The sequence below is a fragment of the Rosa chinensis genome, chromosome 2, assembly GCF_002994745.2.
Source record: "Rosa chinensis cultivar Old Blush chromosome 2, RchiOBHm-V2, whole genome shotgun sequence".
Classification (NCBI taxonomy): Eukaryota; Viridiplantae; Streptophyta; class Magnoliopsida; order Rosales; family Rosaceae; genus Rosa; species Rosa chinensis.
In genome coordinates this window covers 71,806,222-71,866,047 of record NC_037089.1, presented here as the reverse complement: position 1 = coordinate 71,866,047, position 59,826 = coordinate 71,806,222, and the positions used below count along the sequence as shown (strand labels likewise).

Here is a 59,826-nt window from a genome sequence, read left to right as displayed (position 1 = left end):
TTAATCTAGGTGCTTTCGCTTAGGTTAATTAGCATTGAAAAGTAAAAAAATGGGAATTCATTTGCTTTCGAATGATTCACATGATCAACTCCTCTCTCATGACTTAGATGAACAATATTAGGGTTTGAATCAATTTTAATCATATGTTTCGGTTTTTGATCTTTGTTCTCTCATTCCATTTGTATTTTTATGTTTTTGCATTTTAATTATTTTGTTAACTTAGTTTTATTTTTGAAAAAACCAAAAACAAAATCCCCCCTTTTTCGTAAATAATGTTTATACTTGTGAATATTTTTGTGAATATTATACTTTGTTTTAATTTTAATTGTTTAATTGTTTGACAATGACAGGTGTACCCTCAATCCCCGGAATAGAACGATCCCTATTTGCTTATACTACTAACGATATTTCAGGGTTAAATTATGCGCTTTCCAAAAGCGCATCAGGGGTCAGTGATTTGTATAGAAAAGAAAGTTCTCAAAAAAAAAAAATTGAAGGAAAAAAAAGAAAAGAAAAGTACAAAAGAAAATAAAAATAAAAATAAAAAGTTGTCATGAAAAAAAATAATAATAAGAGAAAAAGAGAGGGTATAACATAGTTTAGTTAGCGGGTTGTACATTGGGTTTAGAGTAAGTGAGTTAGCATTTGAAAGCAAAAGTCGTATATCTCTACAAGAGAGAGTTACTTCACCGATTTTCATGGACTTTGTTTTTCCCTATCCTTCATTTCTATTGGCCACTTACCCTTAGCCCCATTACAACCAAATAAAAGACCTCTTAATCTTGAATGTTGTGAGCTACCTAGTGGAGATGAGATCGAAGAGCAAGCATATGGCGGCGCGTGTTGTGAAATTGCTTTTGAGTGAAACACATATAGCCCCTAAACACTTGAGCGGTAATATGTAGTGAACCTATGTGAGTTTACCGGGTTATATCGGGTCTTCTATGTGCCTATTTGATTGTGGTGGATTGATTTGACACATGGTCAACACATGCATATACTTGAGCATTTTTTACATGTGCTTCTTAATTGCCTCACAAATTCAAAAATCTTATGTTGTGCTTACATCTACTTCATGGTCATGTACATAATTAGTTCTCCGAGGATTATGGTTGGAAAGGCTAATACCACACTTTCTTTATGTTTGAGCATTTGTGTTTGAGTTGATAGATTTTTGGCAATTAATTTACATTTAGTTTGCTTGGGGACAAGCAAAGTTCAAGTGTGGGGGTGTGATTATACGCATTTATATGCGTGTAATTATATCTAAAACACTAGAATTAAGCCAATCCTCATGTTAATTAATATGTAATTAATCCATTTTTATTTAGTTTGTAGAAAATAAGCGGAATTGCGGAAACGAGAGAAAATGGTGCGAAATTCGAGCAAATTGGAGTTTCCGACAAAAGGATGAAAAAGTCAACGCGGGTCAACCGTAGTCAACACCATCAAGGGAGCGGAATCAAACCATCTCTGATAATGTGTGGAAGTGCATTGAGGAAGAAGAGAAGAAAGAAAAAAAATGGGGAAAAGAAAGAAAGATGAAGAAAAGAAGAAAGGAGAAAGAAAAAAGAAAAAAAAAATATCTGGACTGTGCTGACGTCATGATGACGTCATCAATAACATAATCAGCACATTTTGCTTTCCTTCCCACGTGCTGCTTCTTTTTTCTTTTTTTTAATTTTTATTATTACTTTTTTTTTCCTATCTCCTATCCCGTGCTGCCACATATCCATTTCCATTCCTTTTCCTCTTGTGCAAGACAGCAGCCACACAAATGGCAATTATCTTTCTTCCTCTCTAGGCAGAACAACCCTACCAACAACACAGTTGCCGCACCACACCTAAATTAGAGGCAGCCCCTTTGGGCTGCTCTCTCTCATTCTCTTCTCCTATCCTCTTATCCTCTATTTTTCCTCTTTTATTTAGTTTTCTTTTAGAGATTTAACGAATTACTCACCCAAAGCTTCAAGGATTCATCAAAGGCCTCTACCTCTATAAGATTCAAGATTTGGGTAATTGTAGGAGTTGTAATTCAAGATTAATCATGGTAGCTTTTTAACTATTTGTGATTATTCTTGTTTTCTCCTACATTTCTATACTCTTTTCCTCTTTGAATTTTGTATCTTTGATGTTCATAATTATGGGTTGTGAGTAATTTTCTTGTTGGGGGTTAGGGTTGTGTCCCTAACCCAAATTTTGTGTAAAAGATGTTTAATTTAATGTAATGATGCAATTTTCATATGATGGATGCTTATATCTATTTTTGTTGGGTTAAAATGCATGTCTAGGAGCCTAGTCAACTCTAGAGTGTGTATTTTGAGCATGTCTAGGACAGAGTTAGAGGCTTGACTCCCTCTAATTCCTAAGCTAGAAACCTTCAATTTCGTATTCAAGGGGTTATAGGCATGGTGATTTACACCCGTTGCGTGATTGCGCGGGCGGGTTGCTTAGTAGTCTAATTCCTCGATCTCTACGCCTCTTGATGTGAACTAGTGACCCTTGAACCGGCTCTAATTCATGCCAAATGAGTTCCTACGACCCTTGAACCGGAGTAGGAATACCATGAAAGGGAATTTCGGTCCTTGAGCCTTTAACCGCCTTGGATACGACTACCGCCAAAATAGGAAATATGCATCTACATTAGATTAGCTTCCGACACATGAGATTTGGTGAAGGATCCTCCCTAGCACCCGACATTCCCTTTTATTTGGTTACACTTTTATTAATTTATTTTCATTTTTATTAATTGCTTTACATTTCATTACATTTTGTTAATCTAAAATTATCTCTCAAAATATTGAACTCCAACTCATTGTAAATATTCATCACTAGGCTCTTAGTTTTGATTAGGCTTTGGTGAAAATCAAAGCCGAGCATTGCTAAGGCTTGGTGCCTTAGATTAACATTTTTATTTATTTTCTTTTTCTTTTCTTTGTTTGCTAAGTGTCTTTATTTCCGATTACCCAAGGATTGTGGGTTAGCCACTAATCCCCGTGGTACGATAAACTTTGGGCATTATACTTCCCTATCTTGACAATGATACGTACGCTTACGTAAATGTGTATCAAGTCAGTATCTCAAGTTGTTGACTCCAGTTACATGAAGTCTCTAAATTGGATACGAAACGAGAATGTGAATGCCATAGAGGAGTATGAACTCACGAAGTGAAGCTGCCAAGAAATTTTCAGAGTTTGTCCTCGCAGTAGTCTTTTACATCACACTTTGCTTTGCATTCATGGCTGAAGCATTATTGGAAGACGACTTGGCTAAACCAGCAAGTGGCTTTAGTATATGCCAAATACAGTGGCTATAGTTGCAGGGGAGGGAAGCATTCTTGATTGATGGTTATTTCTTCTTTGTTAAAAGAATGTGCAGGGGGAGCAAAGAGAAGTGTATGTTTGATTGAAGACTATTTTGCCAAACTGTGGTATGAAGAAGGAAAATCTGCTGGAATTTAAATCTTTCTGCATAAGCCAAATTATGTGGCCTTAAGTATCTAAGGACCTCTTGCTTTTCCTGGTTCATGCTTGGGGGCAACAAAGTTGTCAAGGAAGGCATCACTTCATGACAAATAGGCTAGCTAAGGACTGACAGAACCAAATGTGGTTTTGACTCATTATGATCAAAGCTGACTTATCCAAGAAACAAATTGTGTGGTTATCAATGTTCAAGACCAATAATATTTATGTTTAGGCTTGGAAGCATCTTACTTCAAGACTTTAGACATAAGTTGGAAGCAAAATCTGATTATTAATCATGGGTTCTCGACAGTGCGCTAACTGCCCCGCGTTGAGAGTAACGTGAGTTTTGAAGTCAGACAGACCATATGCGCAGTCCTATATTGTCTTTATTACGAATAAATCTTCTTATAAGGAGTACTTCTTCGTTGTCTATGTCTGAAACTTGAACAAAAAAAGGGAAGTTAAGGTCCTTTGAAATTTGGCCTACGTCTTAGTGCGCAGAAGAAGGGTGGGGATAATTCATGCAAGGCATCTGTGATTCGAGGCTGGGTCATGATATGATTATCATTTAATCATGGCAGCGCTTTGATCATTACCTACTTCGCTGTTCGTCAAGGTGGTTTAGATGATAATTCAAGGCCTACGTAGAGGCCTATTCTATCTAGGAAGCCAATGTAAGTGGCTTTAGAGCGATGTAGTGCAAGACGATTAGTACTTATTCAAGACCTCTTCAGTCAAGACGGAGAATTTTGACTTCGAGGTCTGGGGGGCAATGTTTGAACCCAAAATAACATTTTTTCCCGACAAGGGGAACTCGAAGAAAACCGGGCCAATTTTCATGGCCCAACCTATTTATTTTCGATAAGTTCGGAATATATTGTTTAGAGGCTAAATAAAGCCTACTTGGAGACCAAGTAATATTAAGGCAAATCGTGATCTTATCGGTTTACTATTAATAATCCAGATATTTGATAATTAATAGTGGTTTACTTGGTTGCGAAGACGGGTCATATGGAAAGATCTTTGCATTAAAAATGGCCTCATGGTTGTATTTGACTGGGATTCATGGTTGTCCTGGTTACGTGCATATCATGGCCTTAATCAATTAAGGAAGGTGGGTCATGATTCTCCTTAATTGCATGAAAGAGGCAGAAGATGATTAAGGCATAGCATGGTGGGCCATCAGCTATTTGCTGCCAATATATATATATATATATATATATATATATATATATATATATGCAAGGAATTATGGTGCTGAACAATCATGCTTGCTCGCGAATGTCAAGGAAGAAGATATGTGTATATACAAGTTAATTATGCAAGCTGCATGGCTCAGTGGGTTATATATATATAGATATATGCATGCCGCGACTTACGGGATCCCCGCGACGAGTGCTCGCGAAGACATATATCTTACGTGCATATCCTACAGTCCGCGTGTGTCCAACAGGATTATGTTCAAGACTCCAAGAGGCAATTAATCCTTGCCTATATTCTAGCGGCAACAGAGGCGGATAATATTAATTTTCGCCTACGATAATATCAAAACTATTAAGTGTTTTGATTTGATTCAAAGGCCAATAACTGTGGCTTAAAATATAGTATTTCATTCATATTTGGAAGGAGAATCTACGAGCAGCCTATATATAGAGGCTAAAGACGACACAACAGGACCTCTCTCTCGAATCAATCAATCCCAGCGATTACAAAGCCTCCCCGGAGCAAACCTTCAACCCTGTTGAAACCCGGCTATCGTACTCTCAGTCCTAGTCTCTCCGAGCCGACTGTCAGTGCTACTGCCACAAATACTACCAGCGAAGCAAGGGTAACGCCCTCGCAACCCAGCGAAGCTAAAGATACGCTTTAGCAAACCCCGTGCTTTCTCAGAACTTCCCAGTGATTGCTCTGCTCAACCTACAACGTTGAGTATCGATTTGGTGACCGAAGAGATCACACCCAAAGTCCTTATCCGTAAGGTAAAAGTCCTTTCCCGAAAGGCTAGAGAAGAATCCTGTGGCGAGGTTGGTGCTCTCCTCGTCCACAACGCTTGAAGAAGAAGTCAGGTCAAGGGACTACCCCGATGACTGCACCCTACGGTGCTGGCACGCCTGCGCAATCACACGCTCAAAAGAGACAGTTTGCACACCAACTGGTTTTGGAGCCAAACACGTACGTCTAACGAAGTTAATTGGGTCAACTGCTGACGCGCTAAAAGCAAGCGCGCAATTTAACCCTGAAAATATCGTTAGTAGTATAAGCAAATAGGGATCGTTCTATTCCGGGGATTGAGGGTACACCTGTAATTGTGTAACAAATAAAGAAAAGTATTATTTACAAAAATAAAATAAAGAATATAAATATATACAATTGTATAAACAAATAAAGAATTAAAATAATAAAGTATTATTTACAAAAATAAAATAAAGAATAAATATATACAAGTAAACACAAATAAGGGGGGATTAGGATTCTTAAAATTAAAATTAAAATAAATAAAATAAAGAAAACGTAAAAACATATATACAAGGGTGGAACGCAAGGAACAAAGATCAAAATCAATTCCATGTAATCAAATTCGATTCAAACCCTATAATTGTTCTTCCAAGTCATGAGAGAGGAGTTGATCATGTGAAACATTCGAAAGCAAATGATTTCCCATATTTTACTTTTCAATGCTAATTAACCTAAGCGAAAGCACCTAGATTAATCCTATCAAACATGCAATCAAGCCCTAGAAAGCTAGTCAATCATGACATGTTTAACGCATTAGACATAGAGAAAGGCTATCAACTCAAGTGTACAACTTAGTTATGGAAAAGTCCACCTAATTGCAATCCTCTTCAATTAAATTCGATTCTTGTCCAGAACCTTTACTACTTTTGATTCAAGTTACACAAAACGAAAAGTCGATTTCATGTTCTTAAACCTAGCATCAATTACATGCAAATCCTATAAGTGTCGACCCAAATAAGATAAACATATAAAAGTTTTCTGTAAAGCAAATTTAATCGAACAAACTCACATAAGCAACTTAGAATCACAATTATAAAATTTGAAAACTTTATTTAAACATAGAAATTGGGCTTAAACTTTGCCCTAAACATTATTGTTAACTAGAATTCATAGTTTTACAAAATCAAACAAAGAAAACAAGAGAAAGGATATAATACACCTTGAAAGATGAATGATAAAGCCTTGAGATGAAGAACTTGAAGATCCTTGAAAGCAAGCAATCTTCTAGGGACGACACAAGGGTGGATGGCGGTTGGGAAATTGATGTATTGCATGGCTTCTCTTTCTCTTGGCTTGAAAATGAAGAACAAGAAAACTAGAGAATGGAAAAGAAATATGGAGAGGAAATGGAGAGACAAGGAGATGGAATGGATGAAGGAATTGGTTTTGAGAGTGAGAGGAGAAGTGTATTTATAGCCCAAAAAATGATGAATGGAGGGTGGAGATGAACATAAATGAAGGGCTAGATATGTTAGACAAATTTGTAAAAAATATCTTCCCACATGTTTATCACTTGTTCAACTTGAATTGATTTTCCTCCTCAAGTTTTTCCACTTGGTTGCAACTTTGATTTTCCTCCTCAAGATTTTCCACTTCCTTGCAACTTTGATTTTCCTCCTCAAGATTTTCCACTTGGTTGCAACTTTGATTTTCCTCCTCAAGATTTTCCACTTGCTTGGAGGTCCTAAAAAAATAGAAACTAATAAGAAAAATAGAAACTTTCCTAAAATGAAAAATGGCAACTTACTAAAAATGATAAATAGAAACTACAAAAATATAAACTTTCTACAAATAGGAACTTTCCCAATCAAAGAATGGAAACTTTCCTAAACAGGATTTTAATAAGGAAATAACGTAAGAAATGTAGGGAAATGCAGTTAAAACGTCGCATTAAAATGCTCCTATCAAATTCCCCCACACTTAGCTTTTGCTAGTCCCTTAGCAAAATCACACTAAGACACACACTAACACTCAACGAAAATTAAAGACTCTACAAAAACAATGACTCTATTGCCCTTCAACTTTTTGTCTCAGAAATCTCCTACTTTCACTACATCAAGATTAGCACTCAACCAAGAATCAATATGTAGATATTCAAGAGTTAATTAAAACATATAATCCACACATACACAAGTAGGACTTGGTTGTAATAATGGTGATGGTTTCTGTTAAGCATGCTTCGAACAAGTATGATTCATATCCTCACAAGGTATATCCACTCTTTCTTCTCTCAGAATTCAAGACAATGCTTAAAAGCTTATAATCACTCAATTATATGTGAGAGAAAATATTTTGAGGCAATCAAATAGCTCACATATATAAGAAACGAAAAGCACTTTGTGAATATAATTTTTTTTTTGAAAAGATCTCATGAAGGATATCAACTACTTGCACGGATGGACCCAAGCCATAGGTTCAACTCTTGTAACTCATCTCCACAAATCAAAGGTTGTCCCATCTTAAGGATCAAGAAGGTCTTATTTAGGGTTGTAATGGGGCCAAGGCTCAAGGTTTTAAGAAATGAAGGGTAAGGATTTATCAAAGTGTCCTAAAAACCTAGCAGAGCACATGTAGATGTAGAGACCTCAAGAAATCCACCAAGGCATTGCAAAAACGTCACTTTCCCTAGAGGTAACATAAAAGGGCCTAATGTCTTCATGTTGGGCCAAATCTTCTTTGTAAACTTCCCTAGAACTATAGTGGAATGGACAAAGGCCAAATTTTTCTGTAGTGGGCCTTCAGTTCAAAGTAAACTCCAAAATCACTAAGTATGGGAGACTAAAATCCATAAACATTTTTCTTTCTTTTCTTTTCTAGCCGTACACAATTTTTTTTCTTTTCTTTTTTTTTTTCACGGCTTTCACATAATTTTTTTTTTTTTTCATGGACAAGTCTACCCCCACACTTGAACTTTCACCTCTTCTCAATCTTCTTTCTCAATGCCAAATCCTCAAGTAAAGTCCCAAAATATAGCTCCGCTAAGTTTTTAGAACAAAGGGTAGGAGTGTAGCTATACTAAGGTTCAGGGTTAAGGATTTAAGGGTGATGAAAGAAAAGGCTTAATGTAAGCTTAAAGGGGTTTATCTAAGGGAGTCCCACGACGGGCACAAATAGGGACACATGCTTATTTAGCAATGGTGGTAATTCCTAGGTTGCCTCTATCCCTTCCAGAATCAGGGCCATGTATTGACAAACGTCTCAACAAGCACAAGAGCGAATTCTAGCATTTTCTAGTCCATCAAACTTAATCTATGGCAAGCAATCAATCAAATGAAAGAATAATGAGATCATCAAAACATCGCCAAGAAATTAAGAATATATTTTTCAATTATCACTCCAAGAAAAAGGGACATGGCTCAAATATCTCACATGGGCTTTTATGAATCAAAACTCATCCTAACATGCTCATATTCTGTACCAAGGTTACGAAATCCATATCCACTACACATGCATGCATTTTTCATATATCTCAATTAACCAAAGAATACCATTTTAAAAATCATCTCAATTTTGTGATCATCTTTTAATCATGATTTCAGAGATATAGAATCATCTTAGACAGTTGAAAGGGCATTCTAAGACTCAAAAACAAAAACAAAAGTAACCAAATTTTTTTTTTTAAATAATTTAATTTCAACACTTAGGTACGGGAACAGGGAGTCTCGATGTGCAATGGGACTGAAACAGCTACCCTTTTTCAAGACTATGTTTAATCCAATATACCTTAGTGTATCACAACATCAATTAAAAACACAAAAAACACAATCCAACTTCAACTATTTTTTTTTTTTTTTTTTTTTATACTAACTACTAAAAACACAATAAAGCAATAACCCTTCCCCCATACTTAATTCATGCATTGTCCTCAATGTATAAACAAATATAAATCATGCAAAGCATAAATCAAGCATAGAAGAGAAAATTAACACAACGAAACCTAAAACAACCTAAAATTCATGAAAATAAAATAGAAGGAAGAGTTCAAGAAAGCAAATCTGCGTTTGATGGCTCCTCCACAGCTACAGTTGAAATGGGTTGCCTCCTATGCAGCGCTTAATGTTTAAAGTCTTTCAGCCTAGACTTGTACCTCCATTTACTCCTTTGGAGGAGCGGTATGCGGGCGAGTGGCAGCCCTCTTGCTGGTTTCAGCCTTCGGAGGCGGGTCCTCATGTTGTGATGCAGTAGCGTCCTTGCGAGGAAACCCAGGAGGATAACTCTGCAAGTTATTGACTTCCTGAGCAAGCTTGTTTATTGCAGTGTGACAGCGGATCAAAGAGCAGTTCATCTCAGAGATGTAATCGATCATGCAATTGACTCTCCAATCTGTCACCATAATACCATCGCGGAGAGAGGAGCGCAAATCATCAATTGAATCCGACAAGCTTTCCAGGGTGGCCACAGGCCGAGGAGCACGAGCAGCTGGTGAGGAAGAAGACTCTCCGGGATGCAGTCTGGGAGAGCGACGAGGCAGAGGAGGGGGACTGCGGGTACGCTCACGGATAGGACGATGGTCCCATGGACGAGTAAGCCCAGCTCTAGTGGCCGCCTGACGACCTTCTTCCTCCAAAGAGAGAACACGGCGTTGATTGACGCCCCTGCGAGGGGTTACCTTGGTTCGAGCCATGAGGAAGTAGAACGAATTTGAAACTGCACGCTTAAACAAACCTTGGTAAAATCTGGAGGAGACAAAAAAGGATGTATATGTAAAGCACAAAATAGGGTAGAAATCTCAACAGGCACACGGTTTTAACAAAGCTTCTCCGAGAAGGAGAAGAGTTATGACAGTTCACGGCCCAAGAAACTCCTCCACGTGTAAATATTCCTTTCTTTTCCTGGATTTATGGCATTTAGATCTGCTTTTGGCTGTAGCTTGTCTGTCACAGGTCCTCGAGATTCGTATGATTCCCCCACGCGTCCTTTCTTTTCCTTAATTTACGGCAATCATACCTGCTTTCGGCTGTAGCTTATCTGTCACAGCTCCTCGAGATCAGTTTGGTTCCCCCATGTGTCCTTCACGCGTCAACAACTTTTCCGTGTTTTTGGGTGACTTTAATCCAACGCGTAGATTTAATCTCAGAGATCGTCGATCCAACGGTGGAGATCTGCTCACTCGTTCTAGAAATAGGTGCATTCTGAGCGACTGTTCACTCCAAAAGAAAATTCTTCCGAGTTCCAGCCTTTCTCTCTCAACCCTTCAGCCTTTCTTTCGAAACTCAAATCATTTCTTCATCAACATGGAACCACAAACTCTGCAACTAATGGAGCAACAGACCCAGCAACAAATCGAGGATGGAGGAAACAACCAAGCAGCCGGGACTAATAACCGGTGGGCTCCCACACCGCCTCAACTAAGAATCCTCAAGGGCCTTTACTATGATAAGGGTTTTAAGTACCCAACTCCAGAGCAGATTCAAGAGATCTGCCTCCATCTGAAACAGTATGGGCAGATCGAGGACAAAAACGTCTTCTTTTGGTTCCAGAACCTCAAGGCTCGTGAGAGGCAGAAGTTGAAGGAATTTCGGAACGTTCCGGTTGGTGGATCTCTCGATCTCAATTTTGGATCCACTAGTTCTACTGATGATGGTAGATCCATTGATCTAAACTTTGGGTCACGTGTCGGCTATGGTGTTGACCCATATTCCTCCTCACCCTTCAACACTAATACCAGTACTACCTCCTTTGGCACAACAGGAGGACAATCTTTCATGGAACAACGAGGAGGAGATCACCAGGAGATTGAAACCCTTCCACTATTCCCCATGCATGGTGAGGACATCTTTGGCAACATGAAGACTACTTCCGAGGGAGGTGGCGGTTATGGCGGTGGCTCTCACATTTCCCTTGAGCTCAGTCTCAACTCCTACAGAGATGCAGACATGGCTTAGTATTATTATTATTATTATATATATATTTTTTTTTTAATTTTTAATTTTTTTTTTTTTTTTTTGTAAATAAGACTGAATGAATGCAATTTTTTTTTTAATATTTTTTTTTATAGAAAGGACTCAAAAATAAAGACAAATATATATATAGGACTCAAAATGAAAGACAAAAATATAAATCTCTTCCCCCACACTTAAATATTGCATTATCCTCAATGTAATTAATTAAAAGCATGCAATGAAATAAGTAAGCATAGATAGAAGACATTTACGAAAACAAATCCTAAAATAAAAACTAAAGAGAAAAATTGAAAAATATAAAGAAATAGGGAAAGAGAAAACAAATCTGATTTGCATGGGTTGCCTCCCAAGTAGCGCTTGTATTTTACGTCTTGCAGCCAGACGGTACCTACATTAAATAAAGTTAGTAACTATAATTAACAAAGAAATACAAAATAAAAACAAGTATAACTATTAATTACACACTACAAGTATTAACAAGTATATTATACACAAGACACAAGTTAAGTACTCAAGTGAGTATAAAACGTGAAAAGTATTTTTACAAGTATAATGTGTGAAACAAAATAATTTACATGTATAGATTATTCACAAGTATTTCTTTTGTTATAAACATTATTGATATCAAATCAAATTCCAAGCGGTAAATCAAGTGGACGTGCGGCCCAAGTATAGTCGCCTAGACACAAATTCCCTTTCAAATCTTTTGGGCAACCTTACTGAAATGGCCAGGTGGGGGAGGACGAACACGAGAGGAAAAATCCATTTTGGCATGAGCTACTCCCACATTGTGGTTTAGGCCCATTTGCAAGCACTTCTGGATTCAAAAACCCGTCATGAACGTTGTCCCCTTCCTAGACACCATTCCACATAGGCTATGCTTACTAAGATGAAAAAGTTCATAAGTGTGAAGACAGTTCAACAAGTGTTAATAAAGGCCGCCCTCAACCTTAAGGGACCTGAGCTAGGTACCAATAAGGGGTTTAGGCCAATATTAACAAAAGAGACTTCACCTATTCCTCTCAATTTACAACCTACAATTAAAATTCGTGTTCAATAATATAAATAATATTTAAACTAAGTTTTAAACAATTTATATACAACAAATATATACAATAAATGACACAATTTAGCAAGTGATTTTTCAATCCCCGGCAACGGCGCCAAAAATTGACGCGCTAAAAGCAAGCGCGCAATTTAACCCTGAAAATATCGTTAGTAGTATAAGCAAATAGGGATCGTTCTATTCCGGGGATTGAGGGTACACCTGTAATTGTGTAACAAATAAAGAAAAGTATTATTTACAAAAATAAAATAAAGAATATAAATATATACAATTGTATAAACAAATAAAGAATTAAAATAATAAAGTATTATTTACAAAAATAAAATAAAGAATAAATATATACAAGTAAACACAAATAAGGGGGGATTAGGATTCTTAAAATTAAAATTAAAATAAATAAAATAAAGAAAACGTAAAACATATATACAAGGGTGGAACGCAAGGAACAAAGATCAAAATCAATTCCATGTAATCAAATTCGATTCAAACCCTATAATTGTTCTTCCAAGTCATGAGAGAGGAGTTGATCATGTGAAACATTCGAAAGCAAATGATTTCCCATATTTTACTTTTCAATGCTAATTAACCTAAGCGAAAGCACCTAGATTAATCCTATCAAACATGCAATCAAGCCCTAGAAAGCTAGTCAATCATGACATGTTTAACGCATTAGACATAGAGAAAGGCTATCAACTCAAGTGTACAACTTAGTTATGGAAAAGTCCACCTAATTGCAATCCTCTTCAATTAAATTCGATTCTTGTCCAGAACCTTTACTACTTTTGATTCAAGTTACACAAAACGAAAAGTCGATTTCATGTTCTTAAACCTAGCATCAATTACATGCAAATCCTATAAGTGTCGACCCAAATAAGATAAACATATAAAAGTTTTCTGTAAAGCAAATTTAATCGAACAAACTCACATAAGCAACTTAGAATCACAATTATAAAATTTGAAAACTTTATTTAAACATAGAAATTGGGCTTAAACTTTGCCCTAAACATTATTGTTAACTAGAATTCATAGTTTTACAAAATCAAACAAAGAAAACAAGAGAAAGGATATAATACACCTTGAAAGATGAATGATAAAGCCTTGAGATGAAGAACTTGAAGATCCTTGAAAGCAAGCAATCTTCTAGGGACGACACAAGGGTGGATGGCGGTTGGGAAATTGATGTATTGCATGGCTTCTCTTTCTCTTGGCTTGAAAATGAAGAACAAGAAAACTAGAGAATGGAAAAGAAATATGGAGAGGAAATGGAGAGACAAGGAGATGGAATGGATGAAGGAATTGGTTTTGAGAGTGAGAGGAGAAGTGTATTTATAGCCCAAAAAATGATGAATGGAGGGTGGAGATGAACATAAATGAAGGGCTAGATATGTTAGACAAATTTGTAAAAAATATCTTCCCACATGTTTATCACTTGTTCAACTTGAATTGATTTTCCTCCTCAAGTTTTTCCACTTGGTTGCAACTTTGATTTTCCTCCTCAAGATTTTCCACTTCCTTGCAACTTTGATTTTCCTCCTCAAGATTTTCCACTTGGTTGCAACTTTGATTTTCCTCCTCAAGATTTTCCACTTGGTTGGAGGTCCTAAAAAAATAGAAACTAATAAGAAAAATAGAAACTTTCCTAAAATGAAAAATGGCAACTTACTAAAAATGATAAATAGAAACTACAAAAATATAAACTTTCTACAAATAGGAACTTTCCCAATCAAAGAATGGAAACTTTCCTAAACAGGATTTTAATAAGGAAATAACGTAAGAAATGTAGGGAAATGCAGTTAAAACGTCGCATTAAAATGCTCCTATCAACTGCCCAAGGCAAGATGGGATTTGACCAGTTATTTGATTTTGGTACAAGCGTAATTCTGAAAGCTATTTCAGATTAGCCAAAAAACATGGGACTTCACCAGTTATTTGATTCTGGCGCAAGTGTAATTTTGAAAGTTGTGTCAGATTAGCCAAAGAAGATGGGATTTCACCAATTTGATTTTCGCTCAAGTCTAATTCCATAAGTTGCGTCAGATTAGCCAAAAAACATGGGAAATCTCCCCTTAAGTTGGTATCAACAAGGGACAAATAGTTAAGTTTGGTCAGCTTTCCAACCCAAGACCAGGAATCAGTAACTTGGCTACTGAAATTTCCCTCGTTGGAAAAATAGGAAAGATCAAGGAAATTGAGGTGGGTAAGGTTGGAAAGTGAAGATGGAACATGTTGCTATGTTCAACAAATTTAAAGCACGAAGGTCTCCCATTGAAGCAGGTAGATGACCAGAGAAATCGGTGTCGAAAAGATCCGGTATCTTCAAGGGACTGTTCTTGTTAAGCTCATCAGGAAAGTAACCGGTTAGATTGCGGTTAATTATAGGCCAAATCAAGTACTTGCAAGTTTGGTAGGTGGAAAATGCCCACTGGGAATTGGCCCTCCAAGTTACATACTCGAAGACGGAGAGATTTGAGAGAAGACACATTCACCAATGTATAAGGTAGTGTGGAGCCTATCTCTACCAAACTAAGATGAAGCTGCTTTATGTTGGTCAAGTTTTGAACTAGGCTTCCGAAGTTGGTCATTTTGAGATGGGACTTGTAAGTAGAAGACAGATCAAGGGCAGACAGCTTGGATAGATATGAAATTTCTGATGGAATTTGGCCAGAAATTGAAGACATTGATAGGTTGAGATATGTTAGACTAGTAAGATCATGGCCTAACCTGGATGGTATTTGAGAGTAGCTGAAGTTGTTGTCAAATAGGTCAAGCCTCTGCAACTGAACAGGTTGAATAAGACTGTTGTTGGAGTTGATGGAACCATGAAGATAGCTGCTAGCGAGGTCAAGGCCAATAACATGGCCAGAGTGGTGGTTGCATTCAACCCCATCCCATGAACAACAGTTTCTCCTTTGATCTGGTTAGGACAGGTTCAATGGCCACTATTTTTTACACATGCTTATAACCATTAGATTTAAAGACTCTCAAGGTGAGGATTAATGAAGGTTGGAATAAACTAATTACTGTTCTTTTTTATTCATTTATTTTTCAGGCAGATTTTTTTTTTTTTTTTTTTTTGAAAAGGGGTTTGGAACCCAGTCAAGCTGGGAGGCTCATCCCCACGCCCATGTTATTATTTAAAATAGATTGACGCATCGGGGGGGGGGGGGGGACGTAATACCTGTACCCCGAGCATTTGTAGAAGCTTTACAAAAGTGTTCATAGAGGATATCCTGTAAGTAATCAGGAGCCTCCCCTAAATATAGGTCAGCAGCATGACCTAAACTAGCAAAGTGGGCAAGTCTATCTGCCATACTATTTGCTTCTCTAAAGATATGTCGAATTACAATAGCATCAAAAGCATGTACATAATCTTTGCAATCATCGATAATTCGACTAACCTCTGAGTTGTCCTCTCCTTGGTAATTCATAGCATTTACTAAAACCGACGAGTCACTCTCAACTTTGATCTCACGCCATCCTTGGTGTATAGCTAAGAGTAAAGCTGCCCTACATGCCTCAACTTCACATTGTAATGCAGAACCTGCATTCGGTAGAACCCTGGACCATGTGGCATGAACTTTACCACTGGAATCTCGCACAACAACACCCATGCCACCCCGGCCCCCATTTCGCTGGAATGACCCGTCAATATTCAACTCGGGCAGATTTCTTTTATACGGCTTAAAATACTAAAAAAGAAATAATTCCAATCATACGTCCGCTTCTTGTACCCAGAATTCCAACTAAAGGTGTTTGTCAAAGGATAAAAAAAAAAAAAAAAATCCTATTGGTGCAGCTCTTTTTCCCCAGATCCTATATCAATTATTTTTCACCCCTTGTCTTCCAGTTCTTCATGTTGGATCTCATAACAATTGGCTTTTGAAAAATTAATTTTCATGGCCGAAGTAATAAAATTAAAAGGCAGGAATTCATGATTTCAATAATACCATCTAATGCCGAAAGCTTGAATTCTATGAGATTAGATTAATTTAAAATCCTATATTATGTTGATTATTGAGGTCCTGATCTCTATATGAAGATTGAGTACTCGACTGCTCGAAATTACGGTTCTTAAATTCCAAATATATTTGGGTTAATGCTCATACACCCTGATTCTATCAAAATACCTCCCAAAAACCCAAACGAAATATTTTTATTCCTCTTCACCCAGACTCCTGTCCCTTTCTTTCTTACCTACCCAACTTATCCATCTTTCATACCATCAGTACCCTTCTATTGATTCTTTGCATTAGTTTATAATATGTTTAACATTTTTGTTGCATTTGATGAACCGTGCTGGGCCCATTCTTAAAGTTATTTGTTTAAACAGAAGTGTGATAGAATTCATCCTCTATTTCAAAGGTAAACAGTGCGTTTTAATATTCATAATTTCGATTGTCGATAGACTTGAGTTGAATGCTATCTGTAAAAATACTAGCAAAGAATTGCATAAGGAAAGAGAAAAATTGAGAAAATTGAAAGAGTACAGAGAAAGTCTCAATAGAGAAAGTCTCAATAGAGAAACTCTCAACTACTGAGATATTATCTATAGACTTCAAACCAGAATTTATAAACTACAACAAGATATTGATAATCTCTTATATGTTTTGGAAGAGGAACAAAAACTCCTTGATTATTTGAGCATTGGTTAGATCCGCACATCACTGGTATCTGTTTGAACCTATATTTGGCAAGGCTCACATGGCAGATAGGTGGGCCCAACCCACAAAGCATAATGAATATCCGCGGCTAATTAGCCACGGTACATTAAATGTTTATTGTCAAATTGATGACTAAAAATAACGTGTGCAAAAAACCATTATTAAATCGGAAGAAATCAAGTGAATCACAAAGTTTAATGAATGACAGCAGATCCACAAGTCATAATGAATGACCGCGGCTAATTAGCCGCGGCACATCAAAGAGGTTGATTGTCAGGAGAAACGTTACCGAAGTTTGGCACAAGTCATAATGAATGACCGCGGCTAATTAGCCGCGGCACATCAAAGATGTTGATTATCAGGAGAAACGTTACCGAAGTTTGGGGGAATTAACTTGAATGAGCATTAGGAGGTGTTAATGCCAATCATCAGTTACAAGACCTGATTGATTGCTCATGATAAAATCAATCATTGATAACTATATCACAAACATGAATACTGTTCTATTTGTAATTAATGCGGTCTTAACTGTAAAGGTTGAAATTGTTTCTTTTCCTTCATTCAGTAGTTTAGTTTCATTATAAAAAGGACCATAGGATTCATTGTTAGAGGTCCTCGACCAAACGCTCTACGCGATTACTCAAATTTTATCTCAATACATTTCAACATTTCAGCAAAACTTATCAATCTTTACGTGTTTATCTTATCGCTTTCTTTACTGGTATTTATCTTTCCTGCACTTTACTTTGTTGCTCTTTACATTCAAGCAGTTTATCTTCCTGCACTTTACTTTGCTGCACCTTTACATTCCTGCACTTTACTTTGTCTTTACCTGCACTTTTATTTTCTGTCGTTTACTTTACGTTATTTACTTTATACAAAATATAAAATCACAAAAAAGAATCACTTTCACCTCAATCACCGAGTTACACAGCACGAAGACTGCGGCTAGTTAAGGCCGATCCTTGCTAAAGTCCTTGCATTCAAGGCAGAGAGAACCCCGCGGCCGAGATCGATCCTTCCTCGGCCCACAATCAACTGATCAGAAGTCACATCAGCGCAAGATCTACAATCTACAACAAAACCTCGCTCGGCCTACCAGCCGCGAGTTGGCACGCCCGCGCACACGTCACCACTCCAGAAGGACACGTGTAAGCCAAAGAAGACCTCGGCCCAGTGACACGCGGCCGAGACGATTTTTGAGCGAACAGTATCAGAGCTTGTAAAATAGCTCAAAGGAGAACCCCTCCTAAATGGGGACAATGTCAGAATTGTTATTAGAGAAAATAAATTCTCTATTAAATTCCTCTTATGAGAAATATCAGAGGCTGTTACTAGAATTATCTAGATGTCAAACTCATCTAGAAAAATTACCTGCTATAATCCACCAATTGGAAAGATTGGAAAACAAACTAGATTATATCAAGGAACTTCCAAAAACGGAAGAAGAAAAGCTGACAGTCGTCAGTAGAAAAATCAATGAACAGCAAAAAACGTTGGATTCTATGAAAAATATACTGAAGGACAATAAAGTGTCTACAGTAAAAACAAAGAAAGCTAATGGATTCAAACCATTAGAGAAACCAGACACAAATCTTGTTCCAAACATGATTTTTCTGGAACCATCTACTAGTCATACTAGTATCCGATATGAAAACCCGGAAAAAAGAGATATCAAGATGTTAAGCATCTTTGGAAAAAAGAAAGGAGTACAGCTCCTAAATGCTGAAGAATTCGAATTCAACGAAATTGAACAGGAGGTAAAAAACTCCTCAATTCCAAAATTAGATTTTAAACAAATCTATAAAAGGGGAAAGTTTGATCTAATGGATAGCCATTATTTTAAACTACTGGAAATTACAAGCCCCGCTACAGCAGGAGGAGAGACTGATCTTCTAATGATCACTCCTTCAGAAGTTGCAAGAGCTCAAGCAAAAAAATACCAATTTATGCATATTGGAGCAGTCCAAGTAGGCATAAATCTGCTTGCTCGTGAAGGCATAGACTGTTCGGTTCTATGTGTTCTACAAGACAATAGATTAACAGACTTCCGAGCTAGTCTGTTGGGAACTCTTGAAGCATGTCTATGTGATCAAGTAGCATATTTTAACTGCTTCCCAAATTTCACTACCAGCTTGAAAGATGCATCTCACTGTCTACGACTGAGAGTCAAGACAGATGGCACATCCATGAAAGAAGATATGCAAGAACTCGCAATAGTATATACTATAAATTGATGAGCACTACAGTAGCCCCCAAGACTAGAATAACAAATATTTCGGGTCTTACTACTGGTTTCCTCACCAATCAGAAGAACCATTCACAACAGATTCACAAAGTTACTTGGAATGAAGTGAATTTTCCTCTTGAATGGAAATTATCCGGTCCAAAAAAGCTACCGGAAAGAGCGAAAGCAAAAATCTATGAAAGTAGAAAGATTGGAGAAATCAGTCTCAATTTTGACAATCACAGAAAAAGTGATGTATGTCCTGACAACCTCAGGATAAATAAAAATCTTCTCAGAAGAAGCTATAGCACTAGAGAAGCTAGTGTTAGTGGTACAAAACCCACTGTTGAAGAACCAATATCTGAAGAAGAATTAGAAGCTGATCTAAATAGACCAATTCATATGTTCAGAGCAGAGAGGCTCTATGAACTAGATGAAGAAGCAGAATTTTGTGAAAATCCTGAACGATTAGAAAAACTAATCGAAGAAATAAAAGAATTCAAAATCAGAAAGACAAGAAAAGTCTTTCCCTACCAAGATATTGAAATGGAAGAAGGAGAAAGCTCCAGAACTTTCATTAGCAGAGAAAGAGGGAAAACAAAACTCCCACTTCAGAAAGCCCCCACGGGTAAAAAAGGGGAAAGAAATTCCCAAACATTTGTCCCAGAGAACAATATGCCCAGAGTTCCAACAACGAACTATGGCATCTGGTTAAATCTAGACAAGAGTCTAGACAAAAGAAAAACCATTGACCAATGGGTAGATAGCCTGATGGTGGCTTCTGCACTTACCCTTGGAAAATTTGAAGCACCAGATTTGCAGGTGTACGATGAAACTACTCTTACTGGAGTAGCAAAAAAATATTATCTGTCTTTCAAAGAGACTGCCAGAGGAAGAGACTGGCTAGAAGAAATCAAAAATTCAAAATCTCTGTATGATTTTGCAGTACCCCTGTATGATCAGTTATGTGGAGATCTCTCAAATCTGAGTGAAAAAGCCAAAGAAACGGCAAAATCAAATATTTATGCTCTCAAAATCTGTGACATGAGATATTCTGAAGAATACTTGAATTAATTCCAAGAATATTACTGTACAATTGGTGAACTAGAGAATACTGATCTAGTTAATCTGTTGCACAGAAAACTCCCTGAACCATGGAGAACAGCTGTGAGAGAAAACATAGCTGAAAAACCAATTGAAAGATTTTCAGTTGGAGGAATTGCCGACAGAATCCGGCAATTACTAAAAGAGCAATGCAAAGCCAATCTTAGAGCTAAGATGGCCAAGAAACAACTCAAAGGAGTTGAGAATTTCTGTTATGGAATACTTGATATGCCAACCAACTGGGGATGTCATGAGTCCAAGTTCCACAGAAAAAATAAAGAAAATTATTACTCAAAAAGATTCAAAAAGAGTAATTTGAAAAAGGATTGGAAATTCAAGAGAAGTTCCAATTACAAGAAACAACAGGATGAAGATCCTAAAAAGAAATTCTTCAAGAAAAAGAAGAATACTCATCAGCATAAACAACCAAGCAAGAAAGCTTGCAGATGTTGGTTATGTAAAGCTAAAGGGCACTATGCCAATGAATGTCCAGAAAATGGTAAAAGATCTACTAAAGCTCTCTTTGAAGAATATGAGCAGATAGTAGAAACAGCAAACATGAAAGGCTACGAAATAGCCTATTCTGATGATGATGAAGACGACAGGTCAATTTATTCTGCCTGGTCTGAAGAAAATTCATCAACTGAGTCTGAGACAGATTCTAAAGTAGAGTACTTCGAATCCAGACAAATGAATGTCTTGAGAATCAAAAATTGGGAAGAAAGTAAGACAGAATCATTAATGTCTTCTTATCAAGTGAACCGTGGTACATTCGTTTGTGACTACTGCCTATGTCACGAAAAGAATGGTCTCCCTATGTTTTGTGAAGAGTCAAAAAAGACTTATCACAAAGAATGCTTCATAGCTGAAGCAAGAAGGAAAACCAAGAATGGCATTGTCAGCCAACTGGTTGAACAAGAATATGAAGAATATTTCTCTGAGCAAAAAGAGAAAGAAGTAGAAACTCTGTTCCAAGAAATCATGGAACCGTCTTCCTCAAAAATAAAGGATGAAATCATCGGTGAAGAAAAAATCGATGAAGATACCGAACTGGTTGAACCACCAGAAATTGAACTGGTTGAACCACCAGAAATTGTTCCAGAAGAATGTAAACCATTCATTCCAAAGGAACAAGTTCAAGACAATGAGCTTCAACAATCGAATGTCGCTCTACTAGTAGATACAGCAACTACATAGAGATTGGACTAAAATTCCCTGATCACAAAAAATATCATCTACATGCCTTTGTAGATAATGGATCAGGATTTACTGTTGCAAAGAGATTTGCAATTCCAGAAGAACTCTGGAAAGAAAATACAAAAAGAACTGCTACTGGTGTCACATTTGATGGAAGTCACCTTACCATGAACAAAGTAGCAAAAAATGTTCATATCACCATCAGTGGAGGAACATTTATCATCCAGAATGTTTGGCAATCTAAAGGCCAAGGATCAGATTTCTTGTTGGGAAATGATTTTATTCTCCAACAAAGATTTATTCAGGATGAAGAAGCGATAGGTTTCAGAAAAGGAGAACGGGTGTTCTGGGCAGACCAACTTACATAAGCAAAAAGTATAGTAGGTCCTACTCAGTATCAGAGATCGCAACAGAATAGTGGTAATCTTACCCTCTACAAACCCAAATTCGAGCCTATACTCCAAATCAAGCAACAAGAAGAATTACTTGTTGAAGAATCTTCTGAAGAAGAAGAAGAAGAAACTAGTGAAGATGAAGAAGCTAGTTTCATCCATAAGCATAACCTCAAGCACTTTCAGAATAAGCTTGAGTCTCAGAAAATTCCCTCTTGATAAAATCAAGAAACTACTCGAACAGAATATCGATGTAGATCCTCAAAAGTTTTGGGAAAAAGTCCCAGTGGTCTGTGAATTGAGATTGCATGACATGAATGTCATTTGTCATGTCAAAGCCATTCCTCAGTACAAAGAGGAAGATAAAAAAGAATTCAGAAAAGATATTGAAGATCTCCTGAACAAGAGATTAATTCAACCTTCCACTAGCCCTCATCATGCTTCAGCATTCTACGTGAGAAATCATGCAGAAAATCTACGAGGAAAAGCTAGAATGGTGATTGACTACAAAAATGTCAACAAGAAGACTGTCAAAGACGGTTATCAAATTGCTCAAGTGAGAGTACTGATCAACCAGCTCAGAGGAGCTAAAGTCTTTTCGAAATTCGATGCAAAGTCGGGTTTCTGGCAGGTCAAGATGCATCCTGAAAGTGTTCCTCTCACTGCATTTGGAACACCACAAGGCCATTACGAATGGTTAGTAATGCATTTTGGTCTAAAGCAAGCTCCCTCAATCTTCCAAAGAAAGATGGATAACATTTTCAAACATGTTGCGAAGTTCTGCGTCGTCTACATTGATGACATTCTAGTCTTCTCCAAGAACAGAGAAGATCATATGAAACACCTCCATGAGGTAGTAAAGCTGATAGTTCAGCATGGAATTATCCTAGGTGAAAAGAAAATCCTCTTTATCCTCGATGAAGTTGATTTTCTAGGAATAAACATCAAAAATGGAGTGATAAAACTCCAACCTCATATCCTTGAGAAGATCTGGAAGTTCCCAGATAGAATTCCTGATGCTAAAAGTCTAGAGAGATTCCTTGGTGTCATAAATTATGGGAGAGATTTCATTCCCAAAATCTCAGGGTTAACAACAATGTTATGTCCTAAAACAAGTTCCAAAAGGAAATGGATTCACAGAAGATGATGAAAAAATTGTGAAGCAGATAAAAAATCTCTGCAAAAACCTCCCTCCTCTTCAACAACCAGAAGAGAATGATGAAATTATCCTCCAAACAGATGCGAGTGATAATTATTGGTCCGGTGTGGTTCTGGCAAAAACGCCTGGAACTAACATTGAAAAGATCTGCAAATTTTGTAGTGGCAAGTTCAGCCCTGCAGAACTGAATTATCCCACAGGGAAAAAGAAATTTTGGCTGTCAAAAAAACAATTTTAAATTCTCCAGTTTTTCTTGGAAAACCATTTACTGTCCGCACCGATTGTACCAGAGTAAAGAATTTCAAAAATTTTAAACTTGACAAAGCTGCTGATAGAGGAAGATTAGCAAACTGGCAATTATTTCTTAACCAATATGATTATAATGTTGAATTAATTGCAGGAAATAAGAACTATCTTCCAGACGCCTTGACCAGAGAAATGGCAATGTTCAGTCAAAGAGATGACGACGAAGATCGTAATCCCAGAAGCAGAAGAACTGGGAAAGAACATGAGCCTGAAGAGAATCCCAAAGAAAAAATCCTCAAAAGGTTTCTGCTAAGTCCAAAAGGACTAGCCACAACTGATCAATCCCAGGGTAAAGGATTGGCTAGCCCGTCTCAAACGGCAGACGGTAAAGGTTCATCAAGACCGTTGACGGCTGCTGCTTTGCCAAAAAGCAGACCAACTCTAACTGGAGTTATAAATGTTTTTAATTATGAATTAAGAACCTTTGATACTCCTGTGTAGGGATGGGCATTTAAGCCCGAAAACCCGCAAACCCGGACCGGCCTGTCAAAGCCCGACCCGTTCGGGCAGGGCCCTATTTTTTTTGTCACCAAAACGGTTCGGGCCGGGCTTGCACTTTCAAAGATACGGTTCGGGCCGGGCCCTGCCATTCAAAGTTAAGAAAGCCCGTTTAGGCCCGTCTAAGTTAAAAGGATACATATGTCCATATATTATTGGACCTCATATAAGGCTCAGAATTTCTACTATAGGATCAGATACACCAAATTCTTCCTCACTCATATACCTAATGTCCAATACGACTAACCTAATCAATCTCAGCCTTTTCTTCAAACCCGATCTGAATCTCTAGGTTAGAGGCCGCCTCCTTCACCTTCAGTCACAGTCCTTCCCAAACGGTCAAACCCGATCCACCAACGCCGAGACAGCGAGACTCACTCTCTCTCTCTCTCCACTTCACCTGCACTGCGAGACGCCGAGAGCCCGCGAACCCAATCTGAACCTAGAGAGTAGAGAGGCCGCCTGATCTGAACCCAGCGCTGAGAGCCCGCAAACCCGATGTGAACCCAGCGCCTCCGCCTCTGCCATATCCACCAACGACGAGACTCACTCTTTCTCTCTCTCTATCTCTCCTCTTCACCTGCACTGCGAGACGCCGAGACTCACTCTCTCTCTCTCTCTGTCTCTCTCTCTCTTTTCACATCAAGCTGTGAGTTTGTGAAGGTGTTCTTCTTCGAACTGGTGGCTCCGGAGGTGTTCTCCTTCGAACTGATAGTCTGATTCCTTCTCCTCCGAAGGTAAAAATTCATCTTCCTTCTTCTCGTCCTTTTTCTCAAATATACAAACTTGTTTGTCAATGTATAATAACTATGGCTCGTAAATCTGTAACTCTGTAAGCCTAAGTTCTATGCACACCAAGTGTTTGATGAAATGTCTGAGTAGCTGCTGAACCCTTTTTATTTTTTTCCCTGATTTGTTTAGGTCTGATATCGCTTCTGCTGCTGGCTGGGATTCTAGGGTCTGCTTCCAAGTTGGAGATTATATCACTTACTGTATGTGGTCACTACTTCAATGTGTTTCTTGCATTTACTATATTATGTCATTGGAACTCTCTACTTGGCTACTTGTCTCTGTTTCCGATTTTTTGTTTAGATGCAAGCATAGAATGTAGCTATGTTAATGAGTTGGGAAAATTGAAGATGATATAACTACATTGGCCAGGATTTGAATAGTATCAAATGCCATAAGGACAGAGAACTATACTAGCTAATATGGGACTGATGATTTTTCTGAAAAGACGAAAGTGGAAAGTTTCAAGCTGAACCTAAAATGCATACTGGCCAGTTTGAGCTGTTGTTTGTGCATTGGGTTGAGTGTTATTGTGGCTTGTTCTGTGCAAAAGATTCATTCTTTTACAGTGATAACAAAAACTGCACTTTGATGAGTTTGATCTTTATTTTGGAATTTATCCTTTGCTCGAAGCTGTTCATATTGTGACTAATCTAATAACTAATATTCTAAGCATGTATGCGAAGGAGAAATCCAGTGAAATGGCAGATTATGCGAAGGAGAAATCCAGTGAACAATCAGCAAAAAAGGCTGCTAGTAAGGCAAAAAAATCGAAGCTGGCTGAGCAGTCAGGTGATATTATCAATATTCTTACAAACTGATTATTATGTTCTCTGCGATATTATCATAAACTGATGTCAAGATTGATTTGTCTTCACTTTATTTTAAACTTCGGCTCTAGTTCTGGGATGCTCCAGTTTTGATCTGTCTTCACTCTATTGAGTCACTGGTTGATAGTTTTTGACTTTTTGTATATTGGCTGGTGTAGGGATCTTGATTGCCAATTGATGGAAGGCTTTGCTGAATAGCTGCTGAATGCCTAGAAGACTGGAGAAAAGAAAAACTGCTGAATTGCTTCTTCTAATTTGGACTTTCTATTTCAATTGTAACTTTGTATTTGAATTGGGACTTTGTACTTGAATTGGGACATTTTATTTGAATTGGGACTGTGAGTGCTTTGTATTTGAATTGGGATTGTGTGTTGAATTGGGACTTTGTATTTGATTTCAATCAATATTCTTGCCTTGTATTTTAATTTGGATAATGAACTCTACATATTTGGATATTTGAATGTGCAGGTTGAATTTTGGATATGGATAGTGTGTTGAACTTCAACTTGTTGAAATCATGAAATTAATGGAATGTGGATTATATATGTGGGCAGAGACTCAGAGAGTAAAGAAAAAACTCAAAAAAGCTGGTATTTGGGCCCGAAAGCCCGGAAACCCGGCCCGAAAGTAAACGGGCCGGTCCCGGGCCGGTCCCTGTAAGTGTCAAAACGGGCTTTAGGCCCGAACCGTTAAAAACGGGCCGGTTCCGGGCCCAGTGAAATAATAGGTGGGCCCGGCCCGTGCCCAGCCCTACTCCTGTGTTCAGAACTGGCAGGAGACTAGCTTATCACCAGAAAGCAATCTTGGATAATCTCCTTTTTGCTTTTCAAGAAAGAAGCAGTGGTCTAAAGTTCCCAGCTCTCTTTGCATTAGCTGAAGAACTCTACGAAAATGGTAGGCCACAGTTTGAAGAAATTCATACACAGCAGAGTGCTGTAAGAAAAGAAAAAATCCACTTCCTTGAAAGTCCAGAAAGTGTTAAGGTCCCGATCATGGCACTCAATGAATCCGACTGGCATGAATTCCATAATCTGATAGGAAATCATAATTCAGAAGACCGAGTTCCTCCAACTCTCTTTATTATTGCAGGACCATATGTTGGGAGATACTTAGTCAATGTTCAGAGTGAACATCCTCAAGAACACAAGCTCTGGCTTGTTGAAAATGGTTTTGTCCATAATCTGTGGACTAAAACAAATGATGATCTGAAAGGTTTGCCGCCTATCATTGTCAACACAGTAAAAAATATCAGAAAAAATGACTGTATGCTTCGTCTGAAGTTCAGATCCACTCCTCCAGAATGGATCCAGAAGGCAAACGGTGAGGTTGAGTATATTTCTCCATATCATTATGTGAGAATTATTCAGAAGAAATATCTGCAGCCTGCCTGTGTTGGGTACAATGGCCAACCAAACTCAAGCATCCCATGGATGAAGGTCATGACCCTGGAATACATCAAGAAGATCATCTCTGAAGATGTCAACAATACTTTCCTGGCAGCAGGAGAAAAAACTATTATCACTGCTTACAATCATCCTGACGTAGTCAGCAGTGACCTGTTCCTATCTCTTACCAGAAAAGAGATTGATTCGACACTGGCATGCTTACAGTGGGTGGAAAGACTTGAAACTGACAACCACTACAAGATGTATGTTGATACAGATGTCGAAGATAATGCTACCACTGTTAGAATGGCCCCGGCAGACAACAACTCCTTTGTCTTTGGCCACAATTCAGAAACAGACGAGAACATGTAGCACCACGGGTGAAACCACAGGTGAAAGAAGAAAAAGCACCAAAACAAAAAGCAACTGTTAACTTTTTCAAAAGATACTTTTGCTTTTCAGAAAAGAAGAAAGTGAAAAACATTTCACCCTGAAAAGAAGATAGTTTGGCTAGAATGGATTTCGTTCATTCAAGATTGAATTGATATACAAACAGTGTTTCTCTCTACAAGGTAACTATCCCTACAATTAAGGTGTACAGAATATTCACAATTGAATACTAATACAAATAGATCACTACATTCCTAATATAGAAGATACAAACTGATTTACTTCTCAACACTCCCCCTCAAGTTGGAGAGTGGATATCCCGAACGCCCAACTTGCGAACCATAGGAAGGAAAGTTTCCTTTCCCAAGGCTTTGGTAAGAATATCAGCCAACTGATGTGTAGAACTCACAAATTTTATTGCAACTGTGCCATCTTGAATTTTATCTCTGATGTAGTGGCAGTCCATTTCAATGTGTCGAGTTCTTTCATGGAAAACAGGATTGGCTGCAATGTGCAGTGCTGCCTTATTGTCACAATACAACAAGGCAGGGTGTTGATGCAATACCCCTAAATCTTTAAGGAGATATCGAAGCCATGTTAATTCACAACACGCACCTGTCATTGCTCGATACTCCGCTTCGGCTAAAGAAAGCGACACAGTTTTCTGTCGCTTTGACCTCCATGAGATTAATGAAGATCCAAGAAAAACACAATAACCTGTGGTTGATCTTCGAGTTAGTGGACATCCTGCCCAATCTGAATCACGAAAAGCACGCAACCTGAGGTCATTACTAGATGAAAAGAACAACCCTTGACCTGGAGAACCCTTAAGATATCTCACAACACGGAGTGCGCTTTCCATATGACATTTGCGTGGCTCATGCATAAATCTGCTCAAAACATGAACTGGATAAGTAATATCAGGTCTTGAGACAGTAAGGTAAATTAACCTTCCAACTAGTCTCCTGTACCGAGATGGATCTTTAAGAACAGCACTCGTATTTGACAACTTTAGGCCACGCTCCATGGGAGTATCAACAGGAGCTGCACCCAACAATCCTGCATCTTTAATAATCTCCAAGGCATATTTGCGTTGTGAAATAAAAGTCCCATGAGCTGAGGAAGCTACTTCGATGCCAAGGAAATATTTCAAATCACCCAGATCTTTAATACGAAATTGACTATGTAGGAAGTTCTTGAGTGCAGCAATAGTATCAGAATCATTACCAGTAATTAGGATGTCATCAACATAAATCAGAAGAACAGTAAAGGACTTGCCTTGTCGTCTTGTGAATAGCGAATAATCAGCTTTTGATTGAACATAACCGGCTGACTGTATAGCATCTGAGAACTTGGCAAACCACTGCCGAGATGCTTGTTTCAAACCATATAGAGATTTGTGAAGGCGACAAACGAGATGTTCCTCCCCCTGTCGCCGAAGACCAGGAGGAGGTGTCATATAAATCTCCTCATGAAGATCGCCATGTAAAAAGGCATTGTTGACATCAAGCTGAGAAAGGGACCAACGCCGAGCAGTAGCCAAAGCAATAAGACAACGCACTGTGATAATTTTGGCAGTGGGAGAAAAAGTGTCGTGGTAGTCAACCCCTTCCATCTGAGTAAAGCCCTTAGCCACCAAACGAGCTTTATAACGCTCAATAGAACCATCAGAACGGTGCTTAATCTTATATACCCAACGACAACCAATGGGTTTCTTGCCGGCAGGAAGAGGTGTGAGGGACCATGTACCATTAGAATGGAGAGCCTGAAGCTCATGACGCATAGCGTCTTGCCATTCAGGATGAGGTGCGGCTTCGGCATAAGTACGAGGCTCAACAACGTGACTGATCTGTGCAACAAAGGAGCGGTATCCAGGTGTATAACGAGCATAGGAAACATAATTGGATAAGGGATACCGGGTACCTTTAGCTGGACTAGGAAACAAGGAAGACGAGTGATCCGGAGATGACAACGTGATGTGAGAGCACACATAATCCCGTAGTTTGAGTGGTGGAGCAGTGGAGCGACTAGAACGACGGAGAGGAGGAGGTGGAGGAGGTGAAGAAGGACCGGCGTTCGAAGGGGCAGTAAGTTCTGTAGGTGGAAACGATCGATCGCTGGTAGGGGACGATCGATCGTTTTGGGCAGGTGCTTCTGGAGGTGGAAACGATCGATCGCTGGTAGGGGACGATCGATCGTTCGAAGGGGCAGGAAGTTCTGTAGGTGGAAACGATCGATCGCTGATAGGGGACGATCGATCGTTTTGGGCAGGTGCTTCTGGAGGTGGAAACGATCGATCGCTGGTAGGGGACGATCGATCGTTGGAAGGGGCAGTAAGTTCTGGAGGGGAAAACGATCGATCGCTGATAGGGGAAGATCGATCGTTTTGGGCAGGTGCTTCTGGAGGTGGAAACGATCGATCGTCAGGACGGAGCGATCGATCGTCTGGTTCTGGTGAAGCAGATGGTTCGGCAATTGGAGAGGGTAGTGGTCCAGCTGAGGAGGAGGGGTTAGGAACTGGACAACTAGGTTCATAAGGGAAGACAAATTCATGGAAGACAACATCACGACTCGTGAATACCTTACGAGAGGAAAGGTCGTACAATTTGTAAGCCTTTTGACCTAATGGGTAACCAATGAAGACGCACCGAATAGCACGAGGAGAAAACTTGTGTTGGACATAAGTGTTTGTGGCATAGGCTAGACATCCGAAGACACGGAGGTGTGAGAAGGAAGGAGAGCGTTGATACAGACTCTCAAAAGGAGTTTGAAATGAGAGAATAGGTGTAGGGAGACGATTAATAAGGTGCACAGCAGTGAGGACACATTCTCCCCAAAATTGAAAGGGAAGATGTGCATGGAACCTGAGTGCTCGTGCGACTTGTAAAATATGACGATGCTTGCGTTCCACAACCCCATTTTGTTGAGGCGTGTAAACGCAAGAGTGCTGAAAGACTATCCCTTTTTCTTTAAAGAAAGGTTGGAGAGAAAGAAATTCAGCTCCATTATCACTACGAAAGGCTTTGATCTGTGAAGAAAATTGAGTAGTGACGAAGGCAGAAAATTGTTTTAAGAGAAATTGTGTCTCATCTTTGTGACGCATCAAAAACACCCATGTGAATCGAGTGTAATCATCAACAATAGTGAGAAAGTAGTGAGCACCAGAAAGTGAAGGGTGTTTATAACGACCCCAAATATCACAATGAATAATGTCAAAAGGTTTTACAGACGAAATTGAACTAACACCAAAAGGTAAACGACTCTGCTTTACCAAAGGACAAACTTGACAAGCGTTATTTGGACTAACGGAAACATGAAGAAACTGCTTGGCAATAAAACTCAAGCGAGAAGATGAAAGATGGCCTAGACGTCGGTGCCAGAGATCGGTGGAGGAAGTGGTGAGGTTGCAGGAAGTTGGTTTGGTGAGGGCGTTGGTTTTTGATATGGTTGATGGGTTGATTAATCCCTTCTCCGTCGCCAAAGCCACCAGATAGTATAGGCCATCACGTTGTTTACCCAAACCAATCGTCCTCCTCGAAGCCAGATCCTGCAAAACACACCAATAAGGGAAAAATGTCACCGAACAATTTAAACCTCTTGTTAAGCGACTTACAGACATTAAGTCAACTTTGAATGTAGGAACACAAAGCATATCTCTGAGATAATAAACTGAATTTAGAGGACAGGATCCTGTGGCAACAATTGGTGCCTTTTGTCCACTTGGTAATAAGACCGGTGCCAATGAAGAGCTTTTCTTTTCACATAAGAATTTGGAAGAGGAAACAATGTGATCCGTCGCGCCGCTATCAATGATCCAGCGACGAGAGGAGATTTGAGACAAACCTGGCTTGGCAACTGCTGAATTAGCTTGGGATTGAGCACCTTCTTTTTCTTTGGTACTTAGGATGCTAAGAAGCTGCTGAAGTTGTGTTTCGGTGAGAGCAGTGTTCAAGAGCCTTTCTTCATCTTTGGTTTGTCCATCAGATACCTGATTTGCAGAATGGCCACGACTTCTATTGTGCTTGGGACGGTTGGATTTATTCTTTGGATGACCTGGTGGATAGCCAATCAACTTGTAACAAGTTTCCACAAAATGTCCCATATCTCCACAATAGGTGCATTCAGGACGTCCTCTGGAAGAACCTATACGTCGCCTGTCTTGATCAGATTGTTGTCCACTTTGTGAGCCATTTGAGGATTGATCCGGACGGTGTTCCATCCTTCCTTGTCGGCCAGGATTATTTGGCCTATTATTTCTCACGGCCATGGCTGCTCCACCATGTGAATCAGATGCATGTGTACTCCCAAGCTGCCTCTGCTTCTCTTCCTGACAAATTCCTGCGTAAGCTTGCCGAACTGTGGGAAGAGGATTCATCAAAAGTATCTGGCCTCTAGTTGCACTGTAGGACTCATTCAAGCCCATCAAAAACTGCATTAATTTCTGCCGGTCATGTTGTGCACCACAGGTACATGAGGAGGCATCAGTATATGAAGCCAATTCATCCCATAGACTCTTCAATTTGGTGTAGTAGGCTGAAACAGAGAGTTGTTCCTGCCGATGATAAGCGATTTCTCGCTGGATCTCAAAGATGCGAGGAGCATTACTTTGAGAGAAACGCTCACGAAGGTCCTCCCAAACTTCACAAGCAGTTGTGTAATAGATTACACTATCAGAGATTTCCGGATCTACGGAATTAATGATCCAAGAGTGAATCATATCATTGCACCGTGACCAAGTCGCATAATCATCTGGATACTTGTCTGCAGATGGGGGTTTGATGGTGCCATTGACGAAGCCGAGTTTGTTCTTTGCATTGAGAGCTATGGTCATGGCTCTCAGCCATGTGGAGTAGTTATCTCCATTAAGTGTTTTGGATACCAAAACCAAACCCGGATGATCCGAATGGTGAATGAAGAAAGGATTGGAAAGATCCGATTTGGGAGAAGCGTTCTTGCTTCCTCCTGTCTTTTCATCCCCAGACATGGTGAAGGGTGAAACAATTCTGCAGCACGAGAGGCTAGGGTGCGGCAGTGATAGGAGAGGATTTGGAGAAGATTACTGGGCGAGTAGAGACAGGATTTTCGTCCTGCTCTGATACCATGAAAAGAAGATAGTTTGGCTAGAATGGATTTCGTTCATTCAAGATTGAATTGATATACAAACAGTGTTTCTCTCTACAAGGTAACTATCCCTACAATTAAGGTGTACAGAATATTCACAATTGAATACTAATACAAACAGATCACTACATTCCTAATATAGAAGATACAAACTGATTTACTTCTCAACACACCCAACTACTTTTGCTTTTCTCTACCCGACCTCTATCATCAGGAGCACTCAGAAAAGCAGAATATCACGGAGTTGTTCTGTACATTGGTTGTTTTGAATTGTAATTTGAGTTTCGCTCCCTCCCTATATAAGGAGCTTTAGCTTCTCTTAGAAGATATTCGAAAATTTCCATATCAGTTCTAAATTAGAAAATTGAGCAGAAGAGTCTTCTCTCAAATAGTATAGCAGTGTGCTTCCCTTCCTGTCTAAGAGTGAAGTAGTGTGCTTTCATTACAAGTAAGTATCTGTTCTCATTCTTATGAATAGCTAAACAGCCTTTTGCTGTTTACCTGAGAATGAGGCTCTGGATTTCTAGTAGGGATGGCAATGGGGAGGGTAGGGTAAGGGGATTAAATTACCATCCCCATACCCGACTTCATTTTTCATCCCCATACCCTCCCCAATCCCCGTAATAAGATACTGGGGATTCCCCGTCCCCGTCCTCATTGGGGATTAGGTCCCCATACCCGCCCCAATCCCCATTAACAATATTACCAATTTATTATATAAAAATTTATACAAACAATTATGGATTGTAAAATATGAAGTTAAAATTGAACATCAAAATAAAATAAATTTCTTATTTCAATCAAGGAAAATTAACATGTTGATAAAGATCTTTTATTAAAAGAATCTTCCTTTTTTTGAACATATTTATTAACAGAATTTAAATATTGACAAAAAGATTAAGTTTACATAAATATTTATTTATAAATAATATCAAAAAATATATATAATAAATATATATATATATATATATATGTATTTCTTATAATTCTTATTGGGTGGGTATGGGGATGGGGATGGGGATCAAAATACCATCCCCGCCCCATACCCGATTTCAAAATTCGAATACTGGGGATCCCCATCCCCGTTACCCGATTTTCCCCGAATTTCTCCCCATTAGGGTCGAATACCCTATGGGTACCCTACCCGATGGGGATTTTTGCCATCCCTAATTTCTAGCATGTATTTCTGTTGAATAAATAAAATGAGAATTACCCACCCATTTTGTCAAAAATAACAAAATTAAATATCTTTAGCTATCGTTATCTGTTTTATAGTTTTGCATTCTATCTTTAGCTATCACTATCTGTTGCATAGTTTTGCATTCTATCCATAGCTATCACTATCCGTTATGCGGTCTGGAGTTTTAAAAGTTTTGCCTACCAGAAAAAACCAGTTTTAAAACTAAGATTAAGACAAGCAGCAGTGATTCCGCCTGTTAAAGTAACCGCTAGGCAGGGAGCCGTTAGGTGAAAAACTTGGGCATGTTGAAGGCTAGTCTTGTTTTCATTTTTGTTTTTAAACAAAGTTTCTATGAAAGACAAAAGCTATAAAAACTCAGGACAGCATAGGATACTACCCCTTTTTAGTCTTTTCCTAAGCAAATAGTAAGATACGAAAAGGTTGATGCATTTGGGCACAATACATAGAATTTTTTGGCATACGGGAAATATCCTAATATATTTTATGTTGATTGAGTTTCACTTGTACTCATCACTTTTGTTTTTGGTTTTTGTTTTGGGAGTTATCATTCCATTCTTCAATAAATGAACAGTGTGATGTATGGGATAACACAAAAACAGATGAGTTTAGTTTCTGTGATGAAAGACATGGATGGAAACTTATGGCACGTTTACTTACTTGGAATGAAAAATAATCATGAATCGGAGACAAGTGGAGTGAGAGAATAAATGAATCGGTATTGATTCCGGATAATTGATTTCTAAACTCATCTCCCCCTTTCGTAATCAAATTACTGAGTATTCAGGAATTGATTCCTGATAAGGATGTGAGAGCTACATCCATTCCAATTCCTTCATGTGTTTGTGTGAATGCATGATATTTTTTTTTTTACCCGAAATCATTCTCATTCTTTTATGTGTTAGTAAACGTAGAAATGTTTTTATCTTGTAATCATTCATCCTCATTCTAAGTAAGTAAACAAACCCTAAGTTAATTTCAAAATTTCTAGAAAAAAGAAAAAAAAAAAAAGAAGTTAATTTCAAAAAAGAAGAAAAATAATTAAGTTGTTAATTGTAACCGTTGATCTTCACCATTGAAAGTCTTCAAATCTAATGGTTATAAGACACTGTAAAAAAACTCCGTAAAACATAGTGGCCATTGAACCTGTGTCGCTGAAATTTGAGGATTCTCTAAGAGTGTGTTTGGATGAGGGAAAAAATGATGGAATTTAATTGAAAGTGGGGATTTCATAATTCCTAGAAGCCAATTCCCTCGTTTGGCATTATCATATTGGAAATTTTAAATTTCTCTATGAAAAAAAAAATGAAGGAATTCGTTATTTAAATTCCTCACTTCAATTTCCACCAAAATAGGTGTCATTTACGAATTCATTTGCAGTATTCAATTTTTATTTCCAAAACAATACTTTTTTCTATTTTCTGTTTTTATTTTTTTTTTATTTTTCTTAATTTATTACACATTTCAAATCCTAAATAGATGTAACCAAACAATAGAAATTACAATTAATAGAATTTTAAATTAATGGAGTTAAAGATTCTATCATTTATAAATTCGTACGAATTTTATAATTTTTCATCCAAACCCACCACAAGTGAAAAATGAATACTTTTGCAGAAGGATCACATAAGTAATTCACTGAGAAACCATAAACCCATTTCAACCATTGAATTGAACAGACCCTAAAACCCTAAACCCCCAAATTACACCCCCCAAAATGATGAGCATCATGCTTCGACGGACACCCTCGATGGCGCGCAACCTCGCCGCCATCGAAACCCTCCTCATAAACCGCCTCTCCTTACCGCCAACGCCGTCATCCGGCCAAGTGATTCCGGCCTCAGGCGACATCGTCGGCGAGGCCAAGACCTCCCACGGGTTTCAAGCTAGGAACTTTCAATCGAAATCGGTGCCGTTGAATTATCGAGCATCGCCGACTTTGTTGAGCGCCGCCCAGTTCGCAGTTGAGGATGGCCAATACGACGAGTCGTCTAAAAAGAGCGGCGACGATGGCCTCGAGATTTCGAAGCTAGGGATTGATCACGAGATTGTATCTGCTTTGGCCAAGAAGGGGATCACTAAGCTTTTTCCCATTCAGGTAATTTTGATCATTTCCCCAATTTTATGTGCTCTGTTATGTTTATGAGAGAATGATTGGAAAGTAAGAAAATGTTTTAAATTTCAAAACTTTATTCGGAACATTGATGTGTTGTATTGGGGATTTTTTGATGTATAGAGAGCTGTGTTGGAACCAGCAATGCAAGGGCGTGATATGATTGGTCGTGCTAGAACTGGAACTGGGAAAACTCTTGCATTTGGGATTCCCATTTTGGATAAAATCATTCAATTCAATGCCAAACATGGGTTTGTTTCTTGAATCACACTCCTCTGTTAGATTAGTAGTATTGTGGATTTTCCTATTGGGTTTAACTTGATGATTTATTATACAGCCGTGGGAGGAATCCTTTGGCTTTGGTGTTGGCTCCGACGAGAGAACTTGCAAAGCAAGTTGACAAGGAATTCTATGAGGCAGCACCAAGTTTGGATACGATTTGTGTGTATGGTGGTACACCCATTGGAAGGCAGATGGGCCAGCTTGACCATGGTGTTGACGTGGCGGTTGGCACACCTGGTCGTGTTATTGATCTCCTTAAGAGGGGTGCTTTGAATCTATCGGAAGTTCAGTTTGTTGTTCTTGATGAAGCTGACCAGATGCTTCAAGTGGGATTTCAGGAGGATGTGGAGATAATCTTGGAGAGATTACCAAAGAAACGTCAGACCTTGATGTTCTCTGCAACCATGCCTACATGGATCAAAAATCTTACTAGGAATTACCTAAAAGATCCAGCTGTTATCGATCTTGTAAGTATGCATTTTTGTTATAGTCTGTTCTTACATAACCCATGATTACCATCCATTAATATGGTGAGAGCACTAGTAATGACGTTACTGAACTGATGGCAATAAGCTTTGTACTGTAACTTCATGGTTTTATCTATGGAAAATTGTATGATCAACTTGTCGTGTCCAAAAGATACAAAATTTTAGAGGTAGAAAATGTTTTGGTGAGATTTTAATTTAAAAAATTTAGTGGAACATGAGAAATCTGCTATATTATGTTGACTTTGGACTGAATTTGTAGGGTTTATAGGATATACATTCCCATTTATTTTAGTGCAAGAAAATTAACAACTTGCATGTGCTTTAGGTTGGGGATTCTGATCAGAAATTGCCAGATGGAATTTCCCTATACTCGATTGCTGCAGACTCATATGGAAAAGCGTCAATTATTGGACCACTGATAACAGTAAGTAATTATAACTTTCTTATTTTCTGCTTTGTTTCAAGCATGATTGCTTTGTTAATATTTTTCAATTTTCTTATTTCGTTTAAAATTTGATATCAATTTTTCTATTTGCATATGTTTGAGAAAGGTCATCAATTCTTGGTCGTACGCTTCCCACATATGGCATACCCTCACCCTTAGATATATATTTGTTAGGAACATGCAAGAGGAGGAAAGTGCATTGTTTTTACTCAGACGAAACGTGATGCTGATCGATTGGCATCTGCCATGGCAAGAAAGCATAATTGTGAGGCTTTGCATGGGGATATTTCACAGCAACAGAGAGAAAGGACACTTGCAGGTTTTCGAGATGGGCGTTTCAATATTTTAGTTGCCACTGATGTTGCCGCTCGTGGGCTTGACGTACCCAATGTTGATCTGGTGAGGATTCTTTAGCTGTTCTCCTTTCATTGAGTTAAATGTTAAATTTTGGAGGCATTGAATTCATATTTTATTAATCTAGTTGTATTCATGAACATTCTTTTCCTTCATTTTAGTTTTAATTATGTAATGATAGCTCTGAAATGCTCTCTAGTTAGGCCCATATCATGGTTTTAAGCTGTAGTCTCAGTGATATAGTGTGCAGTCAAATTAATGACTCAGAATTCTACTGACATAATTGTTTTGTCGTTTTTGTGCTTAGGTGATACATTACGAGCTCCCAAATAATTCAGAAATATTTGTTCATCGGTCAGGCAGAACAGGTCGTGCTGGGAAGAAAGGCAGTGCTATTCTTATTTACTCACAGGATCAAACCAGGAATGTAAGGATGATTGAGCGAGATGTTGGATGCCGCTTTAAAGAGGTACGTTGTGATTAAGACTAACAAAAATATGATTTGGACAAATTCATTAATAGGCTAGAAAGTGGCTTGACAGTAAATAAGATCAGGATGGTATTGAATTTGTTAAAGTCTCTAAATGCACTCAGATTATGTCTTTCTGCATTGTTTGAGTCAGCCTTCCATAGGTCTGAAATGATTCTTGCCGGTATTCTTAGCGGGATATGTGTTAAGAGTATGTATCATCCTAGACTGATTGTGTGATTTTTTTCTGATCAACAGCTTCCCCACATTGCTGTTGACAGCGGAAGTGCCGACATGTTCGACATAGGAAGTGGTGGTCGATTTAATCGTTTTGGTGGTCCAGGGGGAGGGAGACCTGGATTTGGCCGTTCTGGACCTGGCAGTAGATATAGTGGACCTAATTCAGGTCGTTTTGGTTCCTTTGGTGATTCTGGTCAATCTAGCACAAGTCGAGGTGGAAACTTTGGCAATTCAGGTTTCGGTCGCTCAAGTGGTTTTGGGAGTTCCGACCGTTCAAGTGGTTTTGGAAGTTTTGATCGTTCAGGTGGTTTCGGAAGTTCCGTTCGTTCAAGCGGTTTTGGAAGCTCTGGCCGTTCAAGCGGTTTTGGAGGTTCTGACCGTTCAGGTGGTTTTGGAGGAGGGTTTGGTAGTTCCGACCGATCAGGTGGTTTTGGAGGATTTGGCGGTTCTGATCGTTCTAGTGGATTCAGAGATCGTTCCGGTGGTTCTAGGAACTATGGTTTAGATCGCCAGAGTGGATTTGATGACAATAATTCTAGCAGTTTTGGAGATGATCAGGATGCAGGAAGACGAGCCTTTTGATTTTAATGCATGGTAAATCTATTTTTTCCTTTCCTCTTGGGTGAGTTGTTTTCATTTCTACTGTATGCTGCTCACTTTGGTTCCTATTAGTTGAGATATTCCGCCGTTTTCAGTGGATAGTGATGTTGGAGAGTCTCACCTGTCTGTTTTGCAATATCAGCTAAGCTACAACAGAGAGAAAACAATTACTGGAACAACGGAGAGGAAAATATTATCTGAACCATTTGTTTCCGTTTTTCAAAGGGAAAGATGAGAGGCATGTGGAAAAATGGTGCATGGCCGTCTGCACCTATTAAAAGTGCCTATAAGTAGAAGTCATTAGATATTTAGCTGTTGATGAAGCGAAATTGACCCTTATCATATAAAGGAGAAGAGGGCTCTGTCATGTAATTTTAGTATGATGTATTTGTTTATTTGAACGACTCATCTTTTATTTGAAGTTTCACAAGAGCTCAGAAGTGTAGTTGTTTAATCGGCAGTGTTTTAATTCTTACAGTTTTGTTTTGTTGGTAGTTAAAAATGTTTTGGTAAATTTGGGCGAATTGGTACATAATCCAAATAGAGATTTAGAAGCACGAGTTTACAAATCTTGTAAAGATGGGAGTTCTTTAGTTTCCCAGACTAGGGGAAATACTGGATTAGTAGTACAAGATTAATTCTCTGGTGTTTATGTTCAGAAACATGGAAAATGACTTTCTTGTACTTGCAAACAAACCATTGACCGGAAATTGACAACCTTCTCTTAGAGTTCCAAATTGGCCAATAAAACAAAAAAAAGCTCCACAAGACGTAATTATACATTCCATTGTAAAAACCCTACAAAGGGAAATCTTATAGATGCTGCAACAAATTGTTATTTCTAGTTGCAATTTGTTCAACGATTGGTATCTGGTATTAGGGAACAATTTATATTAGATGCCATGAGCAAAATATATTCCTATACTTTTTGCACTATTAGTAGACTAATACAATGTTTTGATCCTATGAAAACCCCACAAAAGCAAGTGATAAACGACACAAGATTAGCATAAGAAAAATGAAAACCAGAAAAAATGGAAAGAAAAAGAAAAAGAGAAACCAGTACATGATTTACAGTTCTAGGGAGTTCAGTGCTATCAAGCATTGAAGAGCTTCCTGAAAGGCCCATCTTTCCGGTCCTTTGCAGCTTCTGTTAAAGCTAGAAACCTCTTGAACCCTGTTGTGGCTGCACCACGTCCAAGTGCAGCTGCTCTGGTTAGAACATCTTCTCTGGGTGCAAGGAATCCACCTGAAGTGGGAATTTGTATCAGAGAGACTGTCGGGGCAGTTGGAACAGGTGTGGCAACTGGTGGTGGTGGGGTAGAAGGTTGAGTAATTCCTGGCCCATGCTTGTCGAAGTCTTCAAGTATACTCTGCTGATCTGCCTTTTTAAGACCCTGCATATGCCACAGTCAAATTAAACCCCAAGTAATTTGTTTGGAAAAGACCAGATATTGACGCTAATTGTTATGTGGTCTAAACCAGTAAAGGCACAGAATTGTTGTTGAATGGTACTTGCATAAACTACAAGTGCACAAAGCACCACTCTACCAAGGGATACAATCTGACATCTCATCACTGAGCCAAAAAAAGCATAATTGAATGGAGAAAGCTAAATAGAAGTTGATAATGACCTTGAGCTCCAGAATTCGCTGAAACTCCATAGGTGTTCCCTCTGGTAGCAATGCACGATATGTATCTGCGACAGAATCAATTGGGGACAGTATGACCTGTTGCAAAAAGATGACAGAAACCTGCCTTAGAACAAAAAAATCTAGAAGCTGCCAGAAATAGTGACAACAAACTGATACCAACCTTTAGAAGTGCTTCAGCTTTGCTCATCTCACGGCTTACAAATTTCGCATAGCTTGCAGCACGTGACGTCTATTAAAAGATAAACATTTATCTGGTTAATGAGTTTGATTTGTCTACTATGAAAGATAACAAGTCTATTATGACAAGAAAATTGTTGCAGACACTCATGGTACTTGTCTCTCAAGTCAAATTAGAGAGATGTTGAGTAAAATTAATCCTTATATTGCTAAACAATGACAAAAGGGATATGATAAACTGGATAGTATGATTCTGATCATACTTTTCACCAATTACAATATGTCAATAATGTCTCACCTGGTGACCAAGTGATGGGATATCCAAAAGAATAGTCTTTACAGCTTGAGTATCCAATAGCATCTGCAATAAACACATATACGTGAATCAATCACAGAGATTATTTCCCTGACAGAACAAGTTTTTGTACCAAATGATCAAACATAAATGATAACTATAAACCCTATTACTTCAAACGTTTGATAACACAAACAGCTTGCCAATATGTTACACTATGTTGTTCAACTGTATATTTATTTGCACTACAATCTACAGCACTTGTTCAAGTTTTACGAAAAAGGAATTGTTAATATAAGTTATTATTGATCTATTCTTGCTACATATCCCACGAATCTCATTTCAGAAACCTCCAGGTATAAGCATTGCACAACTAAAAGCAATGGTTAATAGACTAGCCCACATTTCCTGATATAAACAGATTTAGATCTAGATGAAGAAAAAGAGAACTAAAGAATGCATTCTGTACCTGTTGAGCTCCAGTCTCTGATATTTGCTTGCACTTGAAAATGTTAGCATAGAAACGTGGACCAAGAGATGATGCCAGCTGCAAAGATTGAGTGAATTATATGAGAACAAGCTTCGAGAACTGACTTTAGCTACAAACTGGACAAAATAACTCTTCACAGCTGAAGGATGTTTATTATCCATCTATTCACTGTCATTAGATTCACCAACTTGATCCTATGGTCATATCATGAATATGGAGCCTTAAAATTTTATTCACATTATTGTGTACAACCATTTTTCCTTGGGTACACTGGCCAGATCAATGAGCGTAGCTTTCCTCACTGTTTCCAGTTTCAACTACTATCTCCGTCATGAGTCAAGACCAAGACCTCATTAAGAAAGGAGGAGATGTGACACTTGCCTGTGGCCACAAGGACCAATGGTCTAAAACAAGGATACACCAAATGAAAACTCTTCTAGTCTATAAAAGACTTGATATATAACATTGAAAGAGCTAATTTTTAATCATTGCTTCAGAATTTATAGTGACATTTCATCAGAGATCATTCCATGTGAAAAGTGTGGTAACTTGGAAGATGCTGCCAGAGAGAATAGAGTGAAGGATAGTGCCACACAACTTTTAAAGTATTTAAAGTGAGTGCAAAAGGCATGTCATGTGTTTTCTATAACAAACACAAATTTTCTGCAGAAAACAAGAGTTGTGAACCTTTGAACACAAGACCAATATCTATGGTAGGAGTGGGGACAAAATATGTTAAGCCACTCGTACCTTGTCCAAGAAGAATTGGAAGTAGATCGGTGAAAGAAGGCTTCCAAGTATAGGTATACTACTAGCAAGGATCATATTTATGCCATTAACATACCTGCAAACAGGTGGACATGGTCATTTATAGAAAAGATGTTACACCTACATTACTGTATACATTATTGAATAATGTTAGCTCACTCTGATTGGTCACCAACACTTTCAAGTGTACCCCATGGAACTCGTGTCATTGCAGCCATTTCATTGTCAAACTTGGTTTCTAGGCCATGCACCAAGGTTACCAATGCTCTTGTTATAACTGCTGAAAATTCATCCTGTACAATTGCACGAATCTTGAGAAATGAACAGAAAATATATGCCGTAGGTATCTTTTGTGAAATGCCTAATACCTGCACTTCCGACATATCCACCCCATCTGCGAATTGAGGATCAATTATTTTGGACACACTCTCAGCGAGTTCACCAGACTGCCAAGAATTAAACAGAAATCAACAAGAATGTAGAATCTGTTTCAGTCTTGTACTAAGCATGTGTGCATATGATAATCTTGTGAACACCAAATTCAGTGCTGTCATAACATAATGACACCTTTCTATAGTTTCAGAAAGAAGACGCTCCATGTCAACTTAACTCAAATACAGAACTGAACAACTAAACAAAGACCGGCAATAAATTCTCAGACAATTGATGTAGAATATTAAAACACATTTCAAAGATAATAACATATCCTCTATTTTCCGCATCTAATTTTATATTATGGCTGATTGAGCTGCATTAAGACGTACTTCACTTTAAGGTTTTGTTAAGGAATGTCTGTCAGATGTAGTGTAAAATAAACCAGCTAGTTCTTAATGAGGTTCCATATCTTCATATGCAGAATCTCAGAAAGGAACGAAGCTAAAAATTTCAGAGTAACAGAGGAGTTTCATTTGTACAGAAAACTGCTTACCGTGTTGGTGCAATATTCCGCTGAATTGACAATGTAACAAATCACCCTCTGATCTCTGTCTGATGTCTGCTGAATCATTGAAAAGATAAGCACCTATTTAAGATGACTATAACTTTCTGAAATATCCTGAAAGTAAAAATTGTTCCATTAATACCTTTATCTGTCCATCCATACCAGTTGCTGCTGCAACAATTCCTGTACCGCCTTTAGGTAATCTTATAAAAAGCTTTGTTGCATATGCTTTGAGAATCCTTTGAAACACCTGAAATGCAAAAAGGCATGGGTACAATATCTTCATAATGTGTGTGTGTGTGTGTGTGTAATTTACTGGTGCTGAGCTTAATAGGAGATGGTAGTGACAATGAGACGAAAAATCTGTTTTCATCTGCAACAGATTGTAAGAAAGAAAAATGCACATTTCTATTTACACTTCGAAGGGAATTGAAGGTAAATGGTCTTTCAACAAAATATGACAGCCTATATTTGTTGTCATGTATCGACCCTCTTGAGAAATATTATAATGCATAGGGCTTCATCTCATTAGCAGGTAAGTTTGAAACATCTCTATTCCTTTTTAAGTAATGATGCTGAGCAATTGTGAGTTGTAGCATTATGTGCATGAAAGTGTGCACACTAAATTGGCATATGAAATGATGAATTTCAAGAATGTACCTTGAACAAGTTAAATAATGTCTGATTCTTTGTTAAAGCACTGCACCGTTTTAAGCTCCTCTTGATTATAAGAAACAACTGCAGGACCAAAGAAAGAAAACCAAGTCAGTGTCATTGAACATCTTTTAAATAATACATCATAATCTTAAGAACTTCAACTGCATCACAGCATCTTTTCAACCAATCGTGCAATGACAATTGTGAACACTAAGAAGAACAATTCTTTTTGATAAATCCAAAAAGTTGAGTAATGAACAACTATATATAAGGAATAAGAAGACAATTTCCCACTGCAAATGGAAAAAGAACTTAAAAATAAGATACTAAGTTCACACCTAAGAGGAGGCCAAAACATCTACCAGGATTTTAACGGTCTTGCTATTTTTTTTCTTTTTTTTAATTGAAGAAAAACAACAATTATCAAACAAAAAACATGATACTAAAAAGAGGACAAAAGGACCTAAACTGCAAACAAACCAGTGTAACCAAGCCAGACCCTAAACTACAGCTGCCTTCCAATATAAAGGAACAGTATTCTAATATTGCAAGAAGAGATCCAATCATGTCAGTCCGAGAAAAAAAATTAATAAAATTGTCTGTTTCAGAGAATAATTCACAAAGAAGCATGAGGAAAGTAGGGTTCCTGATTAATTAATCAAATTATAAGCTCGCGAACTGCATTCTGATATTTCTGAGTTGACAGAAAACAATGAATGTCTAAATGCTTACCTGCATGCTACTTGACAAAACATTATTCTGACTTCCCTCCTCAACATCCCATGTCTCCTCCTATCAAAAGAAATAAAAGGTAATTAAAAGAAAAACCTAACAGAGACTGAAATATTGAATATATGTTATAACGAGTATTGCACCTAAACTACCTGAACAAGTTTTTCCAAATTCTCCATTAGTGTCTTCTCTTCTAGTTCTGTGTAAACAGTCAAGTGAGGCTCGAAGCAAGATGAGATGATTCCACGGAAGTTGAACTGCCAAATCAAACACATGTCAGATCTACCAAAATAAAGTTTCTAGAACTTCCATGTATGAGATAACATATCCATCCAGTATCTTATTATTAAATTTGATTTATTCCCTTCGCTTAAAAAAGTAAATAAGAGTAGTTACCCGAGCTTTCTCAGAACAATAAGATCTAAAGAAAATAATGGTGAACTGACTTCACATGGATCAATTAGAACTTTTGTCAAAAATATGATTGAAGCTGACTTCTTTATGTAAGAGAGTCACCGATATTTTTTCAAAAGGTAATGCAGAAAATATGCAGGTGTAACATTTCTCATTACAGAGAAGCTTACCCCAGCTCCAGGCACAGATAACTCTTTATCCTTTTCCTGGAAAGAGAAAACCAGAAAGAAACATCAGTAACTTGATAATTTACCAAATTCCAACTTACAAAGTTGCAACTGCAGCATGCATACCTCTGTGGCATTTCCTTGATGGGCAGCAAGCTTCTTTTCATATTTCTTTCGAATATCTGAAGCACTTTGAGTGGTGTTTTCTCCTCTACCAATTTCTTCAATCTCATTTCCAACCTCCCTGCCTCGAGTACCACCTCCAAATTTTTCTGCCAATTCATCCTCAAATTCAAGAGTTCGCTGTAGTGCCTATAGAAAACAACCAAGGCTTTAGAAACACCAAAATGGAAAAACGGCAAAAAGCTGCGCGAGTGAATGTAATCATAAAAAATTTCGACCAGCTTTTTTTTTTTTTTAATAAAACCAATCACCTATAAAAGTGCGCTATTTGAAATAAAAAAAATCCTTGTCAAACATATATTCTCAAATAAGTCCAATTAGGCAAATCAAATACAGTATCACTTTGGAGACAATTTATCCGTTCACAGTTATACTTGGGCATGAATCAGTTTGCTATCAATCTCTATTCTTTTTAATCGCATAATAAACTCCAATGATTCCTCAGGCAGCACTCTTACAAGAAGAACAAAAGAAGGCAAAGCAATATGGTCCAAATGGCTCCTAAAAGCTGAAAAATATATTGCGCTACATCAAGGTCACTCATGGTTTTTGAATGTTCCTAAAGCTGTTGTTCACCACTAAGTTTGATACTGCTCCCATTGTTTCCACTAAAGGATCTATTAGGAGCGTAGGACGACCCATTTCCAGTTATATTCAGGAGTTCCACAAATGATATTATCTATTAGGAGTTTATAATATACAGATGGTTGCACTTATTTTTATTTTATTTTCTAGAGTAACAGAAGTTATATTAGAAAAAGAAAAAGGCACAGTACAACAGAGAACAAGAAGACAAATTAAGGCAAATCAAGTTTTCAGCCAATCCAAAAGATCTGATGACCTACTGAACTAAATGCCTCAGAATGCTGAAAGTAGGCTTATCTAAACTTAGCGGTTTGGTGGGGCTTCTACAAACATAAATTAAAAAATTTAATTGACCTCTTCTAGTTTTCAATACCAAGATGCACCAACTTTCATTCCCCTAGTACATTAAAAGCAATTAAAGATGATAAATTAGAAATAAAGCTTACCATCAGCAATGTCCCAACATCTGGCTTTTCTTTCTGATTATTAAGGATATCTTCTAGCTGCTTCCTGAAGAGAAGAAAAAAATACAAACAACACAACAGATTATAACGTTTTATTTACCTAGAAAAATCAGATGTTACTTAAATCCTACAACTCCAGAGGATCAAGTAAAATTAATTTTTTTTCATGTAAGCAAAACAGACGACCTCACAGGGAGACAAGGTTATGTAAAAACAAAAGAAAGAACAACTTACAAAGCCAATTGAGAAAAAGAAAGATCAATAAATACATATAATTGATCTGCTATGTCTAATGGCATAAGTATTATTCTCTCTCTACATGTAAAAGATATCACCACACAGACATACGATGAACGTGGGACTGTGTGAGTGCAGGGTGGTTAAGTTCAGTTGTGGGATTTTTTTTCCTGCTTTCTTCTGTGCTTTGACATTATTGTCCTCAACGATTAAACTGTTTTTAAAAGAGTATGTTAAGTTTGAGATTTATGGTTGACAAAAGTTGTTTTCCAGTGGTACAAATTAACACCAGCAAATAGCAATTAACAAATATCAGGGTTTCTCTTGGGCAACTATGTCAATACAAACGCCCAAACATCAAATACTCCCTCTTTATAGTATAAGATGCTTTATACATATATCTAAGAAACAGAAGAAACTTAAAGCCTTTATTAAAGAATACCGAATGCACTAATTTGATATCAAAGATGAGTAGAACTACCTTGTTTTTTTGCAGAACTGAATGCAGAGTCGATAAGAAACATGCCATGCAGAAGGAAAGATTTTCCAGATTTCTTCATTCGTTCTCATGCGGCGCTTGATCCATGCATATCTTCGTTCAGTCTTATCCAACTTAGCTAGTTCTACAAATATAGATAACAGGATGTCAAGGACAGTTAATGTGAAGTTTGTTATACAGAAAGCATAAGTGCTAAGAGACACACCAGCTCCTTCAAAGATTTGCTCATAAGAAGTAAGCTCCCTACTGCAAAAGTTATTTACTAATTCTTCCCTCACAGATGCCTCTAATGCATCAACAACTAAGCAAGCCTCAGATAGCTGCTGGAGTAAATTAGATTCTTCCGACTCCTTTCCAGTACCTAAGCTGAGAACAAAACACAAAAGAGGAAAAACTTAAGGGTATATTAACAAAAAATAAATAAAATAAAAATAAAAAACACTAATTCAGATACACAATTTCTTTTAGAAGATGAACACACACTATGATGTTTAACCCAAAAGAAACAACAAACACATGCACACAATTTCAACAACATACCTTGAGAAATCGGAAAACACGTGTGACTTTAATATTTGTTTGATATTCTTAAATTTCTCCCTGAGCTCTGTGATTTTTGGAACATCCCTATAGGCTTCAAAATGGCTACATAATTGGTTCACAGCCTGATACGCATCATGAACCAGAATTAATATGAAGCAATTCTCAATAGTATTATATAAAATTCTAAAATGGCCATATCTTTTCACATGAATTGTATATAATGCAAAAGATTCATCAGCAGTAAACAGATTCTTTTCTGAAAATAGGGCATGACTTAAGCACCTCTTATGCCTAGAGTACAATGACATCATAGAGAGCATATGGATTACCTCCAACTGTGCAGCCGCCTCTTTATATTGTCGTTTGGAAGCCATCACTTGAAGCTGTTCAACAGCAGAGACTGCCATGTACAGAAAAAGTATTGCCATGAGAATGAATTTAACTTTACAAAACTTTCTCAGAATCAATATATCTCTTCTAATCTAATTAACTTTGATATGAAAAGGTAATGTCAATACACTCCAAACCGTTGTACAAGTAAGTCATTGTACCAAACAAACTCATTTAAAAGACTGAACACAGCAACTAACCGAGCATGGTCAGACGATGAAGAGCAGTAATGGTGGTTGTTATATGCTTCTTCGCAAAATCCAGCTTCTTAATGTCACGACATATCTCCTGAACCATTGTCTCACTCTGCTCAGCCTTTGTTTTGATTTCCCGGATCTTATACATGAGTTCCTGCCTTAGAGGATCACAAAAGAAATAAATCAAAACAAACAAATGAGCCATACATAGCAACAAACAATTCTTATAGACAGAGTTCATTAACAGACCTCCACGGCTCGCGTGGCAGCAGCAAGATCTTCCTTGGCTTTGGTCCCTGAATTGCTCTGAAACACAAACCACACAATCAATCAAAAACTACAGAAATGCCGCACACATTTCATTTCCAAGAGCTATTTGGCAAAAATTCGCAGTAGTGAGCTGGAAAGATGAAGACGATGATCACCTGTTGGCGAACCGCAGCTAGAATTCCAGCATCAACGCGCCGAATTTCACTGTGAATCTTCTGCATTAGCGGCTCGACGCCGGATAACGATGCCTCTGTTCACACACAATTTAAGCATTCAAGCACTGAGTTCAAAACCTACACATTCTTGTTCTACATGCGTTTCTCTAAACCCTAAGCTCCGAATTCTTTGTAGAAAGACATGTAGAGAGAGAGAGAGAGAGAGAGATTGACAGGGAGAGGGAGAGGAAGAGAAACCTGTGGGGAACATCTGGTTGATGTATTCGAGAGCGCTGGACTTGTCCATGGCTGTGAATCGAGCTCGAAACGTTTCGAAGGAGATCTGAGAATTGCGGAGAGTGGGGGGTTGGTCTCTCTCGCAGTCTGAGAGCTCTCCTTGGTTCAATGGCGCTGGAATTGGGTCGATCTCAGATCCGGGGGCATTTTGTGACCGGGTTAAGGAAATAACGACTTTGACCCGATGTTATTGTGGAGCCAGGTTGGGAGAGTACGAGCCCAATTAATTAGGCCCAAATTGTGCGCGTTTAGTGCTCTATTAATACAACCCAACTGGTTTACCCATGAAGACAGTTAATTTCCATTCACTTTTCCCTCCACATATGGAAATTTACAGCACTGCAGCATAGTCTGCAAAAATAAAATGGGACCTGAAGCTTGAATAAAAGGAAGGCCAGTACCAACATAAGGTATCTGTGCTGTGGCAAAATATACCCATTTTTGTCATTTGTCAACATCTTTCTCTTTCGAAATTCTCTCGTCATAATCTCATTATCTAAAATAATTGTTCTAAGTGACAACTCTTAGAAATTTTGACCCAATTTTTTTAATGAATTTTTCAATTTTCCAACTTTAAAAATTATTTTTAAAAAGTTGAGATTTTTTAGGTCCATTAATTCCATAATTGCTTAAATTTCATGAGTTAGAGGTGGTTAGATTTTGGTGAGAAAATAAAAACATACGAATTTAGCAAAAAAAAAAAAAAACTATATGTCATTCCACAATCTTGAGTGCAAATGATGATTTTTGAACAATTTTCTTTTTGTTTTTTCCGAGAAAGTTTCAGGTTTGGTTCTCACAAATATGAGATAACATATTACTTATTCGATGTACCTAATCTCACTTACATAGATATCGTGAGCCACATTGTTTTATAGACATTGTTAGCCTCACTTGCGATAACACATGTGAATGACGTGGGCAATACACACGAATAGTTAGTGGTAATGTGGTATTATTTATCAAATTAACATTTATCTGTCACAAATACAAACATGCCACATTAACACGAATGTCCATTTTTTACCTAAACACGAAATTGATACGAAAACCGACATGGCCAATCCGATCACCGTCGCTAGTTTTGTTGCATTGTTAATTCATCCAAAGTAAAAAGGAAGGGAGTAATTTAGTCCAACTAATCGCACTCATACCTACCTAAAAACAAGCAATCAAACCACCTAACCGTGCCATTAGTGCTAATTAAAATAAAACCCGCCACCAGTAAAGTAACGAAGAAGCAAATGAAAAAGGCGAAAAAGGGAATCGAAAAGCAACTCACACAAAACCAAGTTGGCGGGTAATTTTATAAAAACAAAAAGAGTTTAAAATTCCCAATATCACCAAAAAGAAGAAAACTTTATTTAATAATAGATTGAGGTCCGACCAAGCTTCTCTTTCTTGTTTCCATCATTTTGCCACTATTCACTGTGTTGCGTGCTTTCTAATTTATACTCGAGTTTGTCACCCTCAGGCCTCAGCAGCTAAGCACAGTCTGTCTCAGACTTCCTTAGTTTTCAAAAAATTAGGGCTTTCCTGGGGTTTCAATTTTGTTAAGGTTTCTGGGGTTTGATGGAGAATTCAGCTCCTGAGGTTCAACATGGAGAGGAATCAGACTCTAACAAAACCCAGGTGATTTTTTTATTTTTTATTTTTGGCAATTTTCTGGTTCTAAAGTTTGGTAATTTGACATGTAAAGGTTTAATCTTTATGTTCATTTCCTACATTTTCTGGGTTTGTATTAATGTAAAAAAGAAAGTTTTTTTTAGTAGTAATTTTAGTTTAAACTTCAAAGGGTGAAATTTTCTGTTATTTTATCTGTATGATTGTATATGGAGTTGATTGCTGAATGGAATATAATAAAAGCTTCATTTTCTAGATATGGTACATGTACACCACCACTTTCAGGCATCACAGACCCTGAGATTGCTGAGAAGGCTTACATTATGTGTCTTTGACGTAATTTTATGTCAATTACTTTGAATTACACCCACTAAGTACACCCTTTGAGTTGTTGTGCATGTTAGACACTGGTTTCGTTACATTTTCGGAGTTGGTATAAGTATCTTTGCTTTGGTTGTTGTGGATTATTGCTTAGACTACAGAAAATTTTGGGGCTCGTTGTTGAATTGTGAGTCAATGGAGTTGTTTGGTGGCTTGCAGATTCGTAATCAAGAGGAAAGAAATGAAGAAATTTCCTTGGTTCAACAGTCTCGAAGGCCAAACCTGTCCTCTTTGCAGATACCAGAGAGGACTCTGGAAAGTAGTTTGTCTGCTTTTACGATGATTGATATTCCGTCTGTACAAAGTCCTAGTTCTATTAGAGCTGGGCTGCCGCCTAGACCACATTCAGCTAAGATCAAATCATCCGTAAAATATCTGTTTCCTTCAAAGAGCATTAGGGCGAAAAATATGACCCATGATGGCGAGAAGGCCATTCTCATTCTACCAGATACAGCTTCATCAGATGCTCTGGTGGAAAAGCCTTCTACCTCGAGGTCTTTCTCACTTAATAGGATGTTCTTCTCTCCATCATTAAAAGCAACACATTCTTTACCAGTTACACCGAGTGCAAATTCAGGTTCAGAGTCTGTGCAGGGAAGACAGTTGGAAGGTCATTCTGATTTATCTGTAAGTGCAATCCCACTGTCATTTTGATTAACAATTATTATATCAAATAGCTTCTAAATTGCATTTCAAAATCAACTTTGTTTCAGAAAATTGAAGTTGAGCAGCATATGATTCGCTCATTTTCGGTTCCAGTGAATGTTAAAACCAGAATTTTAAGGCGGATGGATTCTGGAGGCATGATGCGTGTAATTTCAACTCCACGTCCTGCAGTAGTTGATACTGCTTCCCAAAATAGTGCCCCAGCTATGGAAACTGGTAATTAATACAATTCTTTAGTTCACATATTTCAAACTATTGTATTTTATAGTTTTGTATATCCTTAGTAGCATATTTGGTTCATTAAACCAATTCTGTAATTAGCTATTCAGTGTCACTGGTGCATGCTAAAAAGGTCTTACAAATCATCTTCTACAAAAATTTTCACATCTCTTGAATTCTCTTCATTACCCTACCTTTCAGAAGCGACTTCCTTCGGTTCTAAGTCTTAACCAAGCTTTTAGATTACCCAGCTGAAACATAGGGTCATTATCTTTTATTAAATGCCTATGGATTTATTCCTTTGCTTTCCCATTTTGATTGTTCTTTTTATAGTTGCACTGTCCATATATGCAAGTTATGCTGATAACTTGCTAATTTCAGCTACCGAAGATCCTGGTGAGGATATTCCTGAAGAAGAAGCCGTTTGCCGAATTTGTTTGGTTGAGCTTGCAGAAGGTGGTGATACTCTTAAAATGGAGTGCAGCTGCAAAGGAGAGCTGGCACTGGCTCACAAAGAATGTGCAATAAAGTGGTTTACCATTAAAGGTAACAAGACCTGTGATGTCTGCAGACAGGATGTTCGAAACCTACATGTAACACTACTCAAAATACACAATCCTCAAACTATTATTAGACGACCACCAACAATACCTGAGCAGAGGGAAGTCGCTCGATACAGGCAAGTCCAAGTGTTCGATGTGTTTCCAACTTTCCATCAATATATCAGTCATAGACATTTCTAGAAATTCCATTTTAAATTATTATTTTAATTTAATTTTGGGTGTTACCTTGTTGCATCGTTGACAGGGTCTGGCAGGACATACCAGTTCTTGTTCTGGTCAGCATGCTTGCATATTTCTGCTTTCTGGAACAACTTCTGGTATGCTTTATGCTTAATTGCAAATACCTAGAAACTGTAACTATATAGCATCATTCTTTGGGTACTACAAAAATTCTGACTTGCTGGCAAAGATAAATATTCTACTAGATTCAAAAAGTTACCATCAGTTACTATACTTTATCTTATCATTGATATGATCCTGAAGATGTTAAACAGTGAATCAATAAGACTGTAGATCTTCGGGGGTATTTTCTTTAAAGACCATTTGTACTGGTATCTAGACATGCATGTAATCAGGAACCCTTTTAAAGTTGTAATACTGTAAGAATTGATTCTGTGTCTACTGTAACTTCATACGGGTGCCATCAAGCATCAAATGCCTCAGGGGTAAAGCTTCAGGAGCCTGATGAAGATTTAACCAACAGATCCCATGTGGTGCTGGCAGTAGAGCAAATAGTTCTAGAAAATTTAGATTACCTCAGGAGTTTACCTCATGCAGTCTATTTATACCATTCGTTATCGAAATTCACATGCACATTTGTTCTTGTTTTACATCAGAATGAATTTATCAGTGACATTTTCTTTTTCAATTTTGAACAGGTCTCTGACTTGGGCCCTCGTGCTCTTGCCATTTCCTTACCTTTCTCTTGCCTTTTAGGTCTCCTTTCATCCATGATTGCTTCAACAATGGGTGAGCTATTCTTTTTGTTATATATCAAGTTTTTTTTGTGTTACTACAAATTCGTTTCATAAATCCTCTTAAGCAGTGCTATAACTCAAGCCATATTTTGCCAATTTGACTTTGCAATCCTGATTCAATCAGGTTCTTTTGTTACTCTCACTTTTATATTGTCAATCTGTTAGGCAACGAACCATTCTAGGCAATTTAAGACTGAAGAAATATGAACATCAAATGTTATTAAATGCAAGAACACTGGATGAAACATGTGCTAGTTGGTTTGTGTACAATTGAAAAAATAAATGGGGAAAATAAGGAGAATTCAGATATGAGAGGAATATTATTTTTTACGGGAAGATCTTTCTTAACAGTATTAAATTATTAGACTTGTTCCTATACAAGCAACTCATGATATGGTTTATTCCCTCTCTTTCTGTCCCTCTCCATTGTTGCTTCAAACATTAGTGAAGCCTTCTGTTATTTTGACTTTTACTTGATAAATCTGATTAGATATATTGTGGCAGTAAGCAGGAGCTACATATGGGCCTATGCCTCCTTCCAGTTTGCCATCGTGATCCTCTTTGCTCACATATTTTATACTATCGTAAGCAGAACTTGTTCCTCTTTCCTCCTGCGTGTGTTCTTTCCTTTTCCTTTTCTTTGCTCTCAGATGATGTTGATTATACATGCAGCTTAATGTAAATCCAATTCTCTCGGTCATCCTTTCCTCATTTACTGGCTTTGGGATTGCGATCAGCACAAATTCTCTTCTAGTGGAGTATCTTAGATGGAAAGCAAGCAGGCAAGTGGGATCTTCCCATCAACATACTAGCACTATGAATGAACTGCAACTGCAGCACCAGCAGTGGCAGCATGAAGAGCAATATCATCGCCATTATCAGCAACAACGACGTCAACGATTGAGAGAAGGTTCCCAGAATCAGTTACAACAGCAAGAGCAAGAGCAAGAGCTCCAGCATCATCAACGCCATCAGCAGCAACAACAACAATTGAATGAAGATCCAAATGCGAATGATTCCTTGCGGATAGACATTGGACGGGAGACGTAATTCATAAAGATTGAGCAATTTTTGCGTTGTTAAAAGGTAATTTCAAGCTCAGTAGACGAGATACGTTTCAGCTCTGCCAACACATATTAACATTTTTCATTTCCGAAAGAAAGGTTAACTACAAGGTTTAAAGCCATTTTGATCTTCAGCAATTTTGACTTTCCATTACCTCTGGACGTTCTATTTTTATTTTGTCCACAAGGTCATAAGTTAATATAGATTGGACTAGAACTGGCACTACAGGTGATCAGTTCTAACTTCTTAGCAACTGTTTAATACATGATATCTGAACTTGGTAAAACAAATAATCAAATTTATAACTTGCAAGTATTTGAGTTTGCATGATTGTTTTGATTTTATTTTCTTTGCTTTTGCAGATTAACAGGTTGAAAGAGAAAGTACTCCATCAGGAAGTTCAGACACAAATGGGTAAGTAACTTGGCAAAAGAGGCAATGGCATGTTGTGGGAACATTATTGTCAGAAATCTAAGAGTCCGCTGACCGAATGATTGTTCTACCTATAAGCCTTGTGTTTGGCTAATCTGCCAAGTGAAAGCTAGTCGGACACGAGGAGGTACTGCTAGTAATTAAGAGACGGCGAAAATCCTACATTAGAGGCTGTCTAAACTTGAAAATTAGCATGATCAAGTTCAAAATTTTGACAATTAGCTTGAGTCCCGTCTTTTGGGGTCATGAAAATTAAATATGTAATTTCTTGTCATTCACAAGGGTTTCGTAGAAAGTGATCTTCCCATTCAGACTGCCAGCTTGGGAGGAAGCTCTCTATGAATTGTCAGATGAGACTGGTGAAGATCTGCGTCTCTATCATGACTAGCACGTATGATAGTTCATGATGAAATTTACAGGACAGAGAATTGTATGACTGCAAGAAAAGATGATGGAACATTCATCGGATGATTGTGTTATGGACTTTTTCTACAGTTTATCATTAAATAGCAGCCCCAAAGTTTTGCAAGAAATTGCTGTGTGATTTTGGTAATTTGAATAACCATCAATGAAAATCTGAAAGCTGTTCTCAATTTCCGTGCTATATTCCCCCCCTGTTTTGATTTACAATTTCACCCTAATTAGGCAAAATTCTTCTTTAGCAAATGATATTCATAGATTAATGTGGAATGCCAGATTTCAATAACGAGACGTGACATTAAAAAAAGGATATAGGAGAAGCTTAGAACTGCTCATTAACATATCTCACCAAAATTTGAATATTACCTAATAAAGACTAGCAAAATTAGTCTAAAGAATCCACGTGTACTGCTTAGGCTACAACAACCTAGTGCTTCCCCAGCAACTTGTAACCATAAAAATAATAGATGTAGAAAAGATGACATTGCAAATCGACGTTTTGGTCATCACCAGAGGGGGAGCAAACATGAAATTAAGTTACAGAAGCACTGCATTCAGCTCTACACTCCCACATTTTACATCCAAGATCATTTGTTAACTGGGGAATTTTATGACCTTGCAAGCATCATGAGTCCCCTGTGAGGTTGGCTTTAGTAGATGGTAATTGTAGACTCCTGAAGTTTATCGCAGTACAATTCTAGCATTTGGTTTAGTCAATGCTTCAACAAACCTGAACATCCATCGGTCTAGCATTCCTGATGCAAGGTAAGCAATAAAACAGAATTAAACAAAAACAGAAGATTCAGGTCCTCACACGGGATCTTTTGGCCTCAGTTCCTACTCTATCATTTGGCCACCTTTCCTTAGCCAAATAATTGAATCAATTATAAACAAAACATAGAAGAGGCAATTGCTTTGGTACTCTATCCCCCTCATAGTAGAATGGGCAGTTTGTTCCCTTCCAGATTATTATAACTTAAAAGAACACTAAAACACGTACCTGTCAAAGCGAAGGTACCACCCAATACTGCACAAAGCCGAGTGATGAAATGAAGAAATTTGCGTCGTTCTTCTTTGATAGTTACAGTAATTGGCGAAAGATCATACAAGAAGTAGACCGCTGAATATAAATCAACAGGTCAGATAATCAACACAGAGAACCCAATAAAAGGGGGAGATGAATAAATTTCTGATATACCAACCTGGCCATGACCTATCATACTCTTTCATTGGGGAATAATATTCTGTCACAGAGAATTGATTAGTTGGCAAAACTTCCTTTGAGAGATACCTATACTCAGTTGGAACAATCTGCATCACAACAGAAAAGTACATTTTCAGAGCACCATTCATTAAAGCCTCTTAATGCTTCACAAAAACCCATTCACCAATAAAGTGAGAAAATCCACAATGCTTTGACAAGTAGCAGAACCAACAAAATGTGTTGACAATCACTTTAGACTTTTATCCAAATTCTCTTGGAAATACAAATTCCAAGAAGTTGGCAAGCTCCCAAGATGTTGAGACGGTAGAAGTAGAAGTAAACAGCTCAAGGCACGGTAAGTTTTCTTGATTAATGTTAGGTATATTTATTTTTACAAATCCAAATGAGATATTTATCCCCGAAGTATATTTATAAGCTATAAATATTTTAGGTACAGATAACAAATACAAGTGCTTATCCCAAAGGTAGTTAAAATATTTGCACTTCAGGAATATAGTAATTCAGAATTCTTAATAAAAAATAAAAAATAAAAACAATGTATAGGAGTGTGCCTTGTTGCATCTGGTTGAACTTCTAGGATTTTTTTTTTTTTTTTTTGGCTTTACTGCTCAAATGTACAATTACTTGAACTTTCACAATTAAAAGAAAATGAAACACTTCATTTAAAGGCTTGCACAACATACTTGCATAAAGCGTGTATAGCAAAGTCCTGAGATCTAAATCTAGCAGAGACCATCATATTAATCCAGAGGCAGTCCATATATCAAACCTTTATATAATATTTGAATGTGCCACTGGTGCCATGCAAAATGCGCTCAGTTCCGTCAAGCGGGTTGTGAATCCCTGGATATTTTGGGCCAAATGACAAGTCATGAATAATGTGACTTACATTTACATTTTTAGATCCTTCAAAAATCTGCACAGAAGCAATAAGATAGAAGCCATCAATGTAAGCTCACAATGAAGCTCTCAAAGAAGTTTAAAGAAAGCCAGTTGACACAAGACTAACACACAAGGAACCCTTGATACAAGACAGGAGACAGTAGGGATCAATTTAATCCACCGCCCTTAAATGCTATATCATTTCCTCATCCAAAAGGTATAACTAAAATATTAACATTTCATCTTATATATATATATAATTTTTTTTTTTCACATAGGGATTTGAAGATCCACAGTTTAATTATTTCGCAATTCTGGATGGAAGATGAAGAGAAATGGAAAGATACGAGTACGAAGATCCAAGGAAAACCAACCATTTGTGCAACGAAAATGTTTAACCCATGAACTGATATATGAAAGTTTCCAGCAACCCTTTGGACATCTAAAACACCATAAACCTGCAAGTCAAATTATAATAAAAAGAAAAATAAATACATTATAACATAAAAATTGTTTACATATAATAGTGATATCAGTAATTATACCCTGCATCCTTCTCCATCATCTAATGCTTTCTTTACTTTCTTGATCAGTTCTTCTGCAGCTAGATCAAAAGCTCCATGTAAATGGTTTTCCTGGTGATGCTCTTTACCATCATCTGGTCAAGGTCATTTATCAGGGTCAAGGTCATTTATCAGATGCTGGACACTTAAACAAATAAAGCCAGAGCGAAAAAAATAAAATAAAATAAAATCATGGATCCTTCTCAAAATCATCAAAAATAAAATTAGATTTATAATGCAACAAGTGTGTTACCATGGTTGTTAGAATGTTCCTTCTCCACAAGGTCAGACAAATATTCAGTGCCGATGATGTGTCCATGACTGTTAAGGCGAAGCTGTAGCCACTCTAAACTGGTTAGCAGAATAACAATGAGAGAGAGGAAGGATAAAGACAGCAGATTTGTAAAATTAAATCTCACAGAACACACACACAGTGAAAACAGGTATCTAACAGGAAAGTGGTGCAGGATTACTGGAATCAAAAGTCTACACTTAACGCAACAGATACAATGGTACCTATCTCAAAATAGAGATGTTGCACTATAACATACACATGAAGTTTACACTTGGACGGCATATCTATCAGTGAAGTGCATTCTTAACAACTTTTAACTGACAAAACACTGCTACCAAAGTGAGCACATTTAGTTTGCAATGGTTCAACACCTAACACACTAACTTTATACAGAAAAATCACAAGAATTAATTGGCTTTCTTACTTTCCATATATTTGTGTCAAGATCCACTTCGTGCTTGCCCGACATATCAATTGCATCCACACTCAGGACTGTGATCAAAAGCGGAAAACGAGTCATTACCATCATTCATAAAATCAAGCAATAAACGGTTAAAAACCAAGCATTACCAATCATTCGTCACCAAAACTACCAAACACAAGAGACAGCATACAAACAAACCACCATTTAGTACAAAAGAAAGAGAGAAGGAAACTTGCTAACCTTCACAAGGTAGAGCCGGAAACGTCATGTTTATGTGAATTGGCAGAGTCTCGCCGCGCTTCAAGTCCACAGACATCTGCTAAAAAAACATAAGCTATTTCAATTAGACAAAATCTATTCACATACACAATACATGCAAAAACAAAGACAAGGCATTTGAAACTATGCTCTCACCTGATGAACAGTATACGATGAAAGATAATATCTCAGCTCGTGCAAAAACAACGTCGCCATTATGAGCAGACCAACAACAGAAACTACACAAACACGCAAAACCCCCAATAAATCCCCCAATCCAGATACTACAATCACAATCATCGGAAAGAACACAAACACAAGGCGAAATTACCAAAAGCCCCAGATTGAGTTTTCTGCAACAAATGCTCCTCGGCTCGAGGAAACGCATCCAAGCTCTTTAAGGCTTGTTTCATCCCCATTTTTTTTCGCACCTCAACGATACCCAGATTATTCACCTAAACCTGTAAATTCAAAAATTCCAGATTCTTTACCAAAGGCATCCAATTTTCTTGCGATCAAAATTGAAAATTTGAATTGGGATTCGTACCATTGAATTGGGATTACAATCAAAAACCTAATTGAATCGGGAATTCAAAATCAGAGGCGGAGGTACCTGAAGGTGTATATGAACGAATCGGCGAACAAGGAGAGAATTTTGCGCTGCGAAGACCGAACACGGAAGTCGGAATTGTAGCTGTTGGACTACTTTGCCGGCTTTATACTTCGGAGCTGGGATACTCTGTGCGCGCTTCCGTGGGGTCTTCTCGTGAGCCCGCGGCATTCGCCCTTTTTGGACCATCCTGATCAGTTGGGGCCCCACCTTTTAACAGAATTTACATATGACTTTTTTTTTATTTTAGTACCTAATTTTCAAGGTATTTACTTTTTGGGCTTGACATTTGAAAATCGTCGCAGTATCAACCCTTCGTCTTCATCAAACTTTCTTCAATTGTGAGAGTCATGTTTTCTATGGCAGGTTGCAACTCTCGGACCTTGGCAATGACAGAATTTCATTCGGGGC

At 37.8% G+C, this 59,826-nt stretch overlaps 4 protein-coding genes across 9 annotated transcripts; 2 read left to right on the top strand and 2 right to left on the bottom strand.

Annotated features, from left to right (window-relative positions):
• Positions 1 to 35,316: 35,316 nt before the first annotated feature.
• Positions 35,317 to 39,151, top strand: LOC112185995 (DEAD-box ATP-dependent RNA helicase 53, mitochondrial). Of its 2 annotated transcripts, none has more exons than XM_024324342.2 (8): positions 35,317 to 35,804; positions 35,943 to 36,070; positions 36,157 to 36,568; positions 36,915 to 37,013; positions 37,209 to 37,433; positions 37,696 to 37,857; positions 38,116 to 38,719; positions 38,840 to 39,151. In XM_024324342.2, exons 1-7 carry the CDS (start codon positions 35,424 to 35,426, stop codon positions 38,677 to 38,679), a joined length of 1,971 nt encoding a protein of 656 aa, XP_024180110.1. In that variant the 5' UTR covers positions 35,317 to 35,423; the 3' UTR covers positions 38,680 to 38,719; positions 38,840 to 39,151. The 2 variants fall into 2 exon arrangements, with proteins under 2 accessions (XP_024180110.1, XP_024180109.1); XM_024324341.2 differs by having other exon boundaries at positions 35,318 to 35,804; positions 38,116 to 38,691.
• A 333-nt stretch (positions 39,152 to 39,484) lies between these two features.
• On the bottom strand, positions 39,485 to 48,975 carry LOC112185994 (vacuolar protein sorting-associated protein 53 A). Of its 2 annotated transcripts, XM_024324338.2 has the most exons (24): positions 48,774 to 48,975; positions 48,516 to 48,610; positions 48,340 to 48,396; positions 48,094 to 48,244; positions 47,833 to 47,903; positions 47,501 to 47,625; positions 47,166 to 47,326; positions 46,943 to 47,084; positions 46,207 to 46,270; positions 45,119 to 45,304; positions 44,996 to 45,031; positions 44,564 to 44,668; positions 44,412 to 44,471; positions 43,683 to 43,760; positions 43,165 to 43,272; positions 43,011 to 43,076; positions 42,451 to 42,528; positions 42,242 to 42,375; positions 42,065 to 42,158; positions 41,294 to 41,371; positions 40,828 to 40,890; positions 40,513 to 40,581; positions 40,332 to 40,427; positions 39,485 to 40,094 (listed from the first exon to the last, which is right to left on the bottom strand). In XM_024324338.2, the coding sequence occupies exons 1-24, from the start codon at positions 48,820 to 48,822 to the stop codon at positions 39,795 to 39,797; spliced, it is 2,466 nt and encodes an 821-aa protein (XP_024180106.1). In that variant the 5' UTR covers positions 48,823 to 48,975; the 3' UTR covers positions 39,485 to 39,794. The 2 variants fall into 2 exon arrangements, with proteins under 2 accessions (XP_024180106.1, XP_024180108.1); XM_024324340.2 differs by lacking the exon at positions 48,774 to 48,975 and having other exon boundaries at positions 48,094 to 48,248; positions 48,516 to 48,600.
• A 1,240-nt stretch (positions 48,976 to 50,215) lies between these two features.
• Positions 50,216 to 55,250, top strand: LOC112187353. Of its 3 annotated transcripts, none has more exons than XM_040514706.1 (10): positions 50,216 to 50,444; positions 50,976 to 51,443; positions 51,530 to 51,698; positions 52,035 to 52,380; positions 52,509 to 52,581; positions 53,143 to 53,233; positions 53,746 to 53,825; positions 53,914 to 54,336; positions 54,667 to 54,689; positions 54,725 to 55,250. In XM_040514706.1, exons 1-8 carry the CDS (start codon positions 50,385 to 50,387, stop codon positions 54,289 to 54,291), a joined length of 1,665 nt encoding a protein of 554 aa, XP_040370640.1. In that variant the 5' UTR covers positions 50,216 to 50,384; the 3' UTR covers positions 54,292 to 54,336; positions 54,667 to 54,689; positions 54,725 to 55,250. The 3 variants fall into 3 exon arrangements, with proteins under 3 accessions (XP_040370640.1, XP_024181877.1, XP_040370641.1); XM_040514707.1 differs by having other exon boundaries at positions 50,220 to 50,444; positions 52,083 to 52,380; XM_024326109.2 differs by having other exon boundaries at positions 53,914 to 54,327; positions 54,669 to 55,250.
• A 208-nt stretch (positions 55,251 to 55,458) lies between these two features.
• LOC112187354 (endoplasmic reticulum-Golgi intermediate compartment protein 3) lies at positions 55,459 to 59,572 on the bottom strand. 2 transcript variants are annotated; one of them, XM_024326113.2, is made up of 12 exons: positions 59,419 to 59,572; positions 59,137 to 59,266; positions 58,962 to 59,044; positions 58,788 to 58,866; positions 58,548 to 58,615; positions 58,082 to 58,163; positions 57,811 to 57,923; positions 57,640 to 57,723; positions 57,153 to 57,299; positions 56,361 to 56,469; positions 56,159 to 56,278; positions 55,459 to 55,913 (listed from the first exon to the last, which is right to left on the bottom strand). In XM_024326113.2, exons 2-12 carry the CDS (start codon positions 59,222 to 59,224, stop codon positions 55,840 to 55,842), a joined length of 1,047 nt encoding a protein of 348 aa, XP_024181881.1. In that variant the 5' UTR covers positions 59,225 to 59,266; positions 59,419 to 59,572; the 3' UTR covers positions 55,459 to 55,839. The 2 variants fall into 2 exon arrangements, with proteins under 2 accessions (XP_024181881.1, XP_024181882.1); XM_024326114.2 differs by having other exon boundaries at positions 58,788 to 58,863.
• Between the last annotated feature and the right edge of the window lie 254 nt (positions 59,573 to 59,826).

Coding starts and splice junctions, on each gene's coding strand:
- LOC112187353 (XM_024326109.2), top strand. CDS start 50,385: ATGGAGAATTCAGCTCCTGAGGTTCAACATGGAGAGGAATCAGACTCT. Junction 52,381..52,508: donor AGGGAAGTCGCTCGATACAG/GCAAGTCCAAGT, acceptor CATCGTTGACAG/GGTCTGGCAGGACATACCAG. Junction 52,582..53,142: donor GCTTTCTGGAACAACTTCTG/GTATGCTTTATG, acceptor AATTTTGAACAG/GTCTCTGACTTGGGCCCTCG.
- LOC112187354 (XM_024326113.2), bottom strand. CDS start 59,224: ATGGGGATGAAACAAGCCTTAAAGAGCTTGGATGCGTTTCCTCGAGCC. Junction 59,045..59,136: donor AACTCAATCTGGGGCTTTTG/GTAATTTCGCCT, acceptor GTGTTTGTGTAG/TTTCTGTTGTTGGTCTGCTC. Junction 55,914..56,158: donor TGGTACCTTCGCTTTGACAG/GTACGTGTTTTA, acceptor ACCTTGCATCAG/GAATGCTAGACCGATGGATG.
- LOC112185994 (XM_024324338.2), bottom strand. CDS start 48,822: ATGGACAAGTCCAGCGCTCTCGAATACATCAACCAGATGTTCCCCACA. Junction 44,472..44,563: donor ATTTGGAAAAACTTGTTCAG/GTAGTTTAGGTG, acceptor TTCTTTTGATAG/GAGGAGACATGGGATGTTGA. Junction 43,273..43,682: donor CATTATTTAACTTGTTCAAG/GTACATTCTTGA, acceptor TTTGCATTTCAG/GTGTTTCAAAGGATTCTCAA.
- LOC112185995 (XM_024324342.2), top strand. CDS start 35,424: ATGATGAGCATCATGCTTCGACGGACACCCTCGATGGCGCGCAACCTC. Junction 37,014..37,208: donor TTATTGGACCACTGATAACA/GTAAGTAATTAT, acceptor TATATTTGTTAG/GAACATGCAAGAGGAGGAAA. Junction 37,858..38,115: donor TTGGATGCCGCTTTAAAGAG/GTACGTTGTGAT, acceptor TCTGATCAACAG/CTTCCCCACATTGCTGTTGA.